We start from the raw sequence: 70,294 nt of genomic DNA on the forward strand, positions 1-70,294 counted from the left end.
ACTACAACGTGTTGAGGTAGGGGCAGGTTGTGGAAGGTACTACAACGTGTTGAGGTAGGGGAAGGTTGTGGAAGGTACTACAACGTGTTGAGGTAGGGAAGGTTGTGGAAGGTACTACAACGTGTTGAGGTAGGGGAAGGTTGTGGAAGGTACTGTACTACAACGTGTTGAGGTAGGGGCAGGTTGTGGAAGGTACTGTACTACAACGTGTTGAGGTAGGGGCAGGTTGTGGAAGACACTACAATGTACTATAATGTGTTGAGGTAGGGAAGGTTGTGGAAGACACTACAATGTACTATAATGTGTTGAGGTAGGGGAAGGTTGTGGAAGACACTACAATGTACTATAATGTGTTGAGGTAGGGAAGGTTGTGGGAAGGTACTATAACGTTTTGAGGTTGGGGCAGGTTGCGGAAGGTACTGTACTACAACGTGTTGAGGTCGGGGAAGGTTGTGGAAGGTACTACAACGTGTAAAGGTAGGGGCAGGTTGTGGAAGGTACTACAACGTGTTGAGGTAGGGGAGGTTGTGGAAGGTACTAACGTGTTGAGGTAGGGGAAGGTTGAGGAAGGTACTACAACGTGTTGAGGTAGGGGAAGGTTGTGGAAGTACTGTACTACAACGTGTTGAGGTAGGGGAAGGTTGTGGAAGGTACTACTACGTGTTGAGGTAGGGAAGGTTGTAAGGTACTACAACGTGTTGAGGTAGGGGCAGGTTGTGGAAGGTACTACAACGTGTTGAGGTAGGGGCAGGTTGTGGAAGGTACTACAACGTGTTGAGGTAGGGGCAGGTTGTGGAAGGTGGAAGGTACTGTACTACAACGTGTTGAGGTAGGGGAAGGTTGAGGAAGACACTACAATGTACTACAACGTGTTGAGGTAGGGGAAGGTTGAGGAAGACTACAATGTACTACAACGTGTTGAGGTAGGGGAAGGTTGTGGAAGACACTACAATGTACTATAATGTGTTGAGGTAGGGGCAGGTTGTGGAAGGTACTACAACATGTTGAGGTTGAGGGAAGGTTGAGGATGGTACTATAACGTGTTGAGGTAGGGGAAGGTTGTGGAAGGTACTATAACGTTTTGAGGTTTGGGCAGGTTGTGGAAGGTACTGTACTACAATGTGTTGAGTTCGGGGAAGGTTGTGGAAGGTACTACAATGTGTAAAGGTAGGGGCAGGTTGTGGAAGGTGCTACAACATCTTGAGGTAGGGGCAGGTTGTGGAAGGTACTACAACGTGTTGAGGTAGGGGAAGGTTGAGGAAGGTACTACAACGTGTTGAGGTAGGAGCAGGTTGTGGAAGGTACTACAACGTGTTGAGGTAGGGGAAGGTTGTGGAAGGTACCACAACGTGTTGAGGTAGGAGCAGGTTGTGGAAGGTACTGTACTACAACGTGTTGAGGTAGGGGCAGGTTGTGGAAGGTACTGTACTACAACTTGTTGAGGTAGGGGCAGGGTGTGAAAGGTATTGTCCAACAACTTGTTGAGGTAGGGGCAGGTTGTGGAAGGTACTGTACTACAACGTGTTGAGGTAGGGGCAGGGTGTGGAAGGTACTGTACTACAACGTGTTGAGGTAGGGGCAGGTTGTGGAAGGTACTGTACTACAACGTGTTGAGGTAGGGGCAGGTTGTGGAAGGTACTGTACTACAACGTGTTGAGGTAGGGGCAGGGTGTGGAAGGTACTGTACTACAACGTGTTGAGGTAGGGGCAGGTTGTGGAAGGTACTGTACTACAACGTGTTGAGGTAGGGGCAGGGTGTGGAAGGTACTGTACTACAACGTGTTGAGGTAGGGGCAGGTTGTGGAAGGTACTACAACGTGTTGAGGTAGGGGCAGGTTGTGGAAGGTACTGTACTACAACGTGTTGAGGTAGGGGCAGGGTGTGGAAGGTACTGTACTACAACGTGTTGAGGTAGGGGCAGGGTGGAAGGTACTGTACTACAACGTGTTGAGGTTAGGGGCAGGGTGTGGAAGGTACTACAACGTGTTGAGGTAGGGCAGGTTGTGGAAGGTACTGTACTACAACGTGTTGAGGTAGGGGCAGGTTGTGGAAGGTACTGTACTACAATGTGTTGAGGTAGGGGCAGGTTGTGGAAGGTACTGTACTACAACGTGTTGAGGTAGGGGCAGGTTGTGGAAGGTACAATGTACTACAATGTGTTGAGGTAGGGGCAGGTTGTGGAAGGTACTGTACTACAACGTGTTGAGGTAGGGGCAGGTTGTGGAAGGTACTACAATGTGTTGAGGTAGGGGCAGGTTGTGGAAGGTACTACAACGTGTTGAGGTAGGGGCAGGTTGTGGAAGGTACTGTACTACAACGTGTTGAGGTAGGGGCAGGTTGTGGAAGGTACTGTACTACAACGTGTTGAGGTAGGGGCAGGTTGTGGAAGGTACTGTACACAACGTGTTGAGGTAGGGGAAGGGTGTGGAAGGTACTACAACATGTTACTGTGGAAACTACAACGTGTTGAGGTAGGGGCAGGTTGTGGAAGGTACTGTACTACAACGTGTTGAGGTAGGGGCAGGTTGTGGAAGGTACTACAACGTGTTGAGGTAGGGGCAGGTTGTGGAAGGTACTGTACTACAACGTGTTGAGGTAGGGGCAGGGTGTGGAAGGTACTACAACGTGTTGAGGTAGGGGCAGGGTGTGGAAGGTACTACAACGTGTTGAGGTAGGGGCAGGTTGTGGAAGGTACTGTACTACAACGTGTTGAGGTAGGGGCAGGTTGTGGAAGGTACTGTACTACAACGTGTTGAGGTAGGGGCAGGTTGTGGAAGGTACTGTACTACAACGTGTTGAGGTAGGGGCAGGTTGTGGAAGGTACTACAATGTGTTGACTGTGGAAGGTACTACAACGTGTTGAGGTAGGGGCAGGTTGTGGAAGGGGCGTGTTGAGGTAGGGGCAGGCTGTGTACTACAACGTGAAGGTAGGGGCAGGTTGTGGAAGGTACTACAACGTGTTGAGGTAGGGGCAGGCTGTGGAAGGTACTGTAACGTGTTGAGGTAGGGGCAGGTTGTGGAAGGTACTGTACTACAACGTGTTGAGGTAGGGGCAGGCTGTGGAAGGTACTGTACTACAACGTGTTGAGGTAGGGGCAGGCTGTGGAAGGTACTACAACGTGTTGAGGTAGGGGCAGGCTGTGGAAGGTACTACAATGTGTTGAGGTAGGGGCAGGCTGTGGAAGGTACTGTACTACAACGTGTTGAGGTAGGAGCAGGTTGTGGAAGGTACCGTACTACAACGTGTTGAGGTAGGGGCAGGGTGTGGAAGGTACTGTACTACAACGTGTTGAGGAGGTAGGGGCAGGGTGTGGAAGGTACTACAAGTGTTGAGGTAGGGGCAGGTACTGGAAGGTACTACAACGTGTTGAGGTAGGGGCAGGTTGTGGAAGGTACTACAACGTGTTGAGGTAGGGGCAGGTTGTGGAAGGTACTACAACGTGTTGAGGTAGGGGCAGGGTGTGGAAGGTACTGTACTACAACGTGTTGAGGTAGGGGCAGGTTGTGGAAGGTACTGTACTACAACGTGTTGAGGTAGGGGCAGGGTGTGGAAGGTACTGTACTACAACGTGTTGAGGTAGGGGCAGGGTTGTGGAAGGTACAATGTACTACAACGTGTTGAGGTAGCGGAAGGTTGTGGAAGACAGTACAATGTACTACAACGTGTTGAGGTAGCGGAAGGTTGTGGAAGACACTACAATGTACTACAACGTGTTGAGGTAGGGGAAGGTTGTGGAAGACACTACAATGTACTATAATGTGTTGAGGTAGGGGCAGGTTGAGGAAGACACTACAATGTACTACAACGTGTTGAGGTAGGGGCAGGTTGAAGAAGACACTACAATGTACTACAACGTGTTGAGATAGGGGCAGGTTGTGGAAGGTACTACAACGTGTTGAGGTAGGGGAAGGTTGAGGAAGGTACTATAACGTGTTGAGATAGTGGCAGGTTGTGGAAGGTACTGTACTACAACGTGTTGAGGTAGGGGAAGGTTGTGGAAGGTACTACAACGTGTTGAGGTTGGGGAAGGTTGTGGAAGACACTACAATGTACTATAATGTGTTGAGGTAGGGGAAGGTTGAGGAAGACACTACAATGTACTATGTGTTGAGGTAGGGGAAGGTTGAGGAAGACACTACAATGTACTATAATGTGTTGAGGTAGGGGAAGGTTGTGGAAGACACTTCAATGTACTATAATGTGTTGAGGTAGCGGAAGGTTGTGGAAGACACTACAATGTACTACAACGTGTTGAGGTAGGGGAAGGTTGTGGAAGGTACAATGTACTATAATGTGTTGAGGTAGGGGCAGGTTGTGGAAGGTACTGTACTACAACGTGTTGAGGTAGGGGAAGGTTGTGGAAGGTACTACTACAACGTGTTGAGGTAGGGGCAGGTTGTGGAAGGTACTGTACTATAACGTGTTGAGGTAGGGGCAGGTTGTGAAGGACTGGTACTACAACGTGTTGAGGTAGGGGAAGGTTGTGGAAGGTACTGTACTACAACGTGTTGAGGTAGGGGCAGGTTGTGGAAGACACTACAATGTACTACAACGTGTTGAGGTAGGGGCAGGGAAGACACTACAATGTACTACAACGTGTTGAGATAGGGGCACACTACTACAACGTGTTGAGGTAGGGGAAGGTTGTGGAAGGTACTGTACTACAACGTGTTGAGGTAGGGGCAGGTTGTGGAAGGTACTACAACATGTTGAGGTAGGGAAGGTTGTGGAAGGTACTACAATGTGTTGAGGTTAGGGAAGGTTGTGGAAGGTACTACAACGTGTTGAGGTAGGGGAAGGTTGTGGAAGGTACTACAAGGTGTTACAACGTGTTGAGGTAGGGGAAGGTTGTGGAAGGTACTACAACGTGTTGAGGTAGGGGAAGGTTGTGGAAGGTACTAACGTGTTGAGGTAGTGGCAGGTTGTGGAAGGTACTGTACTACAACGTGTTGAGGTAGGGGGCAGGTTGTGGAAGGTACTGTACTACAACGTGTTGAGGTAGGGGAAGGTTGTGGAAGGTACTACAACAACGTGTTGAGGTAGGGGCAGGTTGTGGAAGGTACTGTACTACAATGTGTTGAGGTAGGGGCAGGTTGTGGAAGGTACTGTACTACAACGTGTTGAGGTAGGGGCAGGTTGTGGAAGGTACTGTACTACAACGTGTTGAGGTAGGGGCAGGTTGTGGAAGGTACTGTACTACAACGTGTTGAGGTAGGGGCAGGGTGTGGAAGGTACTACAACGTGTTGAGGTAGGGGCAGGTTGTGGAAGGTACTACAACGTGTTGAGGTAGGGGCAGGTTGTGGAAGGTACTACAACGTGTTGAGGTAGGGGAAGGTTGTGGAAGGTACTGTACTACAATGTGTTGAGGTAGGGGCAGGTTGAGGAAGGACACTACAATGTACTATGTGTTGAGGTAGGGAAGGTTGCTGGAAGACACTACAATGTACTATAATGTGTTGAGGTAGGGGAAGGTTGTGGAAGACACTTCAATGTACTATAATGTGTTGAGGTAGCGGAAGGTTGTGGAAGACACTACAATGTACTACAACGTGTTGAGGTAGGGGAAGGTTGTGGAAGACACTACAATGTACTATAATGTGTTGAGGTAGGGGCAGGGTGTGGAATGTACTGTACTACAACTTGTTGAGGTAGGGGAATGGTGTGGAAGGTACTGTACTACAACGTGTTGAGGTAGGGGCAGGTTGTGGAAGACAGTACAATGTACTATAATGTGTTGAGGTAGGGGAAGGTTGTAGAAGGTACTACAATGTACTACAACGTGTTGAGGTAGGGGAAGGTTGTGTAAGACACTACAATGTACTACAACGTGTTGAGGTAGGGGCAGGTTGAGGAAGACACTACAATGTACTACAACGTGTTGAGGTAGGGGCAGGTTGAAGAAGACACTGTACTACAACGTGTTGAGATAGGGGCAGGTTGTGGAAGCTACTACAACGTGTTGAGGTAGGGGAAGGTTGAGGAAGGTACTGTACTACAACGTGTTGAGGTAGGGGAAGGTTGTGGAAAGGTACTACAACATGTTGAGGTAGGGGAAGGTTGTGGAAGGTAATACAATGTGTTGAGGTAGGGGAAGGTTGAGGAAGGTACTACAACGTGTTGAGGTAGGGGAAGGTTGTGGAAGGTACTACAACGTGTTGAGGTAGGGGAAGGTTGAGGAAGGTACTACAACGTGTTGAGGTAGGGGAAGGTTGTGGAAGGTACTGTACTACAACGTGTTGAGGTAGGGGAAGGTTGTGGAAGGTACTATACAACGTGTTGAGATAGTGGCAGGTTGTGGAAGGTACTGTACTACAACGTGTTGAGGTGTGTGTAATACAATGTGTTGAGGTAGGGGGGTGTGGAAGGTACTACAACGTGTTGTAGGGGCAGGTTGTGGAAGGTACTGTACTACAACGTGTTGAGGTAGGGGCAGGTTTTGGAAGGTACTGTACTACAACGTGTTGAGGTAGGGGCAGGGTGTGGAAGGTACTACAACGTGTTGAGGTAGGGGAAGGTTGTGGAAGGTACTGTACAACAACGTGTTGAGGTAGGGGCAGGGTGTGGAAGGTACTTTAACGTGTTGAGGTAGGGGCAGGTTGTGGAAGGTACTACAATGTGTTGAGGTAGGGGCAGGTTGTGGAAGGTACTACAACGTGTTGAGGTAGGGGCAGGTTGTGGAAGGTACTACTACAACGTGTTGAGGTAGGGGCAGGTTGTGGAAGGTACTACAATGTGTTGAGGTAGGGGCAGGTTGTGGAAGGTACTACAATGTGTTGAGGTAGGGGCAGGTTGTGGAAGGTACTACAATGTGTTGAGGTAGGGGCAGGTTGTGGAAGGTACTACAATGTGTTGAGGTAGGGGCAGGTTGTGGAAGGTAATAAAACGTGTTGAGGTAGGGGCAGGTTGTGGAAGGTACTACAATGTGTTACAACGTGTTACAACGTGTTAGGTAGGGGCAGGTTGTGGAAGGTACTACAACGTGTTGAGGTAGGGGCAGGTTGTGGAAGGTACTGTACTACAACGTGTTGAGGTAGGGGCAGGGTGTGGAAGGTACTGTACTACAACGTGTTGAGGTAGGGGCAGGTTGTGGAAGGTACTGTACACGTGTTGAACGTGTTGAGGTAGGGGCAGGTTGTGGAAGGTACTGTACTACAACGTGTTGAGGTAGGGGCAGGCTGTGGAAGGTACTGTACTACAACGTGTTGAGGTAGGGGCAGGGTGTGGAAGGTACTACAACGTGTTTAGGTAGGGGCAGGGTGTGGAAGGTACTACAACGTGTTGAGGTAGGGGCAGGTTGTGGAAGGTACTGTACTACAACGTGTTGAGGTAGGGGCAGGTTGTGGAAGGTACTACAACGTGTTGAGGTAGGGGCAGGCTGTGGAAGGTACTGTACTACAACGTGTTGAGGTAGGGGCAGGCTGTGGAAGGTACTGTACTACAACGTGTTGAGGTAGGGGCAGGCTGTGGAAGGTACTGTACTACAATGTGCTGAGATAGGGGCAGGCTGTGGAAGGTACTGTACTACAACGTGTTGAGATAGGGGCAGGGTGTGGAAGGTACTGTACTACAACGTGTTGAGGTAGGTACAGGGTGTGGAAGGTACCGTACTACAACGTGTTGAGGTAGGAGCAGGTTGTGGAAGGTACCGTACTACAACGTGTTGAGGTAGGGGCAGGTTGTGGAAGGTACCGTACTACAACGTGTTGAGGTAGGGGCAGGGTGTGGAAGGTACTGTACTACAACGTGTTGAGGTAGGGGCAGGGTGTGGAAGGTACTACAACGTGTTGAGGTAGGGGAAGGGTGTGGAAGGTACTACAACGTGTTGAGGTAGGGGCAGGCTGTGGAAGGTACTACAACGTGTTGAGGTAGGGGCAGGCTGTGGAAGGTACTACAACGTGTTGAGGTAGGGGCAGGGTGTGGAAGGAACTGTACTACAACGTGTTGAGGTAGGAGCAGGTTGTGGAAGGTACCGTACTACAACGTGTTGAGGTAGGGGCAGGGTGTGGAAGGTACTGTAGTACAACGTGTTGAGATAGGGGCAGGGTGTGGAAGGTACTACAATGTACTACAACGTGTTGAGGTAGGGGCAGGGTGTGGAAGGTACTGTACAGGGTGTGGAAGGTGCATGTACTACAACGTGTTGAGGTTGGGGCAGGTTGTGGAAGGTACTGTACTACAACGTGTTGAGGTAGGGGCAGGTTGTGGAAGATACTGTACTACAACGTGTTGAGGTAGGGGCAGGGTGTGGAAGGTACTGTACTACAACGTGTTGAGGTATGGGAAGGTTGTGGAAGGTACTACAACGTGTTGAGGTAGGGGCAGGTTGTGGAAGGTACTGTACTACAACGTGTTGAGGTAGGGGCAGGGTGTGGAAGGTACTGTACTACAACGTGTTGAGGTAGGGGCAGGGTGTGGAAGGTACTACAACGTGTTGAGGTAGGGGCAGGTTGTGGAAGGTACTGTACTACAACGTGTTGAGGTAGGGGCAGGGTGTGGAAGGTACTGTACTACAACGTGTTGAGGTAGGGGCAGGGTGTGGAAGGTACTGTACTACAACGTGTTGAGGTAGGGGCAGGTTGTGGAAGGTACTGTACTACAACGTGTTGAGGTAGGGGCAGGGTGTGGAAGGTACTGTACTACAACGTGTTGAGGTAGGGGCAGGGTGTGGAAGGTACTGTACTACAACGTGTTGAGGTAGGGGCAGGGTGTGGAAGGTACTGTACTACAACGTGTTGAGGTAGGGGCAGGGTGTGGAAGGTACTGTACTACAACGTGTTGAGGTAGGGGCAGGGTGTGGAAGGTACTGTACTACAACGTGTTGAGGTAGGGGCAGGGTGTGGAAGGTACTGTACTACAATGTGCTGAGGTAGGGGCAGGGTGTGGAAGGTACTGTACTACAACGTGTTGAGGTTGGGGCAGGTTGTGGAAGGTACTGTACTACAACGTGTTGAGGTAGGGGCAGGGTGTGGAAGGTACTGTACTACAACGTGTTGAGGTAGGGGCAGGGTGTGGAAGGTACTGTACTACAACGTGTTGAGGTGTTGTACTACAACGTGTTGAGGTAGGGGCAGGTTGTGGAAGGTACTGTACTACAACGTGTTGAGGTAGGGGCAGGGTGTGGAAGGTACTGTACTACAACGTGTTGAGGTAGGGGCAGGTTGTGGAAGGTACTGTACTACAACGTGTTGAGGTAGGGGCAGGGTGTGGAAGGTACTGTACTACAACGTGTTGAGGTAGGGGCAGGGTGTGGAAGGTACTGTACTACAACGTGTTGAGGTAGGGGCAGGGTGTGGAAGGTACTGTACTACAACGTGCTGAGGTAGGGGCAGGTTGTGGAAGGTACTGTACTACAACGTGTTGAGGTAGGGGCAGGGTGTGGAAGGTACTGTACTACAACGTGTTGAGGTTGGGGCAGGGTGTGGAAGGTACTGTAGTACAACGTGCTGAGGTAGGGGCAGGGTGTGGAAGGTACTGTACTGCAACGTGCTGAGGTAGGAGCAGGTTGTGGAAGGTACCGTACTACAACGTGTTGAGGTAGGGGCAGGGTGTGGAAGGTACTGTACTGCAACGTGCTGAGGTAGGAGCAGGTTGTGGAAGGTACCGTACTACAACGTGTTGAGTTAGGGGCAGGGTGTCGAAGGTACCGTACTACAACGTGTTGAGGTAGGGGCAGGGTGTGGAAGGTACTACAACGTGTTGAGGTATGGGAAGGTTGTGGAAGGTACTGTACTACAACGTGTTGAGGTAGGGGCAGGGTGTGGAAGGTACTGTACTACAACGTGTTGAGGTTGGGGCAGGTTGTGAAAGGTACTGTACTACAACGTTTTGAGGTAGGGGCAGGGTGTGGAAGGTACTGTACTACAACGTGTTGAGGTTGGGGCAGGTTGTGGAAGGTACTGTACTACAACGTGTTGAGGTAGGGGCAGGTTGTGGAAGGTACTGTACTACAACGTGCTGAGGTAGGGGCAGGGTGTGGAAGGTACTGTACTACAACATGTTGAGGTAGGGGCAGGTTGTGGAAGGTACTACAACGTGTTGAGGTAGGGGCAGGTTGTGGAAGGTACTACAACGTGTTGAGGTAGGGGCAGGGTGTGGAAGGTACTACAACGTTTTGAGGTAGGGGAAGGTTGTGGAAGGTACTGTACTACAACGTGTTGAGGTTGGGGCAGGTTGTGGTAAGTCGTGCAGAGGTGGTCAATCTTTTGTTCTTAAAGGCCCAGTGTAGTCAAAATTCCGTTTTCCCAGGGTTTTGTTTCATTTTGCTGATTAATCTAATACTTTAAAAGTGTAAAAATGAGTTCAGTGTTATTTCCTGATAGTTGTTGGTTGAAAATACAATCTATACATGACCTTCTAATGAGCAGGTTTGCACGGGAGGGTGTTTCTGCTTTCCATGGTGGCGTCACCATGCAGTAAATTAGTTAATAGACCAATAACAAAGAGAGTTCCAAACCTCTGCCAATAACAGCTAGTTTTCAGGTTTCCCTGCCCACTCAGACCACTCCCAGACAGTCCTAGCTAAATTCTTACTGGAGAAATATTTTTGGGCATATTTTTATTTAAATCTATTACAGTAAGGTACTTAACTGTTAGCCAGAAATTATTTGATATCGATATACAAACGGCAGCTTTGGGCATGTAATATATAATAATTACATATGACATTTAGCAGACACCTTTATCCAAAGCGACTTACAGTAATGGGTGCATACATTTTTATAGTGCATAATATAGTATATAATAATAGTACATTTTTCAACTAAGCCTTGATTGGTTGAATCATCATGCTAGGAAAAGGAACCAGGGGTTGTTAAGAAAGGTCACTGGTTCCCCGAGCCGGCAAGGTGGAAAAATCTCCCGTTCTGTCCTTGAGCAAGGCAGTTAACCTCCAACCACAACTGGTAGAACAGGGTCCATCCCTGGTACTGTCTCTTTGTCACAGCGCCCCTGTGAGGTCAGTCAAGACACCTGCAGCCACAAGCTCTCTGAGGAAGAGCTTCTCAGCGCTCACATCATGTACTACCTGGACAAAGACAATCAATACAGGAAGATACTTAAGAGACTTTCATTTGAAAAATATGTATAATTCAAAGTGCTTCTCTGACCTGGACCTTACGAGTAGCACAAGCTAACAAATGTTTTGATGGGAGCAGCAAACAATCAGTGTTTGTCATTCTCTCTCCACTGCTCTTATATACTGTAATGTACCTGGGCCTTGATGGCGTCCATACTTAGACTCTCATAGTAGTGTAGTCTGGCACCGGGATGCTGCAGGTCATAACCAAACCCTGCCAGGCTCACCTCATCACACAGCTGTAGGGCCATCACCACCGCACTGGCACCTAACGTAGGAACTAACTGGAGAGAAGAGAGGATGGCAATTAAGTGTTTATTAAGGCTAACTCGTGTTCAGACTACATCAATCTAACAAGAAACACTTGCACCCAAATGTTAAAGCAAACCATGTGGAGAGAGCCATTCAATGATTGCAACATTCATCCATTGGGTATGCATTTATACTGTACATGTACATGAAACTGACTAAATAAAGGAAACACCAACATAGTGTCTTAGTGGGACATTGTACCACCACAAGACATAACAGCTTCAATGCACCTGGGCAGACATTCTACAAGTGTCTGGAACTCTTTTGGAGGGATAAGACACAGAAATTCCATCATTTGTTGATGGTGGTGGAAAACACTGTCTATGGTGCCGCTGCAGAATCTCCCATAAGTGTTCAGTTGGGTTGAGATCTGATGACTGAGATGGCCATGGTATTGGGTTGAGATCTGATGACTGAGACGGCCATGGTATTGGGTTGAGATCTGATGACTGAGACGGCCATGGTATTGGGTTGAGATCTGATGACTGAGATGGCCATGGTATTGGGTTGAGATCTGATGACTGAGACGGCCATGGTATTGGGTTGAGATCTGATGACTGAGACGGCCATGGTATTGGGTTGAGATCTGATGACTGAGACGGCCATGGTATTGGGTTGAGATCTGATGACTGAGACGGCCATGGTATTGGGTTGAGATCTGATGACTGAGATGGCCATGGTATTGGGTTGAGATCTGATGACTGAGACGGCCATGGTATTGGGTTGAGATCTGATGACTGAGACGGCCATGGTATTGGGTTGAGATCTGATGACTGAGATGGCCATGGTATTGGGTTGAGATCTGATGACTGAGACGGCCATGGTATTGGGTTGAGATCTGATGACTGAGATGGCCATGGTATTGGGTTGAGATCTGATGACTGAGACGGCCATGGTATTGGGTTGAGATCTGATGACTGAGACGGCCATGGTATTGGGTTGAGATCTGATGACTGAGATGGCCATGGTATTGGGTTGAGATCTGATGACTGAGACAGCCATGGTATTGGGTTGAGATCTGATGACTGAGATGGCCATGGTATTGGGTTGAGATCTGATGACTGAGATGGCCATGGTATTGGGTTGAGATCTGATGACTGAGATGGCCATGGTATTGGGTTGAGATCTGATGACTGAGACGGCCATGGTATTAGGTTGAGATCTGATGACTGAGACGGCCATGGTATTGGGTTGAGATCTGATGACTGAGATGGCCATGGTATTGGGTTGAGATCTGATGACTGAGACGGCCATGGTATTGGGTTGAGATCTGATGACTGAGATGGCCATGGTATTGGGTTGAGATCTGATGACTGAGACGGCCATGGTATTGGGTTGAGATCTGATGACTGAGACGGCCATGGTATTGGGTTGAGATCTGATGACTGAGATGGCCATGGTATTGGGTTGAGATCTGATGACTGAGATGGCCATGGTATTGGGTTGAGATCTGATGACTGAGATGGCCATGGTATTGGGTTGAGATCTGATGACTGAGATGGCCATGGTATTGGGTTGAGATCTGATGACTGAGATGGCCATGGTATATGGTTTACATCGTTTTCATGCTCATCAAACCATTCATTGTCATCTTATAGGGGCATAGCCATGGTAGCCAAAATAATGGAAAAAAACAATGGCCTGCACAGCGTTTTTATACATGACCATAAGCATGATGGGATGCTAATTTCTTATTTAACTCAGGAACCACACCTGTGTGGAAGCACCTGCTTTCAATATACTTTGTATCCCTCATTTACTCAGGTGTTTCCATTATTTTGGCAGTTAACTGTATGTCCTTTAAAAAGATTATGTTGCTGTGTGTATCAGTAGTACTAACCTTCCTCTGTTGCTGTGTGTATCAGTACTAACCTTCCTCTGTTGCTGTGTGTATCAGTAGTAACCTTCCTCTGTTGCTGTGTGTATCAGTAGTACTAACCTTCCTCTGTTGCTGTGTACATCAGTAGTAGTAACCTTCCTCTGTTGCTGTGTGTATCAGTACTAACCTTCCTCTGTTGCTGTGTGTATCAGTAGTAGTAACCTCCTCTGTTGCTGTGTGTATCAGTAGTAGTAACCTTCCTCTGTTGCTGTGTGTATCAGTAGTAGTAACCTTCCTCTGTTGCTGTGTGTATCAGTACTAACCTTCCTCTGTTGCTGTGTGTATCAGTAGTAGTAACCTTCCTCTGTTGCTGTGTGTATCAGTAGTAGTAACCTTCCTCTGTTGCTGTGTGTATCAGTACTAACCTTCCTCTGTTGCTGTGTGTATCAGTACTAACCTTCCTCTGTTGCTGTGTGTATCAGTACTAACCTTCCTCTGTTGCTGTGTGTATCAGTACTAACTTTCCTCTGTTGCTGTGTGTATCAGTAGTAGTAACCTTCCTCTGTTGCTGTGTGTATCAGTACTAACCTTCCTCTGTTGCTGTGTGTATCAGTAGTAGTAACCTTCCTCTGTTGCTGTGTGTATCAGTACTAACCTTCCTCTGTTGCTGTGTGTATCAGTACTAACCTTCCTCTGTTGCTGTGTGTATCAGTACTAACCTTCCTCTGTTGCTGTGTGTATCAGTAGTAGTAACCTTCCTCCTTTGCTGTGTGTATCAGTAGTAGTAACCTTCCTCTGTTGCTGTGTGTATCAGTAGTAGTAACCTTCCTCTGTTGCTGTGTGTATCAGTAGTAGTAACCTTCCTCTGTTGCTGTGTGTATCAGTACTAACCTTCCTCTGTTGCTGTGTGTATCAGTACTAACCTTCCTCTGTTGCTGTGTGTATCAGTAGTAGTAACCTTCCTCTGTTGCTGTGTGTATCAGTAGTAGTAACCTTCCTCTGTTGCTGTGTGTATCAGTAGTAGTAACCTTCCTCTGTTGCTGTGTGTATCAGTAGTAGTAACCTTCCTCTGTTGCTGTGTGTATCAGTACTAACCTTCCTCTGTTGCTGTGTGTATCAGTACTAACCTTCCTCTGTTGCTGTGTGTTTCAGTAGTAGTAACCTTCCTCTGTTGCTGTGTGTATCAGTAGTAGTAACCTTCCTCTGTTGCTGTGTGTATCAGTAGTACTAACCTTCCTCTGTTGCTGTGTGTATCAGTACTAACCTTCCTCTGTTGCTGTGTGTATCAGTAGTAGTAACCTTCCTCTGTTGCTGTGTGTATCAGTAGTAGTAACCTTCCTCTGTTGCTGTGTGTATCAGTAGTACTAACCTTCCTCTGTTGCTGTGTGTATCAGTAGTACTAACCTTCCTCTGTTGCTGTGTGTATCAGTAGTAGTAAACTTCCTCTGTTGCTGTGTGTATCATCAGTACTAACCTTCCTCTGTTGCTGTGTATATCAGTAGTAGTAACCTTCCTCTGTTGCTGTGTGTATCAGTACTAACCTTCCTCTGTTGCTGTGTGTATCAGTAGTAGTAACCTCCTCTGATGCTGTGTGTATCAGTAGTAGTAACCTTCCTCTGTTGCTGTGTGTATCAGTAGTAGTAACCTTCCTCTGTTGCTGTGTGTATCAGTACTAACCTTCCTCTGTTGCTGTGTGTATCAGTAGTAGTAACCTTCCTCTGTTGCTGTGTGTATCAGTAGTAGTAACCTTCCTCTGTTGCTGTGTGTATCAGTAGTAGTAACCTTCCTCTGTTGCTGTGTGTATCAGTAGTAGTAACCTTCCTCTGTTGCTGTGTGTATCAGTAGTAGTATCCTTCCTCTGTTGCTGTGTATATCAGTACTAACCTTCCTCTGTTGCTGTGTGTATCAGTACTAAACTTCCTCTGTTGCTGTGTGTATCAGTAGTAGTATCCTTCCTCTGTTGCTGTGTGTATCAGTAGTACTAACCTTCCTCTGTTGCTGTGTACATCAGTAGTAGTAACCTTCCTCTGTTGCTGTGTGTATCAGTACTAACCTTCCTCTGTTGCTGTGTGTATCAGTAGTAGTAACCTCCTCTGTTGCTGTGTGTATCAGTAGTAGTAACCTTCCTCTGTTGCTGTGTGTATCAGTAGTAGTAACCTTCCTCTGTTGCTGTGTGTATCAGTACTAACCTTCCTCTGTTGCTGTGTGTATCAGTAGTAGTAACCTTCCTCTGTTGCTGTGTGTATCAGTAGTAGTAACCTTCCTCTGTTGTTGTGTGTATCAGTACTAACCTTCCTCTGTTGCTGTGTTTATCAGTACTAACCTTCCTCTGTTGCTGTGTGTATCAGTACTAACCTTCCTCTGTTGCTGTGTGTATCAGTACTAACTTTCCTCTGTTGCTGTGTGTATCAGTAGTAGTAACCTTCCTCTGTTGCTGTGTGTATCAGTACTAACCTTCCTCTGTTGCTGTGTGTATCAGTAGTAGTAACCTTCCTCTGTTGCTGTGTGTATCAGTACTAACCTTCCTCTGTTGCTGTGTGTATCAGTAGTAGTAACCTTCCTCTGTTGCTGTGTGTATCAGTACTAACCTTCCTCTGTTGCTGTGTGTATCAGTAGTAGTAACCTTCCTCTGTTGCTGTGTGTATCAGTAGTAGTAACCTTCCTCTGTTGCTGTGTGTATCAGTAGTAGTAACCTTCCTCTGTTGCTGTGTGTATCAGTAGTAGTAACCATCCTCTGTTGCTGTGTGTATCAGTACTAACCTTCCTCTGTTGCTGTGTGTATCAGTACTAACCTTCCCCTGTTGCTGTGTGTATCAGTAGTCGTAACCTTCCTCTGTTGCTGTGTGTATCAGTAGTAGTAACCTTCCTCTGTTGCTGTGTGTATCAGTAGTAGTAACCTTCCTCTGTTGCTGTGTGTATCAGTACTAACCTTCCTCTGTTGCTGTGTGTATCAGTACTAACCTTCCTCTGTTGCTGTGTGTATCAGTAGTAGTAACCTTCCTCTGTTGCTGTGTGTATCAGTAGTAGTAACCTTCCTCTGTTGCTGTGTGTATCAGTAGTACTAACCTTCCTCTGTTGCTGTGTGTATCAGTAGTACTAACCTTCCTCTGTTGCTGTGTGTATAGTACTAAGTATCAGTAGTAACCTTCCTCTGTTGCTGTGTGTATCAGTAGTACTAACCTTCCTCTGTTGCTGTGTATATCAGTAGTAGTAACCTTCCTCTGTTGCTGTGTGTATCAGTACTAACCTTCCTCTGTTGCTGTGTGTATCAGTAGTAGTAACCTCCTCTGATGCTGTGTGTATCAGTAGTAGTAACCTTCCTCTGTTGCTGTGTGTATCAGTAGTAGTAACCTTCCTCTGTTGCTGTGTGTATCAGTACTAACCTTCCTCTGTTGCTGTGTGTATCAGTAGTAGTAACCTTCCTCTGTTGCTGTGTGTATCAGTAGTAGTAACCTTCCTCTGTTGCTGTGTGTATCAGTAGTAGTAACCTTCCTCTGTTGCTGTGTGTATCAGTAGTAGTAACCTTCCTCTGTTGCTGTGTAGTATCAGTAGTAGTAACCTTCCTCTGTTGCTGTGTATACCTTCCTCTGTTCTGTGTGTATCAGTACTAACCTTCCTCTGTTGCTGTGTGTATCAGTACTAACCTTCCTCTGTTGCTGTGTGTATCAGTAGTAGTAACCTTCCTCTGTTGCTGTGTGTATCAGTAGTACTAACCTTCCTCTGTTGCTGTGTGTATCAGTAGTAGTAACCTTCCTCTGTTGCTGTGTGTATCAGTACTAACCTTCCTCTGTTGCTGTGTGTATCAGTAGTAGTAACCTTCCTCTGTTGCTGTGTGTATCAGTAGTAGTAACCTTCCTCTGTTGCTGTGTGTATCAGTAGTAGTAACCTTCCTCTGTTGCTGTGTGTATCAGTACTAACCTTCCTCTGTTGCTGTGTGTATCAGTAGTAGTAACCTTCCTCTGTTGCTGTGTGTATCACCTTCCTCTGTTGCTGTAGTAGACCTTCCTCTGTTGCTGTGTGTATCAGTACTAACCTTCCTCTGTTGCTGTGTGTATCAGTACTAACCTTCCTCTGTTGCTGTGTGTATCAGTACTAACCTTCCTCTGTTGCTGTGTGTATCAGTACTAACCTTCCTCTGTTGCTGTGTGTATCAGTAGTAGTAACCTTCCTCTGTTGCTGTGTGTATCAGTACTAACCTTCCTCTGTTGCTGTGTGTATCAGTAGTAGTAACCTTCCTCTGTTGCTGTGTGTATCAGTACTAACCTTCCTCTGTTGCTGTGTGTATCAGTAGTAGTAACCTTCCTCTGTTGCTGTGTGTATCAGTACTAACCTTCCTCTGTTGCTGTGTGTATCAGTACTAACCTTCCTCTGTTGCTGTGTGTATCAGTAGTAGTAACCTTCCTCTGTTGCTGTGTGTATCAGTAGTAGTAACCTTCCTCTGTTGCTGTGTGTATCAGTAGTAGTAACCTTCCTCTGTTGCTGTGTGTATCAGTAGTAGTAACCTTCCTCTGTTGCTGTGTGTATCAGTACTAACCTTCCTCTGTTGCTGTGTGTATCAGTAGTACTAACCTTCCTCTGTTGCTGTGTGTATCAGTAGTAGTAACCTTCCTCTGTTGCTGTGTGTATCAGTAGTAGTAACCTTCCTCTGTTGCTGTGTGTATCAGTAGTACTAACCTTCCTCTGTTGCTGTGTGTATCAGTAGTAGTAACCTTCCTCTGTTGCTGTGTGTATCAGTACTAACCTTCCTCTGTTGCTGTGTGTATCAGTAGTAGTAACCTTCCTCTGTTGCTGTGTGTATCAGTGGTAGTAACCTTCCTCTGTTGCTGTGTGTATCAGTAGTAGTAACCTTCCTCTGTTGCTGTGTGTAGTCAGTAGTACTAACCTTCCTCTGTTGCTGTGTGTATCAGTACTAACCTTCCTCTGTTGCTGTGTGTATCAGTAGTACTAACCTTCCTCTGTTGCTGTGTGTATCAGTAGTAGTAACCTTCCTCTGTTGCTGTGTGTATCAGTAGTACTAACCTTCCTCTGTTGCTGTGTATATCAGTAGTAGTAACCTTCCTCTGTTGCTGTGTGTATCAGTAGTAGTAACCTTCCTCTGTTGCTGTGTGTATCAGTAGTACTAACCTTCCTCTGTTGCTGTGTATCAGTATAACCTTCCTCTGTTGCTGTGTGTATAGTAACCTTCCTCTGTTGTAACCTTCCTCTGTTGCTGTGTGTATCAGTACTAACCTTCCTCTGTTGCTGTGTGTATCAGTACTAACCTTCCTCTGTTGCTGTGTGTATCAGTACTAACCTTCTCTCTGTATCAGTACTAACCTTCCTCTGTTGTGTGTATCAGTAGTAGTAACCTTCCTCTGTTGCTGTGTGTATCAGTAGTAGTAACCTTCCTGTTCTAACCTTCCTCTGTTGCTGTGTGTATCAGTAGTACTAACCTTCCTCTGTTGCTGTGTGTATCAGTACTAACCTTCCTCTGTTGCTGTGTGTATCAGTAGTAGTAACCTTCCTCTGTTGCTGTGTGTATCAGTAGTAGTAACCTTCCTCTGTTGCTGTGTGTATCAGTAGTACTAACCTTCCTCTGTTGCTGTGTGTATCAGTAGTAGTAACCTTCCTCTGTTGCTGTGTGTATCAGTAGTACTAACCTTCCTCTGTTGCTGTGTATATCAGTAGTAGTAACCTTCCTCTGTTGCTGTGTGTATCAGTACTAACCTTCCTCTGTTGCTGTGTGTATCAGTAGTAGTAACCTTCCTCTGTTGCTGTGTGTATCAGTAGTAGTAACCTTCCTCTGTTGCTGTGTGTATCAGTAGTAGTAACCTTCCTCTGTTGCTGTGTGTATCAGTACTAACCTTCCTCTGTTGCTGTGTGTATCAGTAGTAGTAACCTTCCTCTGTTGCTGTGTGTATCAGTAGTAGTAACCTTCCTCTGTTGCTGTGTGTATCAGTACTAACCTTCCTCTGTTGCTGTGTGTATCAGTACTAACCTTCCTCTGTTGCTGTGTGTATCAGTACTAACCTTCCTCTGTTGCTGTGTGTATCAGTAGTAGTAACCTTCCTCTGTTGCTGTGTGTATCAGTACTAACCTTCCTCTGTTGCTGTGTGTATCAGTACCTTCCTCTGTTGCTGTGTAGTAACCTTCCTCTGTTGCTGTGTGTATCAGTACTAACCTTCCTCTGTTGCTGTGTGTATCAGTAGTAGTAACCTTCCTCTGTTGCTGTGTGTATCAGTACTAACCTTCCTCTGTTGCTGTGTGTATCAGTACTAACCTTCCTCTGTTGCTGTGTGTATCAGTACTAACCTTCCTCTGTTGCTGTGTGTATCAGTAGTAGTAACCTTCCTCTGTTGCTGTGTGTATCAGTAGTAGTAACCTTCCTCTGTTGCTGTGTGTATCAGTAGTAACCTTCCTCTGTTGCTGTGTGTATAGTACTAACCTTCCTCTGTTGCTGTGTGTATCAGTACCTTCCTCTGTTGCTGTGTGTATAGTAACCTTCCTCTGTTGCTGTGTGTATCAGTAGTAGTAACCTTCCTCTGTTGCTGTGTGTATCAGTACTAACCTTCCTCTGTTGCTGTGTGTATCAGTACTAACCTTCCTCTGTTGCAGTAGTACTAACCTTCCTCTGTTGCTGTGTGTATCAGTAGTAGTAACCTTCCTCTGTTGCTGTGTGTATCAGTAGTAGTAACCTTCCTCTGTTGCTGTGTGTATCAGTACTAACCTTCCTCTGTTGCTGTGTGTATCTAACCTTCCTCTGTTGCTGTGTGTATCTTCCTCTGTTGCTGTGTGTATCAGTAGTAGTAACCTTCCTCTGTTGCTGTGTGTATCAGTAGTAGTAACCTTCCTCTGTTGCTGTGTGTATCAGTACTAACCTTCCTCTGTTGCTGTGTGTATCAGTACTAGTAACCTTCCTCTGTTGCTGTGTGTATCAGTACTAAGTAGTACTAACCTTCCTCTGTTGCTGTGTGTATCAGTAGTAGTAACCTTCCTCTGTTGCTGTGTGTATCAGTAGTAACCTTCCTCTGTTGCTGTGTGTATCAGTACTAACCTTCCTCTGTTGCTGTGTGTATCAGTAGTAACCTTCCTCTGTTGCTGTGTGTATCAGTAGTAGTAACCTTCCTCTGTTGCTGTGTGTATCAGTAGTAGTAACCTTCCTCTGTTGCTGTGTGTATCAGTAGTAACCTTCCTCTGTTGCTGTGTGTATCAGTACTAACCTTCCTCTGTTGCTGTGTGTATCAGTAGTAGTAACCTTCCTCTGTTGCTGTGTGTATCAGTAGTAGTAACCTTCCTCTGTTGCTGTGTGTATCAGTACTAACCTTCCTCTGTTGCTGTGTGTATCAGTACTAACCTTCCTCTGTTGCTGTGTGTATCAGTAGTAGTACCTTCCTCTGTTGCTGTGTGTATCAGTACTAACCTTCCTCTGTTGCTGTGTGTATCAGTAGTAGTAACCTTCCTCTGTTGCTGTGTGTATCAGTAGTAGTAACCTTCCTCTGTTGCTGTGTGTATCAGTACTAACCTTCCTCTGTTGCTGTGTGTATCAGTAGTAGTAACCTTCCTCTGTTGCTGTGTGTATCAGTAGTAGTAACCTTCCTCTGTTGCTGTGTGTATCAGTAGTAGTAACCTTCCTCTGTTGCTGTGTGTATCAGTACTAACCTTCCTCTGTTGCTGTGTGTATCAGTACTAACCTTCCTCTGTTGCTGTGTGTATCAGTAGTAGTAACCTTCCTCTGTTGCTGTGTGTATCAGTAGTAGTAACCTTCCTCTGTTGCTGTGTGTATCAGTAGTAGTAACCTTCCTCTGTTGCTGTGTGTATCAGTAATCAGTAGTAGTAACCTTCCTCTGTTGCTGTGTGTATCAGTAGTAGTAACCTTCCTCTGTTGCTGTGTGTATCAGTACTAACCTTCCTCTGTTGCTGTGTGTATCAGTACTAACCTTCCTCTGTTGCTGTGTGTATCAGTAGTAGTAACCTTCCTCTGTTGCTGTGTGTATCAGTAGTAGTAACCTTCCTCTGTTGCTGTGTGTATCAGTAGTAGTAACCTTCCTCTGTTGCTGTGTGTATCAGTACTAACCTTCCTCTGTTGCTGTGTGTATCAGTACTAACCTTCCTCTGTTGCTGTGTGTATCAGTAGTAGTAACCTTCCTCTGTTGCTGTGTGTATCAGTAGTAGTAACCTTCCTCTGTTGCTGTGTGTATCAGTAGTAGTAACCTTCCTCTGTTGCTGTGTGTATCAGTAGTAGTAACCTTCCTCTGTTGCTGTGTGTATCAGTAGTAGTAACCTTCCTCTGTTGCTGTGTGTATCAGTACTAACCTTCCTCTGTTGCTGTGTGTATCAGTACTAACCTTCCTCTGTTGCTGTGTGTATCAGTAGTAGTATCCTTCCTCTGTTGCTGTGTGTATCAGTAGTACTAACCTTCCTCTGTTGCTGTGTATATCAGTAGTAGTAACCTTCCTCTGTTGCTGTGTGTATAGTACTAACCTTCCTCTGTTGCTGTAGTGTAACCTTCCTCTGTTGCAGTATAGTAGTAACCTTCCTCTGTTGCTGTGTGTATCAGTAGTAGTAACCTTCCTCTGTTGCTGTGTGTATCAGTAGTAGTAACCTTCCTCTGTTGCTGTGTGTATCAGTACTAACCTTCCTCTGTTGCTGTGTGTATCAGTACCTTCCTGTGTATCTGTCTGCTGTGTAGTAACCTTCCTCTGTTGCTGTGTGTATCAGTAGTAGTAACCTTCCTCTGTTGCTGTGTGTATCAGTACTAACCTTCCTCTGTTGCTGTGTGTATCAGTACTAACCTTCCTCTGTTGCTGTGTGTATCAGTAGTACTAACCTTCCTCTGTTGCTGTGTGTATCAGTACTAACCTTCCTCTGTTGCTGTGTGTATCAGTAGTAGTAACCTTCCTCTGTTGCTGTGTGTATCAGTACTAACCTTCTCTCTGTTGCTGTGTGTATCAGTAGTAGTAACCTTCCTCTGTTGCTGTGTGTATCAGTAGTAAGTATCAGTAGTAGTAACCTTCCTCTGTTGCTGTGTGTATCAGTACTAACCTTCCTCTGTTGCTGTGTGTATCAGTACTAACCTTCCTCTGTTGCTGTGTGTATCAGTATTAGTAAGTCTTAACCTCTGTTGCTGTGTGTATCAGTAGTAGTAACCTTCCTCTGTTGCTGTGTGTATCAGTACTAACCTTCCTCTGTTGCTGTGTGTAGTACTAACCTTCCTCTGTTGCTGTGTGTATCAGTACTAACCTTCCTCTGTTGCTGTGTGTATCAGTAGTACTAACCTTCCTCTGTTGCTGTGTGTATCAGTAGTAGTAACCTTCCTCTGTTGCTGTGTGTATCAGTAGTACTAACCTTCCTCTGTTGCTGTGTATGTGTATAAGTATCAGTACTAACCTTCCTCTGTTGCTGTGTGTATCAGTAGTAGTAACCTTCCTCTGTTGCTGTGTGTGTCAGTATCAGTAGTACTAACCTTCCTCTGTTGCTGTGTGTATCAGTAGTAGTAACCTTCCTCTGTTGCTGTGTGTATCAGTACTAACCTTCCTCTGTTGCTGTGTGTATCAGTACTAACCTTCCTCTGTTGCTGTGTGTATCAGTACTAACCTTCCTCTGTTGCTGTGTGTATCAGTAGTAGTAACCTTCCTCTGTTGCTGTGTGTATCAGTAACCTTCCTCTGTTGTTGTGTGTATCAACCTTCCTCTGTTGCTGTGTGTATCAGTAGTAGTAACCTTCCTCTGTTGCTGTGTGTATGTATCACCTTCCTCTGTTGCTGTGTGTGTATCTAACCTTCCTCTGTTGCTGTGTGTATCAGTACTAACCTTCCTCTGTTGCTGTGTGTATCAGTAGTAGTAACCTTCCTCTGTTGCTGTGTGTATCAGTAGTAGTAACCTTCCTCTGTTGCTGTGTGTATCAGTCAGTACTAACCTTCCTCTGTTGCTGTGTGTATCAGTAGTAGTAACCTTCCTCTGTTGCTGTGTGTATCAGTAGTAGTAACCTTCCTCTGTTGCTGTGTGTATCAGTACTAACCTTCCTCTGTTGCTGTGTGTATCAGTACTAACCTTCCTCTGTTGCTGTGTGTATCAGTACTAACCTTCCTCTGTTGCTGTGTGTATAACTAACCTTCCTCTGTTGCTGTGTGTATCAGTAGTAGTAACCTTCCTCTGTTGCTGTGTGTATCAGTACTAACCTTCCTCTGTTGCTGTGTGTATCAGTAGTAGTAACCTTCCTCTGTTGCTGTGTGTATCAGTAGTAGTAACCTTCCTCTGTTGCTGTGTGTATCAGTCAGTACTAACCTTCCTCTGTTGCTGTGTGTATCAGTAGTAGTAACCTTCCTCTGTTGCTGTGTGTATCAGTAGTAGTAACCTTCCTCTGTTGCTGTGTGTATCAGTAGTAACCTTCCTCTGTTGCTGTGTGTATCAGTAGTAGTAACCTTCCTCTGTTGCTGTGTGTATCAGTACTAACTGTTGCTTCCTCTGTTGCTGTGTGTATCAGTAGTAGTAACCTTCCTCTGTTGCTGTGTGTATCAGTAGTAGTAACCTTCCTCTCTTGCTGTGTGTATCAGTACTAACCTTCCTCTGTTGCTGTGTGTATCAGTACTAACCTTCCTCTGTTGCTGTGTGTATCAGTACTAACCTTCCTCTGTTGCTGTGTGTATCAGTACTAACCTTCCTCTGTTGCTGTGTGTATCAGTAGTAGTAACCTTCCTCTGTTGCTGTGTGTATCAGTACTAACCTCCTCTGTTGCTGTGTGTATCAGTACTAACCTTCCTCTGTTGCTGTGTGTATCAGTAGTAGTAACCTTCCTCTGTTGCTGTGTGTATCAGTACTAACCTTCCTCTGTTGCTGTGTGTATCAGTCTAACCTTCCTCTGTTGCTGTAGTAGTAACCTTCCTCTGTTGCTGTGTGTATCAGTACTAACCTTCCTCTGTTGCTGTGTGTATCAGTACCTTCCTCTGTTGCTAACCTTCCTCTGTTGCTGTGTGTATCAGTAGTAGTAAGTATCAGTAGTAGTAACCTTCCTCTGTTGCTGTGTGTATCAGTAGTAGTAACCTTCCTCTGTTGCTGTGTGTATCAGTAGTAGTAACCTTCCTCTGTTGCTGTGTGTATCAGTAGTAGTAACCTTCCTCTGTTGCTGTGTGTATCAGTAGTAGTAACCTTCCTCTGTTGCTGTGTGTATCAGTACTAACCTTCCTCTGTTGCTGTGTGTATCAGTACTAACCTTCCTCTGTTGCTGTGTGTATCAGTACTAACCTTCCTCTGTTGCTGTGTGTATCAGTAGTAGTAACCTTCCTCTGTTGCTGTGTGTATCAGTAGTAGTAACCTTCCTCTGTTGCTGTGTGTATCTTCCTCTGTTGCTGTGTGTATCAGTAACCTCCTCTGTTGCTGTGTGTATCAGTGTAGTAACCTTCCTGTTGCTGTGTGTATCAGTAGTAGTAACCTTCCTCTGTTGCTGTGTGTATCAGTACTAACCTTCCTCTGTTGCTGTGTGTATCAGTACTAACCTTCCTCTGTTGCTGTGTGTATCAGTAGTAACCTTCCTCTGTTGCTGTGTGTATCAGTACTAACCTTCCTCTGTTGCTGTGTGTATCAGTAGTAGTAAGTAGTAACCTTCCTCTGTTGCTGTGTGTATCAGTAGTAGTAACCTTCCTCTGTTGCTGTGTGTATCAGTACTAACCTTCCTCTGTTGCTGTGTGTATCAGTAGTAGTAACCTTCCTCTGTTGCTGTGTGTGTATCAGTACTAACCTTCCTCTGTTGCTGTGTGTATCAGTAGTAACCTTCCTCTGTTGCTGTGTGTATCAGTACTAACCTTCCTCTGTTCTGTTGCTGTAACCTTCCTCTGTTGCTGTGTATCAGTAGTAGTAACCTTCCTCTGTTGCTGTGTGTATCAGTAGTAGTAACCTTCCTCTGTTGCTGTGTGTATCAGTAGTAGTAACCTTCCTCTGTTGCTGTGTGTATAGTACTAACTTCCTCTGTTGCTGTGTGTATCAGTAGTAGTAACCTTCCTCTGTTGCTGTGTGTATCAGTAGTAGTAACCTTCCTCTGTTGCTGTGTAGTACCTTCCTCTGTTGCTGTGTGTATCAGTACTAACCTTCCTCTGTTGCTGTGTGTATCAGTACTAACCTTCCTCTGTTGCTGTGTGTATCAGTACTAACCTTCCTCTGTTGCTGTGTGTATCAGTAGTAGTAACCTCTCTGTTGCTGTGTGTATCAGTACTAACCTTCCTCTGTTGCTGTGTGTATCAGTAGTAAGTATCTAACCTTCCTCTGTTGCTGTGTGTATCAGTACTAACCTTCCTCTGTTGCTGTGTGTATCAGTAGTAGTAACCTTCCTCTGTTGCTGTGTGTATCAGTACTAACCTTCCTCTGTTGCTGTGTGTATCAGTAGTAGTAACCTTCCTCTGTTGCTGTGTGTATCAGTAGTAACCTTCCTCTGTTGCTGTGTGTATCAGTAGTAGTAACCTTCCTCTGTTGCTGTGTGTATCAGTAGTAGTAACCTTCCTCTGTTGCTGTGTGTATCAGTAGTACTAACCTTCCTCTGTTGCTGTGTATCAGTAGTCAGTAACCTTCCTCTGTTGCTGTGTGTAGTAACCTTCCTCTGTTGCTGTGTGTATCAGTACTAACCTTCCTCTGTTGCTGTGTGTATCAGTAACCTTCCTCTGTTGCTGTGTATCAGTAGTAACCTTCCTCTGTTGCTGTGTGTATCAGTAGTAGTAACCTTCCTCTGTTGCTGTGTGTATCAGTAGTAGTAACCTTCCTCTGTTGCTGTGTGTATCAGTACTAACCTTCCTCTGTTGCTGTGTGTATCAGTAGTAGTAACCTTCCTCTGTTGCTGTGTGTATCAGTACTAACCTTCCTCTGTTGCTGTGTGTATCAGTAGTACTAACCTTCCTCTGTTGCTGTGTGTATCAGTAGTAGTAACCTTCCTCTGTTGCTGTGTGTATCAGTAGTAGTAACCTTCCTCTGTTGCTGTGTGTATCTTAACCTTCCTCTGTTGCTGTGTGTATCAGTACTAACCTTCCTCTGTTGCTGTGTGTATCAGTACTAACCTTCCTCTGTTGCTGTGTGTAACCTTCCTCTGTTCTGTGTGTATCAGTACTAACCTTCCTCTGTTGCTGTGTGTATCAGTAGTAGTAACCTTCCTCTGTTGCTGTGTGTATCAGTACTAACCTTTCCTCTGTTGCTGTTGTGTGTATCAGTACTAACCTTCCTCTGTTGTGTGTATCAGTAGTAGTAACCTTCCTCTGTTGCTGTGTGTATCAGTAGTACTAACCTTCTCTGTTGCTGTGTGTATCAGTAGTAGTAACCTTCCTCTGTTGCTGTGTATCAGTACTAACCTTCCTCTGTTGCTGTGTGTATCAGTAGTAGTAACCTTCCTCTGTTGCTGTGTGTATCAGTACTAACCTTCCTCTGTTGCTGTGTGTATCAGTAGTAACCTTCCTCTGTTGCTGTGTGTAACCTTCCTCTGTTGCTGTGTGTATCAGTGTATAACCTTCCTCTGTTGCTGTGTGTATAGTACCTTCCTCTGTTGCTGTGTGTATCAGTAGTAGTAACCTTCCTCTGTTGCTGTGTGTATCAGTACTAACCTTCCTCTGTTGCTGTGTGTATCAGTACTAGTAACCTTCCTCTGTTGCTGTGTGTATCAGTAGTAGTAACCTTCCTCTGTTGCTGTGTGTAGTACTAACCTTCCTCTGTTGCTGTGTGTATCAGTACTAACCTTCCTCTGTTGCTGTGTGTATCAGTAGTAGTAACCTTCCTCTGTTGCTGTGTGTATCAGTACTAACCTTCCTCTGTTGCTGTGTGTATCAGTAGTAGTAACCTTCCTCTGTTGCTGTGTGTATCAGTACTAACCTTCCTCTGTTGCTGTGTGTATCAGTAGTAGTAACCTTCCTCTGTTGCTGTGTGTATCAGTAGTAGTAACCTTCCTCTGTTGCTGTGTGTATCAGTAGTAGTAACCTTCCTCTGTTGCTGTGTGTATCAGTACTAACCTTCCTCTGTTGCTGTGTGTATCAGTAGTAGTAACCTTCCTCTGTTGCTGTGTGTATCAGTAGTAGTAACCTTCCTCTGTTGCTGTGTGTATCAGTACTAACCTTCCTCTGTTGCTGTGTGTATCAGTACTAACCTTCCTCTGTTGCTGTGTGTATCAGTACTAACCTTCCTCTGTTGCTGTGTGTATCAGTAGTAGTAACCTTCCTCTGTTGCTGTGTGTATCAGTAGTAGTAACCTCCTCTGTTGCTGTGTGTATCAGTACTAACCTTCCTCTGTTGCTGTGTGTATCAGTACTAACCTTCCTCTGTTGCTGTGTGTATCAGTAGTAGTAACCTTCCTCTGTTGCTGTGTGTATCAGTACTAACCTTCCTCTGTTGCTGTGTGTATCAGTAGTAGTAACCTTCCTCTGTTGCTGTGTGTATCAGTAGTAGTAACCTTCCTCTGTTGCTGTGTGTATCAGTAGTACTAACCTTCCTCTGTTGCTGTGTGTATCAGTACTAACCTTCCTCTGTTGCTGTGTGTATCAGTAGTAGTAACCTTCCTCTGTTGCTGTGTGTATCAGTAGTACTAACCTTCCTCTGTTGCTGTGTGTATCAGTAGTAGTAACCTTCCTTCTGTTGCTGTGTGTATCAGTACTAACCTTCCTCTGTTGCTGTGTGTATCAGTGTGTAACCTTCCTCTGTTGCTGTGTGTATCAGTAGTAGTAACCTTCCTCTGTTGCTGTGTGTATCAGTAGTAGTAACCTTCCTCTGTTGCTGTGTGTATCAGTACTAACCTTCCTCTGTTGCTGTGTGTATCAGTAGTAACCTTCCTCTGTTGCTGTGTGTATCAGTACTAACCTTCCTCTGTTGCTGTGTGTATCAGTAGTAGTAACCTTCCTCTGTTGCTGTGTGTATCAGTAACCTTCCTCTGTTGCTGTGTGTATCAGTAGTAGTAACCTTCCTCTGTTGCTGTGTGTATCAGTAGTACTAACCTTCCTCTGTTGCTGTGTGTATCAGTAGTACTAACCTTCCTCTGTTGCTGTGTGTATCAGTACTAACCTTCCTCTGTTGCTGTGTGTATCAGTACTAACCTTCCTCTGTTGCTGTGTGTATCAGTAGTAGTAACCTTCCTCTGTTGCTGTGTGTATCAGTACTAAGTATCAGTAGTAGTAACCTTCCTCTGTTGCTGTGTGTATCAGTAGTAGTAACCTTCCTCTGTTGCTGTGTGTATCTTAACCCTCTGTTGCTGTGTGTATCAGTACTAACCTTCCTCTGTTGCTGTGTGTATCAGTACTAACCTTCCTCTGTTGCTGTGTGTATCAGTAGTAGTAACCTTCCTCTGTTGCTGTGTGTATCAGTAGTAACCTTCCTCTGTTGCTGTGTGTATCAGTAGTACTAACCTTCCTCTGTTGCTGTGTGTATCAGTACTAACCTTCCTCTGTTGCTGTGTGTATCAGTAGTAACCTTCCTCTGTTGCTGTGTGTATCAGTACAGTAACCTTCCTCTGTTGCTGTGTGTATCAGTAGTAGTAACCTTCCTCTGTTGCTGTGTGTATCAGTACTAACCTTCCTCTGTTGCTGTGTGTATCAGTAGTAGTAACCTTCCTCTGTTGCTGTGTATCAGTAGTAGTAACCTTCCTCTGTTGCTGTGTGTATCAGTACTAACCTTCCTCTGTTGCTGTGTGTATCAGTAGTAGTAACCTTCCTCTGTTGCTGTGTGTATCAGTTACTAACCTTCCTCTGTTGCTGTGTGTATCAGTAGTACTAACCTTCCTCTGTTGCTGTGTGTATCAGTAGTAGTAACCTTCCTCTGTTACTAACCTTCCTCTGTTGCTGTGTGTATCAGTACTAACCTTCCTCTGTTGCTGTGTGTATCAGTAGTAGTAACCTTCCTCTGTTGCTGTGTGTATCAGTAGTAGTAACCTCCTCTGTTGCTGTGTGTATGTACTAACCTTCCTCTGTTGTGTGTATCAGTAGTAGTAACCTTCCTCTGTTGCTGTGTGTATCAGTACTAACCTTCCTCTGTTGCTGTGTGTATCAGTACTAACCTTCCTCTGTTGCTGTGTATCAGTAGTAGTAACCTTCCTCTGTTGCTGTGTGTATCAGTAGTAGTAACCTTCCTCTGTTGCTGTCAGTAGTGTATCAGTACTAACCTTCCTCTGTTGCTGTGTGTATCAGTAGTAGTAACCTTCTCTGTTGCTGTGTGTATCAGTTAGTAACCTTCCTCTGTTGCTGTGTGTATCAGTACTAACCTTCCTCTGTTGCTGTGTGTATCAGTACTAACCTTCCTCTGTTGCTGTGTGTATCAGTAGTAGTAACCTTCCTCTGTTGCTGTGTGTATCAGTACTAACCTTCCTGTTCTGTTGCTGTAACCTTCCTCTGTGTATCAGTAGTAGTAACCTTCCTCTGTTGCTGTGTGTATCAGTACTAACCTTCCTCTGTTGCTGTGTGTATCAGTAGTAGTAACCTTCCTCTGTTGCTGTGTGTATCAGTACTAACCTTCCTCTGTTGCTGTGTGTATCAGTACTAACCTTCCTCTGTTGCTGTTGCTGTGTGTATCAGTACTAACCTTCCTCTGTTGCTGTGTGTATCAGTAGTAGTAACCTTCCTCTGTTGCTGTGTGTATCAGTAGTAGTAACCTTCCTCTGTTGCTGTGTGTATCAGTAGTAGTACTGTGTGTAACCTTCCTCTGTTGCTGTGTGTATCAGTAGTACTAACCTTCCTCTGTTGCTGTGTGTATCAGTACTAACCTTCCTCTGTTGCTGTGTGTATCAGTAGTAGTAACCTTCCTCTGTTGCTGTGTGTATCAGTACTAACCTTCCTCTGTTGCTGTGTGTATCAGTAGTAGTAACCTTCCTCTGTTGCTGTGTGTATCAGTAGTAACCTTCCTCTGTTGCTGTGTATCAGTAGTAACCTTCCTCTGTTGCAGTATCAGTAGTAGTAACCTTCCTCTGTTGCTGTGTGTATCAGTACTAACCTTCCTCTGTTGCTGTGTGTATCAGTACTAACCTTCCTCTGTTGCTGTGTGTAAGTAGTAGTAACCTTCCTCTGTTGCTGTGTGTATCAGTAGTAACCTTCCTCTGTTGCTGTGTATCATCAGTAGTAACCTTCCTCTGTTGCTGTGTGTATCAGTACTAACCTTCCTCTGTTGCTGTGTGTATCAGTAGTAGTAACCTTCCTCTGTTGCTGTGTGTATCAGTAGTAACCTTCCTCTGTTGCTGTGTGTATCAGTACTAACCTTCCTCTGTTGCTGTGTGTATCAGTACTAACCTTCTCTGTTCTGTTGCTGTTGTGTGTATCAGTAGTACTAACCTTCCTCTGTTGCTGTGTGTATCAGTAGTACTAACCTTCCTCTGTTGCTGTGTGTATCAGTAGTACTAACCTTCCTCTGTTGCTCAGTAGTGTAACCTTCCTCTGTTGCTGTGTGTATCAGTACTAACCTTCCTCTGTTGCTGTGTGTATCAGTAGTACTAACCTTCCTCTGTTGCTGTGTGTATCAGTAGTACTAACCTTCCTCTGTTGCTGTGTGTATCAGTAGTAGTAACCTTCCTCTGTTGCTGTGTGTATCAGTAGTAGTAACCTTCCTCTGTTGCTGTGTGTATCAGTACTAACCTTCCTCTGTTGCTGTGTGTATCAGTAGTAACCTTCCTCTGTTGCTGTGTGTATCAGTAGTAGTAACCTTCCTCTGTTGCTGTGTGTATCAGTCTAACCTTCCTCTGTTGCTGTGTGTATCAGTAGTAGTAACCTTCCTCTGTTGCTGTGTAATCAGTAGTAGTAACCTTCCTCTGTTGCTGTGTGTATCAGTACTAACCTTCCTCTCTGTTGCTGTTGCTGTGTGTATCAGTAGTAGTAACCTTCCTCTGTTGCTGTGTGTATCAGTAGTACTAACCTTCCTCTGTTGCTGTGTATCAGTCAGTAGTAACCTTCCTCTGTTGCTGTGTGTATCAGTAGTAGTAACCTTCCTCTGTTGCTGTAACCTTCCTCTGTTGCTGTGTCAGTAGTAGTAACCTTCCTCTGTTGCTGTGTGTATCAGTACTAACCTTCCTCTGTTGCTGTGTGTATCAGTAGTAGTAACCTTCCTCTGTTGCTGTGTGTATCAGTAGTAGTAACCTTCCTCTGTTGCTGTGTGTATCAGTACTAACCTTCCTCTGTTGCTGTGTGTATCAGTAGTAGTAACCTTCCTCTGTTGCTGTGTGTATCAGTACTAACCTTCCTCTGTTGCTGTGTGTATCAGTAGTAGTAACCTTCCTCTGTTGCTGTGTGTATCAGTACTAACCTTCCTCTGTTGCTGTGTGTATCAGTACTAACCTTCCTCTGTTGCTGTGTGTATCAGTAGTAGTAACCTTCCTCTGTTGCTGTGTGTATCAGTACTAACCTTCCTCTGTTGCTGTGTGTATCAGTAGTAGTAACCTTCCTCTGTTGCTGTGTGTATCAGTAGTAGTAACCTTCCTCTGTTGCTGTGTGTATCAGTAGTAGTAACCTTCCTCTGTTGCTGTGTGTATCAGTAGTAGTAACCTTCCTCTGTTGCTGTGTGTATCAGTAGTAGTAACCTTCCTCTGTTGCTGTGTGTATCAGTAGTAGTAACCTTCCTCTGTTGCTGTGTGTATCAGTACTAACCTTCCTCTGTTGCTGTGTGTATCAGTACTAACCTTCCTCTGTTGCTGTGTGTATCAGTACTAACCTTCCTCTGTTGCTGTGTGTATCAGTACTAACCTTCCTCTGTTGCTGTGTGTATCAGTAGTAGTAACCTTCCTCTGTTGCTGTGTGTATCAGTTGTAACCTTCCTCTGTTGCTGTGTGTATCAGTAGTAGTAACCTTCCTCTGTTGCTGTGTGTATCAGTACTAAGTAGTAGTAACCTTCCTCTGTTGCTGTGTGTATCAGTACTAACCTTCCTCTGTTGCTGTGTGTATCAGTAGTAGTAACCTTCCTCTGTTGCTGTGTGTATCAGTACTAACCTTCCTCTGTTGCTGTGTGTATCTGTTGCTGTGTGTATCAGTACTAACCTTCCTCTGTTGCTGTGTGTATCAGTACTAACCTTCCTCTGTTGCTGTGTGTATCAGTAGTAGTAACCTTCCTCTGTTGCTGTGTGTATCAGTAGTAGTAACCTTCCTCTGTTGCTGTGTGTATCAGTAGTACTAACCTTCCTCTGTTGCTGTGTGTATCAGTAGTACTAACCTTCCTCTGTTGCTGTGTGTATCAGTACTCAGTACTAACCTTCCTCTGTTGCTGTGTGTATCAGTAACCTTCCTCTGTTATCAGTAGTAGTAACCTTCCTCTGTTGCTGTGTGTATCAGTAGTAGTAACCTTCCTCTGTTGCTGTGTGTATCAGTAGTAGTAACCTTCCTCTGTTGCTGTGTGTATAGTCTAACCTTCCTCTGTTGCTGTGTCAGTAGTACCTTCCTCTGTTGCTGTGTAATCCTAACCTTCCTCTGTTGCTGTGTGTATCAGTAGTAGTAACCTCCTCTGTTGCTGTGTGTATCAGTACTAACCTTCCTCTGTTGCTGTGTGTATCAGTAGTAGTAACCTTCCTCTGTTGCTGTGTGTATCAGTAGTAGTAACCTTCCTCTGTTGCTCTGTCTGTTGCTGTGTGTATCAGTACTAACCTTCCTCTGTTGCTGTGTGTATCAGTGTATCAGTAGTAGTAACCTTCCTCTGTTGCTGTGTGTATCAGTAGTAACCTTCCTCTGTTGCTGTGTATCAGTAGTACTAACCTTCCTCTGTTGCTGTGTGTATCAGTAGTAGTAACCTTCCTCTGTTGCTGTGTGTATCAGTACTAACCTTCCTCTGTTGCTGTGTGTATCAGTACTAACCTTCCTCTGTTGCTGTGTGTATCAGTAGTAACCTTCCTCTGTTGCTGTGTGTATCAGTAGTACTAACCTTCCTCTGTTGCTGTGTGTATCAGTAGTAGTAACCTTCCTCTGTTGCTGTGTGTATCAGTACTAACCTTCCTCTGTTGCTGTGTGTATCAGTAGTAGTAACCTTCCTCTGTTGCTGTGTGTATCAGTACTAACCTTCCTCTGTTGCTGTGTGTATCAGTAGTAGTAACCTTCCTCTGTTGCTGTGTGTATCAGTACTAACCTTCCTCTGTTGCTGTGTGTATCAGTAGTAGTAACCTTCCTCTGTTGCTGTGTGTATCAGTGTATCAGTAGTAGTAACCTTCCTCTCTTGCTGTGTGTATCAGTACTAACCTTCCTCTGTTGCTGTGTGTATCAGTACTAACCTTCCTCTGTTGCTGTGTGTATCAGTACTAACCTTCCTCTGTTGCTGTGTGTATCAGTACTAACTTTCCTCTGTTGCTGTGTGTATCAGTAGTAGTAACCTTTCCTCTGTTGCTGTGTGTATCAGTACTAACCTTCCTCTGTTGCTGTGTGTATCAGTAGTAGTAACCTTCCTCTGTTGCTGTGTGTATCAGTACTAACCTTCCTCTGTTGCTGTGTGTATCAGTAGTAGTAACCTTCCTCTGTTGCTGTGTGTATCAGTACTAACCTTCCTCTGTTGCTGTGTGTATCAGTAGTACTAACCTTCCTCTGTTGCTGTGTGTATCAGTACTAACCTTCCTCTGTTGCTGTGTGTATCAGTAGTACTAACCTTCTCTCTGTATCAGTACTAACCTTCCTCTGTTGTGTATCAGTACTAACCTTCCTCTGTTGCTGTGTGTATCAGTAGTAGTAACCTTCCTCTGTTGCCTCTACTAACTAACCTTCCTCTGTTGCTGTGTATCAGTAGTAGTAACCTTCTCTGTTGCTGTGTGTATCAGTAGTAGTAACCTTCCTCTGTTGCTGTGTGTATCAGTAGTACTAACCTTCCTCTGTTGCTGTGTGTATCAGTAGTAGTAACCTTCCTCTGTTGCTGTGTGTATCAGTACTAACCTTCCTCTGTTGCTGTGTGTATCAGTCAGTAAGTATCAGTACTAACCTTCCTCTGTTGCTGTGTGTATCAGTAGTAGTAACCTTCCTCTGTTGCTGTGTGTCAGTAGTAGTAACCTTCCTCTGTTGCTGTGTGTATCAGTAGTACTAACCTTCCTCTGTTGCTGTGTGTATCAGTATAAGTATCAGTAGTAACCTTCCTCTGTTGCTGTGTGTATCAGTACTAACCTTCCTCTGTTGCTGTACTAACCTTCCTCTGTTGCTGTGTGTATCAGTAGTAGTAACCTTCCTCTGTTGCTGTGTGTATCAGTAGTACTAACCTTCCTCTGTTGCTGTGTGTATCAGTACTAACCTTCCTCTGTTGCTGTGTGTATCAGTAACCTTCCTCTGTTGCTGTGTGTATCAGTAACCTTCCTCTGTTGCTGTGTGTATCAGTAGTAGTAACCTTCCTCTGTTGCTGTGTGTACCTTCCTCTGTTGCAGTACTAACCTTCCTCTGTTGCTGTGTGTATCAGTACTAACCTTCCTCTGTTGCTGTGTGTATCAGTACTAACCTTCCTCTGTTGCTGTGTGTATCAGTACTAACCTTCCTCTGTTGCTGTGTGTATCAGTAGTAGTAACCTTCCTCTGTTGCTGTGTGTATCAGTACTAACCTTCCTCTGTTGCTGTGTGTATCAGTAGTAGTAACCTTCCTCTGTTGCTGTGTGTATCAGTACTAACCTTCCTCTGTTGCTGTGTTATCAGTAGTAGTAACCTTCCTCTGTTGCTGTGTGTATCAGTAGTAGTAACCTTCCTCTGTTGCTGTGTGTATCAGTACTAACCTTCCTCTGTTGCTGCTGTGTATCAGTACTAACCTTCCTCTGTTGCTGTGTGTATCAGTACTAACCTTCCTCTGTTGCTGTGTGTATCAGTAGTACTAACCTTCCTCTGTTGCTGTGTGTATCAGTAAGTAGTAACCTTCCTCTGTTGCTGTGTGTATCAGTAGTAGTAACCTTCCTCTGTTGCTGTGTGTATCAGTAGTAGTAACCTTCCTCTGTTGCTGTGTGTATCAGTACTAACCTTCCTCTGTTGCTGTGTGTATCAGTACTAACCTTCCTCTGTTGCTGTGTGTATCAGTAGTAGTAACCTTCCTCTGTTGCTGTGTATCAGTAGTAGTAAGTAGTAGTAACCTTCCTCTGTTGCTGTGTGTATCAGTAGTACTAACCTTCCTCTGTTGCTGTGTGTATCAGTACTAACCTTCCTCTGTTGCTGTGTGTATCAGTAGTAGTAACCTTCCTCTGTTGCTGTGTGTATCAGTAGTAGTAGTAACCTTCCTCTGTTGCTGTGTGTATCATCAGTACTAACCTTCCTCTCTTGCTGTGTGTATCAGTACTAACCTTCCTCTGTTGCTGTGTGTATCAGTACTAACCTTCCTCTGTTGCTGTGTGTATAGTACTAACCTTCCTCTGTTGCTGTGTGTATCAGTACTAACCTTCCTCTGTTGCTGTGTGTATCAGTAGTAGTAACCTTCCTCTGTTGCTGTGTGTATCAGTACTAACCTTCCTCTGTTGCTGTGTGTATCAGTAGTAGTAACCTTCCTCTGTTGCTGTGTGTATCAGTAGTATCAGTAGTAGTAACCTTCCTCTGTTGCTGTGTGTATCAGTACTAAGTAGTAACCTTCCTCTGTTGCTGTGTGTATCAGTACTAACCTTCCTCTGTTGCTGTGTGTATATAACCTTCCTCTGTTGCAGTCAGTAGTAGTAACCTTCCTCTGTTGCTGTGTGTATCAGTACTAACCTTCCTCTGTTGCTGTGTGTATCAGTAACCTTCCTCTGTTGCTGTGTGTCAGTAACCTTCCTCTGTTGCTGTGTGTATCAGTAGTAGTAACCTTCCTCTGTTGCTGTGTGTATCAGTAGTACTAACCTTCCTCTGTTGCTGTGTGTATCAGTAGTACTAACCTTCCTCTGTTGCTGTGTGTATCAGTACTAACCTTCCTCTGTTGCTGTGTGTATCAGTAGTACTAACCTTCCTCTGTTGCTGTGTATCAGTAGTAGTAACCTTCCTCTGTTGCTGTGTGTATCAGTACTAACCTTCCTCTGTTGCTGTGTGTATCAGTATCAGTAGTAGTAACCTTCCTCTGTTGCTGTGTGTATCAGTAGTAACCTTCCTCTGTTGCTGTGTGTAACCTTCCTCTGTTGCTGTGTGTATCAGTACTAACCTTCCTCTGTTGCTGTGTGTATCAGTAGTAGTAACCTTCCTCTGTTGCTGTGTGTATCAGTACTAACCTTCCTCTGTTGCTGTGTGTATCAGTAGTAGTACTAACCTTCCTCTGTTGCTGTGTGTAGTACTAACCTTCCTCTGTTGCTGTGTGTATCAGTAGTAGTAACCTTCCTTCTCTGTTGCTGTGTGTATCAGTACTAACCTTCCTCTGTTGCTGTGTGTATCAGTACTAACCTTCCTCTGTTGCTGTGTGTATCAGTACTAACCTTCCTCTGTTGCTGTGTGTATCAGTAGTAGTAACCTCCTCTGTTGCTGTGTGTATCAGTACTAACCTTCCTCTGTTGCTGTGTGTATCAGTAGTAGTAACCTTCCTCTGTTGCTGTGTGTATCAGTACTAACCTTCCTCTGTTGCTGTGTGTATATCTAAGTAGTAGTACTAACCTTCCTCTGTTGCTGTGTGTATCAGTACTAACCTTCCTCTGTTGCTGTGTGTATCAGTAGTAGTAACCTTCCTCTGTTGCTGTGTGTATCAGTAGTAGTAACCTTCCTCTGTTGCTGTGTGTATCAGTACTAACCTTCCTCTGTTGCTGTGTGTATCAGTACTAACCTTCCTCTGTTGCTGTGTGTATCAGTAGTAGTAACCTTCCTCTGTTGCTGTGTGTATCAGTACTAACCTTCCTCTGTTGCTGTGTGTATCAGTAGTAGTAACCTTCCTCTGTTGCTGTGTGTATCAGTACTAACCTTCCTCTGTTGCTGTGTGTATCAGTAGTAGTAACCTTCCTCTGTTGCTGTGTGTATCAGTACTAACCTTCCTCTGTTGCTGTGTGTATCAGTAGTAGTAACCTTCCTCTGTTGCTGTGTGTATCAGTACTAACCTTCCTCTGTTGCTGTGTGTATCAGTAGTAGTAACCTTCCTCTGTTGCTGTGTGTATCAGTACTAACCTTCCTCTGTTGCTGTGTGTATCAGTACTAACCTTCCTCTGTTGCTGTGTGTATCAGTACTAACCTTCCTCTGTTGCTGTGTGTATCAGTAGTAGTAATTTCCTCTGTTGCTGTGTGTATCAGTACTAACCTTCCTCTGTTGCTGTGTGTATCAGTACTAACTTCCTCTGTTGCTGTGTGTATCTTTCCTCTGTTGCTGTGTGTATCAGTACTAACCTTCCTCTGTTGCTGTGTGTATCAGTACTAACCTTCCTCTGTTGCTGTGTGTATCAGTAGTAGTAACCTTCCTCTGTTGCTGTGTGTATCAGTACTAACCTTCCTCTGTTGCTGTGTGTATCAGTACTAACCTTCCTCTGTTGCTGTGTGTATCAGTACTAACCTTCCTCTGTTGCTGTGTGTATCAGTAGTAGTAACCTTCCTCTGTTGCTGTGTGTATCAGTAGTACCTTCCTCTGTTGCTGTGTGTAACTTTCCTCTGTTGCTGTGTGTATCAGTACTAACCTTCCTCTGTTGCTGTGTGTATCAGTACTAACCTTCCTCTGTTGCTGTGTGTATCAGTAACTTTCCTCTGTTGCTGTGTGTATAGTAACCTTCCTCTGTTGCTGTGTGTAACCTTCCTCTGTTGCTGTGTGTATCAGTAGTAGTAGTACTAACCTTCCTCTGTTGCTGTGTGTATCAGTAGTAGTAACCTTCCTCTGTTGCTGTGTGTATCAGTACTAACCTTCCTCTGTTGCTGTGTGTATCAGTACTAACCTTCCTCTGTTGCTGTGTGTATCAGTAGTAGTAACCTTCCTCTGTTGCTGTGTGTATCAGTAGTAAGTAACTTTCCTCTGTTGCTGTGTGTATCAGTACTAACCTTCCTCTGTTGCTGTGTGTATCAGTACTAACCTTCCTCTGTTGCTGTGTGTATCAGTAGTAGTAACCTTCCTCTGTTGCTGTGTGTATCAGTAGTAGTAACCTTCCTCTGTTGCTGTGTGTATCAGTACTAACCTTCCTCTGTTGCTGTGTGTATCAGTACTAACCTTCCTCTGTTGCTGTGTGTATCAGTAGTAGTAACCTTCCTCTGTTGCTGTGTGTATCAGTAGTAGTAACTTTCCTCTGTTGCTGTGTGTATCAGTACTAACCTTCCTCTGTTGCTGTGTGTATCAGTACTAACCTTCCTCTGTTGCTGTGTGTATCAGTAGTAGTAACCTTCCTCTGTTGCTGTGTGTAACAGTACTAACCTTCCTCTGTTGCTGTGTGTATCAGTAGTAGTCTTCCTCTGTTGCTGTGTGTATCAGTACTAACCTTCCTCTGTTGCTGTGTGTATCAGTAGTAGTAACCTTCCTCTGTTGCTGTGTGTATCAGTACTAACCTTCCTCTGTTGCTGTGTGTATCAGTAGTAGTAACCTTCCTCTGTTGCTGTGTGTATCAGTAGTAGTAACCTTCCTCTGTTGCTGTGTGTATCAGTAGTAGTAACCTTCCTCTGTTGCTGTGTGTATCAGTAGTAGTAACCTTCCTCTGTTGCTGTGTGTATCAGTACTAACCTTCCTCTGTTGCTGTGTGTATCAGTAGTAACCTTCCTCTGTTGCTGTGTGTATCAGTAGTAGTAACTTTCCTCTGTTGCTGTGTGTATCAGTAGTAGTAACCTTCCTCTGTTGCTGTGTGTATCAGTACTAACCTTCCTCTGTTGCTGTGTGTATCAGTAGTAGTACTAACCTTCCTCTGTTGCTGTGTGTATCAGTACTAACCTTCCTCTGTTGCTGTGTGTATCAGTAGTAGTAACCTCCTCTGTTGCTGTGTGTATCAGTACTAACCTTCCTCTGTTGCTGTGTGTATCAGTACTAACCTTCCTCTGTTGCTGTGTGTATCAGTATTAACCTTCCTCTGTTGCTGTGTGTATCAGTAGTAGTAACCTCCTCTGTTGCTGTGTGTATCAGTACTAACCTTCCTCTGTTGCTGTGTGTATCAGTACTAACCTTCCTCTGTTGCTGTGTGTATCAGTAGTAGTACTAACCTTCCTCTGTTGCTGTGTGTATCAGTACTAACCTTCCTCTGTTGCTGTGTGTATCAGTAACCTTCCTCTGTTGCTGTGTGTATCTAACCTTCCTCTGTTGCTGTGTATCAGTAGTAGTAACCTTCCTCTGTTGCTGTGTGTATCAGTACTAACCTTCCTCTGTTGCTGTGTGTATCAGTAGTAGTAACCTTCCTCTGTTGCTGTGTGTATCAGTAGTACTAACCTTCCTCTGTTGCTGTGTGTATCAGTAGTAGTAACCTTCCTCTGTTGCTGTGTGTATCAGTACTAACCTTCCTCTGTTGCTGTGTGTATCAGTATTAACCTTCCTCTGTTGCTGTGTGTATCAGTAGTAGTAACCTCCTCTGTTGCTGTGTGTATCAGTACTAACCTTCCTCTGTTGCTGTGTGTATCAGTAGTAGTACTAACCTTCCTCTGTTGCTGTGTGTATCAGTACTAACCTTCCTCTGTTGCTGTGTGTATCAGTAGTACTAACCTTCCTCTGTTGCTGTGTATCAGTAGTAGTAACCTTCCTCTGTTGCTGTGTGTATCAGTACTAACCTTCCTCTGTTGCTGTGTGTATCAGTAGTAGTAACCTTCCTCTGTTGCTGTGTGTATCAGTAGTAGTAACCTTCCTCTGTTGCTGTGTGTATCAGTACTAACCTTCCTCTGTTGCTGTGTGTATCAGTACTAACCTTCCTCTGTTGCTGTGTGTATCAGTAGTAGTAACCTTCCTCTGTTGCTGTGTGTATCAGTACTAACCTTCCTCTGTTGCTGTGTGTATCAGTAGTAGTAACCTTCCTCTGTTGCTGTGTGTATCAGTAGTAGTAACCTTCCTCTCTTGCTGTGTGTATCAGTACTAACCTTCCTCTGTTGCTGTGTGTATCAGTACTAACCTTCCTCTGTTGCTGTGTGTATCAGTACTAACCTTCCTCTGTTGCTGTGTGTATCAGTACTAACTTTCCTCTGTTGCTGTGTGTATCAGTAGTAGTAACCTTCCTCTGTTGCTGTGTGTATCAGTACTAACCTTCCTCTGTTGCTGTGTGTATCAGTAGTAGTAACCTTCCTCTGTTGCTGTGTGTATCAGTACTAACCTTCCTCTGTTGCTGTGTGTATCAGTAGTAGTAACCTTCCTCTGTTGCTGTGTGTATCAGTACTAACCTTCCTCTGTTGCTGTGTGTATCAGTACTAACCTTCCTCGGTTGCCTTGTGTATCAGTACTAACCTTCCTCTGTTGCTGTGTGTATCAGTAGTAGTAACCTTCCTCTGTTGCTGTGTGTATCAGTAGTAGTAACCTTCCTCTGTTGCTGTGTGTATCAGTAGTAGTAACCTTCCTCTGTTGCTGTGTGTATCAGTACTAACCTTCCTCTGTTGCTGTGTGTATCAGTACTAACCTTCCTCTGTTGCTGTGTGTATCAGTAGTAGTAACCTTCCTCTGTTGCTGTGTGTATCAGTAGTAGTAACCTTCCTCTGTTGCTGTGTGTATCAGTAGTACTAACCTTCCTCTGTTGCTGTGTGTATCAGTACTAACCTTCCTCTGTTGCTGTGTGTATCAGTAGTAGTAACCTTCCTCTGTTGCTGTGTGTATCAGTAGTAGTAACCTTCCTCTGTTGCTGTGTGTATCAGTAGTACTAACCTTCCTCTGTTGCTGTGTGTATCAGTAGTACTAACCTTCCTCTGTTGCTGTGTGTATCAGTAGTAGTAACCTTCCTCTGTTGCTGTGTATATCCGTACTAACCTTCCTCTGTTGCTGTGTGTATCAGTAGTAGTAACCTCCTCTGTTGCTGTGTGTATCAGTACTAACCTTCCTCTGTTGCTGTGTGTATCAGTAGTAGTAACCTCCTCTGTTGCTGTGTGTATCAGTACTAACCTTCCTCTGTTGCTGTGTGTATCAGTAGTAGTACTAACCTTCCTCTGTTGCTGTGTGTATCAGTACTAACCTTCCTCTGTTGCTGTGTGTATCAGTAGTACTAACCTTCCTCTGTTGATGTGTATCAGTAGTAGTAACCTTCCTCTGTTGCTGTGTGTATCAGTACTAACCTTCCTCTGTTGCTGTGTGTATCAGTAGTACTAACCTTCCTCTGTTGCTGTGTATCAGTAGTAGTAACCTTCCTCTGTTGCTGTGTGTATCAGTACTAACCTTCCTCTGTTGCTGTGTGTATCAGTACTAACCTTCCTCTGTTGCTGTGTGTATCAGTAGTAGTAACCTTCCTCTGTTGCTGTGTGTATCAGTACTAACCTTCCTCTGTTGCTGTGTGTATCAGTAGTAGTAACCTTCCTCTGTTGCTGTGTGTATCAGTACTAACCTTCCTCTGTTGCTGTGTGTATCAGTAGTAGTAACCTTCCTCTGTTGCTGTGTGTATCAGTACTAACCTTCCTCTGTTGCTGTGTGTATCAGTAGTAGTAACCTTCCTCTGTTGCTGTGTGTATCAGTAGTAGTAACCTTCCTCTCTTGCTGTGTGTATCAGTACTAACCTTCCTCTGTTGCTGTGTGTATCAGTACTAACCTTCCTCTGTTGCTGTGTGTATCAGTAGTAGTAACCTCCTCTGTTGCTGTGTGTATCAGTACTAACCTTCCTCTGTTGCTGTGTGTATCAGTACTAACCTTCCTCTGTTGCTGTGTGTATCAGTATTAACCTTCCTCTGTTGCTGTGTGTATCAGTAGTAGTAACCTCCTCTGTTGCTGTGTGTATCAGTACTAACCTTCCTCTGTTGCTGTGTGTATCAGTAGTAGTAACCTTCCTCTGTTGCTGTGTGTATCAGTACTAACCTTCCTCTGTTGCTGTGTGTATCAGTAGTAGTAACCTTCCTCTGTTGCTGTGTGTATCAGTAGTAGTAACCTTCCTCTGTTGCTGTGTGTATCAGTAGTAGTAACCTTCCTCTGTTGCTGTGTGTATCAGTACTAACCTTCCTCTGTTGCTGTGTGTATCAGTACTAACCTTCCTCTGTTGCTGTGTGTATCAGTAGTAGTAACCTTCCTCTGTTGCTGTGTGTATCAGTAGTAGTAACTTTCCTCTGTTGCTGTGTGTATCAGTACTAACCTTCCTCTGTTGCTGTGTGTATCAGTACTAACCTTCCTCTGTTGCTGTGTGTATCAGTAGTAGTAACCTTCCTCTGTTGCTGTGTGTAACAGTACTAACCTTCCTCTGTTGCTGTGTGTATCAGTAGTAGTAACCTTCCTCTGTTGCTGTGTGTATCAGTACTAACCTTCCTCTGTTGCTGTGTGTATCAGTAGTAGTAACCGTCCTCTGTTGCTGTGTGTATCAGTACTAACCTTCCTCTGTTGCTGTGTGTATCAGTAGTAGTAACCTTCCTCTGTTGCTGTGTGTATCAGTAGTAGTAACCTTCCTCTGTTGCTGTGTGTATCAGTAGTAGTAACCTTCCTCTGTTGCTGTGTGTATCAGTAGTAGTAACCTTCCTCTGTTGCTGTGTGTATCAGTACTAACCTTCCTCTGTTGCTGTGTGTATCAGTAGTAACCTTCCTCTGTTGCTGTGTGTATCAGTAGTAGTAACTTTCCTCTGTTGCTGTGTGTATCAGTAGTAGTAACCTTCCTCTGTTGCTGTGTGTATCAGTACTAACCTTCCTCTGTTGCTGTGTGTATCAGTAGTAGTACTAACCTTCCTCTGTTGCTGTGTGTATCAGTAGTACTAACCTTCCTCTGTTGCTGTGTGTATCTCGTCAGTGCTATGCCTGTCTTGTGCATGATCTCTGGGTTGAGTATCTGGATGTTCTCCGGCTTCAGAGGAATGTTCTCCACTATGTCTCTCCAGAACCACAGCTTGGACCACCAGCTCTAGACAACACAACCACAGGAAGCAGAACCAGTTCAGAAACAGCTCTAGAACACAAACATAGACAGGTTTGGGGAGTAATCAGTTGCATGTAATCTGATTAGAAAAAAACTAACTGTAATTAGTTACGTTATATGCAAAAAAATATTGTCACGATCGTTATAACAAGGTTGACGAAATCCGAGCAAGGGTAGCATTCCAGAGGGACATCAGAGACTGCAACGTTCTCTGCTTCACGGAAACATGGCTTACTGGGAAGACGCTATCCGATGCGGTGCAGCCAACGGGTTTCTCCACGCATCGCGCCGACAGAAACAAACATCTTTCTGGTAAGAAGAGTGGCGGGGGCGTATGCCTCATGACTAACGAGACATGGTGTGATGAAGGAAACATACAGGAACTCAAATCCTTCTGTTCACCTGATTTAGAATTCCTCACAATCAAATGTAGACCGCATTATCTTCCAAGAGAATTCTCTTCGATTATAATCACAGCCGTATATATCCCCCCCCAAGCAGACACATCGATGGCTCTGAACGAACTTTATTTAACTCTTTGCAAACTGGAAACCATTTATCCGGAGGCTGCATTCATTGTAGCTGGGGATTTTAACAAAGCTAATCTGAAAACAAGACTCCCTAAATTTTATCAGCATATCGATTGCGCAACCAGGGTGGTAAAACCTTGGATCATTGTTACTCTAACTTCCGCGACGCATATAAGGCCCTGCCCCGCCCCCTTTCGGAAAAGCTGACCACGACTCCATTTTGCTGATCCCTGCCTACAGGCAGAAACTAAAACAAGAGGCTCCCACGCTGAGGTCTGTCCAACGCTGGTCAGACCAAGCTGACTCCACACTCCAAGACTGCTTCCATCACGTGGACTGGGACATGTTTCGTATTGCGTCAGATGGAAATATTGACGAATACGCTGATTCGGTGTGCGAGTTCATTAGAACGTGCGTCGAAGATGTCGTTCCCATAGCAACGATAAAAACATTCCCAAAACAGAAACCGTGGATTGATGGCAGCATTCGCGTGAAACTGAAAGCGCGAACCACTGCTTTTAATCAGGGCAAGGTGTCTGGTAACATGTCCGAATATAAACAATGCAGCTATTCCCTCCGCAAGGCTATTAAACAAGCTAAGCGTCAGTACAGAGACAAAGTGGAATCTCAATTCAATGGCTCAGACACAAGAGGCATGTGGCAGGGTCTACAGTCAATCATGGACTACAAGAAGAAACCCAGCCCAGTCACGGACCAGGATGTCTTGCTCCCAGGCAGACTAAATAACTTTTGCCCGCTTTGAGGACAATACAGTGCCACTGACACGGCCTGCAACGAAAACATGCGGTCTCTCCTTCACTGCAGCCGAGGTGAGTAAGACATTTAAACGTGTTAACCCTCGCAAGGCTGCAGGCCCAGACGGCATCCCCAGCCGCGCCCTCAGAGCATGCGCAGACCAGCTGGCCGGTGTGTTTACGGACATATTCAATCAATCCCTATACCAGTCTGCTGTTCCCGCATGCTTCAAGAGGGCCACCATTGTTCCTGTTCCCAAGAAAGCTAAGGTAACTGAGCTAAACGACTACCGCCCGTAGCACTCACTTCCGTCATCATGAAGTGCTTTGAGAGACTAGTCAAGGACCATATCACCTCCACCCTACCTGACACCCTAGACCCACTCCAATTTGCTTACCGCCCAAATAGGTCCACAGACGATGCAATCTCAACCACACTGCACACTGCCCTAACCCACCTGGATAAGAGGAATACCTATGTGAGAATGCTGTTCATCGACTACAGCTCGGCATTCAACACCATAGTACCCTCCAAGCTCGTCATCAAGCTCGAGACCCTGGGTCTCGACCCCGCCCTGTGCAACTGGGTACTGGACTTCCTGACGGGCCGCCCCCAGGTGGTGAGGGTAGGCAACAACATCTCCTCCCCGCTGATCCTCAACACGGGGACCCCACAAGGGTGCGTTCTGAGCCCTCTCCTGTACTCCCTGTTCACCCACGACTGCGTGGCCACGCACGCCTCCAACTCAATCATCAAGTTTGCGGACGACACAACAGTGGTAGGCTTGATTACCAACAACGACGAGACGGCCTACAGGGAGGAGGTGAGGGCCCTCGGAGTGTGGTGTCAGGAAAATAACCTCACACTCAACGTCAACAAAACTAAGGAGATGATTGTGGACTTCAGGAAACATCAGAGGGAACACCCCCCTATCCACATCGATGGATCAGTAGTGGAGAGGGTAGCAAGTTTTAAGTTCCTCGGCATACACATCACAGACAAACTGAATTGGTCCACTCACACTGACAGCGTCGTGAAGAAGGCGCAGCGGCGCCTCTTCAACCTCAGGAGGCTGAAGAAATTCGGCTTGTCACCAAAAGCACTCACAAACCTCTACAGATGCACAATCGAGAGCATCCTGGCGGGCTGTATCACCGCCTGGTACGGCAACTGCTCCGCCCTCAACCGTAAGGCTCTCCAGAGGGTAGTGAGGTCTGCACAACGCATCACCGGGGGCAAACTACCTGCCCTCCAGGACACCTACACCACCCGATGTTACAGGAAGGCCATAAAGATCATCAAGGACATCAACCACCCGAACCACTGCCTGTTCACCCCGCTATCATCCAGAAGGCGAGGTCAGTACAGGTGCATCAAAGCTGGGACCGAGAGACTGAAAAACAGCTTCTATCTCAAGGCCATCAGACTGTTAAACAGCCACCACTAACATTGAGTGGCTGCTGCCAACACACTGTCATTGACACTGACCCAACTCCAGCCACTTTAATAATGGGAATTGATGGGAAATGATGTAAATATATCACTAGCCACTTTAAACAATGCTACCTTATATAATGTTACTTACCCTACATTATTCATCTCATATGCATACGTATATACTGTACTCTAGATCATCGACTGCATTCTTATGTCACTAGCCACTTTAACTATGCCACTTTGTTTACTTTGTCTACATACTCATCTCATATGTATATACTGTACTCGATACCATCTACTGTATGCTGCTCTGTACCATCACTCATTCATATATCCTTATGTACATATTCCTTATCCCCTTACACTGTGTATAAGACAGTAGTTTTGGAATTGTTAGTTAGATTACTTGTTGGTTATCACTGCATTGTCGGAACTAGAAGCACAAGCAGTGGATCCACCGTGTTTTCTGGGAAACGTTAGCTAACGTAAGCTAGCTAGCTCATAATCAAGCAAACCTGACATGTTTGATGCATGTCACCAGCTTTCTTTCAATAATGTTTAAACTGGCTAGCTACTGTTCTTGTAGGTTTTGATTGAATGGCAAAGACAGACCCATGAAACACCCACATCAAACCACACCCCCAACACAACTCTCGTTTGCCTTCGCTCATGGCCGCTAGCATTTCTTAATGAACATTGATGAAAAACAAGGCCAAATCAGGAAGTGCAATTGACCTTTAAGTTTATTCCACCTGAGTGAGTCTGACAACAAGTCAGAGACCACTATGACAGCATACCAAATGCAGTAACTGAAGGTGCAGATTATGTTAGGGTAATCCAAAAGTTACGTAACTGATAGAAATCTTGGACAGGTAAGTAGTAACTGTAACGGAAAGTAAGCTACCCAAGCCTATCCATGGACAGCAGAACGTATAGAAGCTACTTTAGAAGTCATTTTCTGTCTGCAAATCTGCACTAAAATTCCTCAAGCCACTGTGTCTCTGACAGGGAAACAAACAGGTAAACAGGGAAACAAACAGGTAGTAAACACTTTCCCACCAGAGGCTGTTTGGTGATGACAGAGGTGAGCCAGTCCAGGTCCAGGCACTTGTAGACCACCAGGGTAACCAGGGAGGTGTGTCTGTACTCGCTGGGGGAAAGGGGAGCTCCCTCTGGGTACATCAAACGGACAGTGGTCCTGGAGCCTGCGTCCCTCTCAAACCCTGACACTGGGGCATTGTTCATCCTGAGAGGACAAAGAAGAGTGTGAAGGGGAAGGAGAAAGAGGAGGGGAAGGAGGCGAGAGAGGAGAAGAAGGAAACCACAGCTTCAGAAAATACTAATCTAATCCAGTATATCCCCTTAGTGACCAGGAGTGGTAGAGGTTAGTTTGGTTCCTTAGATGTATTTATTTTAGCAGTCTGGAAAACTAAAGACGGGATTGGTTATAATATCAGAAACAGATTGTCACTTAGGAGGTACAGTAGGAGGTCATGGAAAATATTATCTGATTTAAAAAGATTGTGCTTCTTTTACAATTACATTGATTGTATGTTTGATTGGTCATTCACCTGATGATGACATCATACTGGTCAATATGGGATCCCAGGTGGCTGCCATGTAGCACCCCTCCACTGCCCACCACCACACACCTCCTACAGCCCCCACCCCTACCTCTCCCCTCCAGGGATGGGGGCAGGCCTGGATGAGTTAGAGAGGCCAGGGCCCTAGCCACCCTCTCGTCACAGCCCTGGAGGCCCAGGGGAGGAGCCAAGTCCCAGGGAATAGACCTGTCTGCTGCAATCTCCGACTGGAGGAACACAGGGATGTTCTGGAGGTCTGAGGAGGAGTCCAGGGAGAGGAGACGAGACACACACCAGCCCGGATGGCAGGGCTGCATAAGCAGGGAGGCAGAGCGGTTTAGTAATACCTGGAGGAGAGGGGAGAGGGGAGAGGGACGGGGAGTTTAGTATGACCTGGAGGAGAGACGAGAGGGAGTGGGACGGTGGAGTTTAGTATGACCTGGAGGAGAGAGGAGAGGGAGTGGGACAGGAGTTTAGTATGACCTGGAGGAGAGAGGAGAGGGGAGAGGGTAGGGGAGTTTAGTATGACCCGGAGGAGAGACGAGAGGGGTGAGGGATGGGGAGTTTAGTATGACCTGGAGGAGAGGGAGAGGGGAGAGGGGAGAGGGAGAGGGGAGAGGGACGGGGGAGTTTAGTATGACCTGGAGGAGAGAGGAGAGGGGAGAGGGACAGTGAGTTTAGTATGACCTGGAGGAGAGAGGAGATGGGAGAGGTGAGAGGGATGGGGAGTTGAGTATGACCTGGAGGAGAGAGGAGAGGGGAGAAGGGAGAGAGATGGTGAGTTTAGTAAGACCTGGATGAGAGAGGAGAGGGGAGAGGGATGGGGAGTTTAGTATGACCTGGAAGAGAGAGGAGAGGGGAGAGGGATGGGGAGTTTAGTATGACCTGGAAGAGAGAGGAGAGGGGAGAGAGACGGGGAGTTTAGTATGACCTGGAGGAAAGAGGAGAGGGGAGAGGGACGGTGAGTTTAGTATGACCTGGAAGAGAGAGGAGAGGGAGGGGGGGACTTTAGTAAGACCTGGAGGAGAGAGGAGAGGAGAGAGAGACGGGGAGTTTAGTAAGACCTGGAGGAGAGGGAGAGGGGAGAGGGGAGAGGGGAGAGGGATGGGGAGTTTAGTAAGACCTGGAAGAGAGAGGAGAGGGAGAGGGACAGTGAGTTTAGTATGACCTGGAGGAGAGAGGAGAGGGGAGAGGGGAGAGGGGAGAGGGGAGAGGGGAGAGGGACAGGGAGTTTAGTATGACCTGGAGGAGAGGGGAGGGAAGTGGGAGGGGGAGTTTAGTATGACCTGGAAGAGAGAGGAGAGAGGAGAGGGGGAGAGGGGAGAGGGATGGGGAGTTTAGTATGACCTGGAGGAGAGAGGAGAAGGGAGAGGGGAGAGGGACAGGGAGTTTAGTATGACCTGGAGGAGAGGGGAGAAGGGAGAGGGACAGTGAGTTTAGTATGACCTGAAAGAAAGGGTAGAGGGGAGAAGGGGAGAGAGTCGGGGAGTTTCGTAAGACGTGTAGGAGAGAGCAGAGGGGAGAGGGAGTGGGAGTTTAGTATGACCTGGAGGAGAGGGGAGAGGGGAGAGGGGAGAAGGGACATGGAGTTTAGTATGACCTGAAAGAGAGGGGAGAAGAGAGAGAGTCTGGGAGTTTAGTAAGACGTGTAGGAGAGAGGAGAGGGGAGAGGGAGTGGGAGTTCAATAAGTCCTACAGCACAGACTAGAGTAAGAGAAATCAGTTCAGTTTAATACACACAACACGCACCCAAATATATAGTTGAAGTCGTAAGTTTACATACACTTAGGTTGGAGTCATTAAAACTCGTTTTTCAACCACTCCACAAATTTCTTGTTAACAAACTATAGTTTTGGCAAGTAGGTTAGGACATCTACTTTGTGCATGACACAAGTAATTTTTCCAACAATTGTTTAGAGAAAGATTATTTCACTTATAATTCACTGTATCACAATTCCAGTGGGTCAGAAGTTTACATACATTAAGTTGACTGTGCCTTTAAACAGCTTGGAAAATTCCAGAAAATTATGTCATGGCATTAGAAGCTTTGATAGGCTAATTGACATTATTTGAGTTGGAGGTGTACCTGTAGATGCATTTCAAGGCCTACCTTCAAACTCAGTGCCTCTTTGACATCATGGGAAAATCAAAAGAAATCAGCCAAAAACAACTGTAGATCTCCACAAGTCTGGTTCATCCTTGGGAGCAATTTCCAAATGCCTGAAGGTACCACGTTCATCTGTACAACCAATAGTACACAAGTATAAACAGCATGGAAACACACAGCCGTCATACAGCTCAGGAATGAGACGCGTTTTGTCTCTTAGAGATGAACGTACTTTGGTGCAAAAAGTGAAAATCAATCCCAGAACAACAGCAAAGGACCTTGAGAAGATGCTGGAGGGAACAGGTACAAAAGTATCTATATCCACAGTAAAACATGTCCTATATCGACATAACCTGAAAGGCCGCTCAGCAAGGAAGAAGCCACTTCTCCAAAGCCATCATAAAAAAGTCAGACTACGGTTTGCAACTGCACAGGGGGACGAAGATCGTACTTTTTAGAGAAATGTCCTCTGGTCTGATGAAACAAAAATAGAACTGTGTGACCATAATAGCCATTGTTATGTTTGGAGGAAAAAGGGGGAGGGATGCAAGTCGAAGAACACCATCCCAACCGTGAAGCACAGCATCATGTTGTGTGGGTGCTTCGCTGCAGGGGGGGGCTGGTGCACTTCACAAAATAGATGGCTTCATGAGGAAGGAAAATTATGTGGATATATTGAAGCAACATCTCAAGACATCAGTCAGGAAGTTAAAGCTTGGTCGCAAATGTGTCTTCCAAATAGACAATGACCCCAAGCATACTTCCAAAGTTGTGGCAATATTTTTTTTAAGGACAACAAAGTCAAGGTATTGGAGTGACCATTACAAAGTCCTGACCTCAATACTATAGAACATAGGCAGAACTGAAAAAGAGTGTGCGAGCAAGGAGGCCTACAAACCTGACTCAGTTACAGTAGCTCTGTGAGGAGAAATGGACCAAAATTCCCCAACTTATTGTGGGAAGCTTGTGGAAGGCTAGCCAAACATTTGTCCCACATTAAGCAATTTAATGGCAATGCTACCAAATACTAATTTGAGTGTATGTAAACTTCTGACCCACTGGGAATGCAATGAAATAAATAAAAGCTGAAATAAATCATTCTCTCTACTATAATTCTGACATTTCATATTCTTAAAATAAAGTGGTGATCCTAACTGACCTAAAACAGGGAATTTTTATTAGGAATAAATGTCAGGAATGGTGACAAACTGAGTTAAAATGAATTTGGCTAAGGTGTATGTAAACGTCCGACTTCAACTGTATTCATGTGGTTTTGTGTGTGTTCAGTACCATGTCAGTGTGTTGGTTGTCGTTAGCCCCTGACAGAGGGTCTGAAGGTATAAGAGCAGGGACCAGGATAGCAGAGTAGCATCCCACCAGCAGCACTAGACTCAAGGCTAGGTTGTTAGTCCTGGAATAGAAAGGATATACGTGAATGAGGGACAGACACACACACACAGGATATACGTGAATGAGGGACACACACACACACACACACACACACACACACACACACACACACACACACACACACACACACACAGAGCCATACCTGCTGAGTAGCATCTCCCTGGTGTCAGGTGTAGGTCTCCTGTGTGTAACTGTAACAGCTGTTTTCTCAGTGAAGTCAGCATCAGGCACCGGAGGAGAGCTGTAGTCATCTGGGTCCTCCACACTAAGGTGTTTCAGAGTCACCATGCTGACCTGGGGTCAGACCAGGGGTCAGACCAGGGAAAGGTAGGATCACGATTGTGGTTGTGGCTAGGGTTAGGGTTCAGCCAGATTGTGGCCATTCAGCAGGGGAGGCAGGTAGCCTTGAGGTTCAAGCGTTGGGCCAGTAACCGCAAGTTTTTGGTTCGAGTCCTGGAGCTGACATTGTGAAAAACGCTGTTGCTGTGCCCTTGTCACCAACTGCTCCAGGGGTGCTGGACGATGATGTTTCTGTCTGTGTCCCCATTCCCTGCAGGTGTCTCAGTGAGAGTTGGGCTATTCAATACATGCATTTCCATTACAGTGCAAAAATAAACACCCTTCAAATTATTATAGGGTTAGTGTCACACCAGGGGAAAGGTTAGGGATGAGATCCTATTTTTCTGTGCTTGTCCTGAAATCCATTAAAACTGTCCACACCAAGACATTGACAATATTTACTGAAGGTGCTGTTGCTAGCTAACTCCACACAGCCACTAGTAAACTTAACAAAGACATATCTCAGTGACAAACTTGTCCAAATGAAGGTTGAATAGAACAATTCAAAATATTTCATATCAGAAAAACTAAGCAAAAATACCTACCTAAAGACTAGGGGCTCAGAGATGTTAGAGAAAGTCTGTAGACAGCAGTCGTCTGTGGTGTTCTTCTTCTGTCCTCCATGCTCTGGTGACGAACAAGAAGGCAAATTACTATAATCAGCCAAAATGGCTGCCACACTAAACTGAAGATGTCCCTAACCGCTGATCTAAGGTCAGTTTTGCGTTTGTACTACTTGTGGTAAACGTTAAGATTAAGGTGAGGGTGAGCTGATTCTACATCTGTGTCAGAGAGCGTGTAATGCTGTTTATGCACCAGTGAACTCTGCCTCCTCCTTCCTAACTGAAAATTAATAATTGACCTACTGTTACACAGTAAGTTGGTCAGGCTCACAGGAACAACAGCCAGTGTGTGTGTGTGTGTGTGTGTGTGTGTGTGTGTGTGTGTGTGTGTGTGTGTGTGTGTGTGTGTGTGTGTGTGTGTGTGTGTGTGTGTGTGTGTGTGTGTGTGTGTGTGTGTGTGTGTGTGTGTGTGTGTGTGTGTGTGTGTGTGTCATTGGATAATTGAGGATGTGCACCTGTGTGTGTGTGTGTGTGTGTGTGTGTGTGTGTGTGTGTGTGTGTGTGTGTGTGTGTGTGTGTGTGTGTGTGTGTGTGTGTGTGTGTGTGTGTGTGTGTGTGTGTGTGTGTGTGTGTGTGTGTGTGTGTGTGTGTGTGTGTGTGTGTGTGTGTGTGTATGCTAACGTACACGACCGTTCAAAAGTTTGGGGTCACTTAGAAATATCCTTGTTTTTTAAAGAAAAGCTCATTTTTTTGTCTGTTAAAATAACATAAAATTGCTCAGAAATAAAGTGTAGACATTATTCATGTTGTAAATTACTATTGTAGCTAGAAACAGCAGATTTTTTAATGGAATATCTACATAGGCCCATTATCAGCAACCATCACTCCTGTGTTCCAATAGCACATTGTGTTAGCTTATCATTTTAAAAGACAAATTAATCATTAGAAAAACCTTTTGCAATAATGTTAGCACAGCTGAAAACTGTTGTTCTAAATAAAGAAGCAATAAAACTGGCCTTCTTTAGACTAGTTGAGTATCTAGCTTCATTAAATAGTACCCACAAAACACCAGTCTCAACGTCAACAGTGAAGAGGCGACTCCGGGATGCTGGCCTTCTAGGCAGAGCTCCTCTGTCCAGTGTCTGTGGTCTTTTGCCCATCTTAATCATGTATTTTTATTGGCCAGTCTGAGATATGGCTTTTTCTTTGCAACTCTGCCTAGAAGACCTCATCCCGGAGTCACCTCTTCACTGTTGAAGTTGAGACGGGTGTTTTGCAGGTACTATTTAATGAAGCTGCCAGTTGAGGACTTGTGAGGCATCTGTTTCTCAAACTAGACAGTGTAATGGCCTCCCACTCCTCTTTCTATTCTGGTTAGAGCCCGTTTCTGTGCTTTTCTTTCAAAAACAAGGACATTTGTAAGTGACCCCAAACTTTTGAATGGTAGTGTATGTAGAGAAATACGGGACCATCTGTACAAATGTAATTTTGTGTATGCCTTTTTACATGGATCCGTCTGAGCACTCATATTGAGGCTTGTTCTGTGCACTGCTCTCGGCCCAAGTGTTCTGGTGATGTCTCACACACACACAGCCTAAGTAATAACTATATTTATTTACTGCTCTCTAATGTCCTCTTAACCTGAGATGTATATCAATCACCATGACTCATCCTGCTGGATCACACATTTATTACAGCTCAGATAAGTAGCATGCTCTGGTGGTGGGCTGCTCAGTATGTTAGCCTGACCTTTGCTATCAACTGCTTTTCAAAGGTGTGCATGTGAAAGGGTGGTGTGCTGTGTGTGTGTTTGTGCTGTGTGTGTGTGTGTGTGTGTGTGTGTGTGTGTGTGTGTGTGTGTGTGTGTGTGTGTGTGTGTGTGTGTGTGTGTGTGTGTGTGTGTGTGTGTGTGTGTGTGTGTGTGCGTGCGTGCGTGTGTGTGTGCATGTGTGCGTGTGTGCGCGTGCGTAAGGGCGTGCGGGAGGGGGGGACTGTGAACAACATTTGTAACATACAAAGGCTTTTGGTACAGACTGATAAACCGACTGATAATTGTGTCAAACTGTATCCTTAAAGGACGGTCCTCGACTCCGGTCTCTGATTGGTTGCTTCACGGTATGAGCCTTGCCGATATTTACAAGGTATCACTTGACGCACTTATAAATAACGTAATCGTCCAAAACTGTGAGTTTACAGGCCTGGAGTCTGGAGGCCTTGTAAAACAACAGCTAACAGGGCTGGCACAGGGGCAGGGTAAAACTAAGAGCTCGTGGAACGAATGCACCCTGTGCTCATGACTCTAGAGTGTGTGTGTGTGTGTGTGTGTGTGTGTGTGTGTGTGTGTGTGTGTGTGTGTGTGTGTGTGTGTGTGTGTGTGTGTGTGTGTGTGTGTGTGTGTAAGGGGGGGGGAGGTCACACACATGCACACACACAGGTCTACAGTAGTAGACCTGTCTACAGGGTTTCACAATGCCCCTGGTGAGCCTGGCATTCCAATCAGGAAGTATAAGATCATCCGGACTGCCACATCCCAGCTGGTAACCAACCGGTCCCCTGAGCAGGTTATACTGACGTTTAGACAGACAATCTGTTTGCTATTCAGCTGTTAGAACTGTTAGATGTAAATTGGAAGTGAGAATTGTGAAGTTGTTTCCACCACAGGTTGTGTTTCTGTCATTTTGTTTCCATTTCAACCCTGAACGGACATCCCAGTATGGAGGAGGATATGCAGTGGGCTACCAATGTGACAGCAGAACAGGACCTCCAGAAGTCTGAGGTAGGGGGAAATTAGCACTTATTTAGCACCTTTTAAACTCAAGATGCATTCTAGTAGTAAATAGGTAACACGTCATTGCGTTATCATAAACAACAATGGTGTATTAAAAACCCCATTCCTTACCCCAGAACACTTCAACGGGTGACTATCCAGGAAGACAAATGAAAGGGAACTCTATTGAGATGGCTAGTGGGACACTAACCTGCGAGGCTGTATACTTTCTGTGCCTCACACCTTTTCCTAACCAAGGCTCTAATGAAGATGGATGGGAGCATCAGGGCTGAATCGGATTCATGACATAATAGACAAATGTTTTACATTGAGAAAGTTGCCTGAGAGCTCATTAATGGCATCATATTTAGCCACAGATGAGTATTTAACGGTCCAATGCAGCCTTTTTAAAATCTCAATATCAAATCATTTCTGGGTAACAGTTTGTTTTCATTTAAAATGGTTAAAAATAAACAAAAATAGCTTCGAAGCAAATTTCTCAAGCAAGAATTATGTTAGAACTGAGTAAGGAGGGGAAAACTGGAAATGATCTGTTATTGGCAGAGAGGTTTGGAACTCTCTTTCTAATTGGTCTATTAACTAATATACAGCTTGGTGCTGTTACCATGGAAGGTCAAAACTCCATCCCACCAAAACAGGCTGAAATTTCAGGAGATCTTTTCGAACAGCTCTTACACTAAAAGGGCATTGTCATCATTTTCACAATTTCACAGTATTTTTTCAACCTCATAGTGTGGAAATGATATAAAACACAGGAAAATATCTGGGCCTTTAAAACAATGACGTATCCTACTGTACATTTTAACATAGACACAAACATGTGTACAAACACCCACACATACAGTACATGCACTTGCATTAGCTGGTGTGAACTGTGTGTGAGGCTGAGTGACCTGAGCTAGCCTTTGCTGTGACTGTGTGACTATGTGTGACCCATTGACTGTATAAGAATGAACAAAGCCATCAATGACATCACACCATTTAAAGCTCAGGAAGTCGGTTTTAGCTTGCTAAGATGGCGTTTCTTGGAAGTGGGGAGAATGGCGACCGCTTCAGGAAGTGGGGAGGACGACTGCCCACTCTCATTGAGTATTTCTTGGAAGTGGCGAGAATGGCGACCACTTCAGGAAGTGGGGAGGATGACTGCCCACTCTCATTGAGTATTTCTTGGAAGTGGGGAGAATGGCGACCACTTCAGGAAGTGGGGAGGACGACTGCCCACTCTCATTGAGTATTTCTTGGAAGTGGCGAGAATGGCGACCACTTCAGGAAGTGGGGAGGACGACTGCCCACTCTCATTGAGTATTTCTTGGAAGTGGGGAGAATGGCGACCACTTCAAGAAGTGGGGAGGACGACTGCCCACTCTCGTTGAGTATTTCTTGGAAGTGGGGAGAATGGCGACCACTTCAGGAAGTGGGGAGGACGACTGCCCACTCTCATTGAGTATTTCTTGGAAGTGGGGAGAATGGCGACCACTTCAGGAAGTGGGGAGGACGACTGCCCACTCTCGTTGAGTATTTCTTGGAAGTGGGGAGAATGGCGACCACTTCAGGAAATGGGGAGGACGACTGCCCACTCTCATTGAGTATTTCTTGGAAGTGGGGAGAATGGCGACCACTTCAAATCAAATCAAATTTGATTTGTCACATACACATGGTTAGCAGATGTTAATGCGAGTGTAGCGAAATGCTTGTGCTTCTAGTTCCGACAATGCAGTAATAACCAACAAGTAATCTAACTTCAGGAAGTGGGGAGGACGACTGCCCACTCTCATTGAGTATTTCTTGGAAGTGGGGAGAATGGTGACCACTTCAGGAAGTGGGGAGGACGACTGCCCACTCTCATTGAGTATTTCTTGGAAGTAGGGAGAATGGCGACCACTTCAGGAAGTGGGGAGGACGACTGCCCACTCTCATTGAGTATTTCAAGTTTAAGTCCGACCGGGGACTGCAGGCTGCCGGTAGCAACAAATGTATCCTTTTAACTTGTTCTTTGTGAGATTTGTTCATAATTCGTTCAAGGACGTACTGTACATCTGATGTAATAGAAGCAATTATTGATACTGTGACTGTCTTCTGATTTTAATTTCATTCACACAAATATTGACCACGAAGATTGCCATTTTCCCATTCAGTACATAGGGGGATACTGCTTTCTGAAAACAACTGCCTGCAGTTCTCTGGTCGGCCATGAACTTCATGGCTTCAATGAGAGGGGGCAGTTCTCCCCCTGGCGTGACCTATAGTTATCTGAGGTATCTATAACCACATGACCCGTTGCTGCTTCTGAAATAGTTTACAGCTTATTAACTTAACAGCCTGACCTCTGACATACAGTAGGCTATCTATAGAACATTGCTACATCTTTACAACTAATACATGAAATCAAGTAATTACTGAAATATAAATAAAGTAATGTCCTTGATTAGACATGTATTTTGTTTCATAGACACTTTCATAGACATTTGAATGTCATGGTGTCTGCAAGGATTTTACTTCAGGATTTTAGTTCATATTTGTTCATGTTTTTACCCTTCTAATATCATCATTTCAGTTTGCAATGATTCATTTGACTAGTCCGTGCAAAAATGCATGATATTGCATGGACAAGTGTTCTTGTAGATTCCTCTATGATCCATGCCCCTCAACAGATTGTTTGATACTGCCTCCAGGGAGAGAGCAGAGTTACATATCACCTTCCTCTACAAGCAGACATATTTGGGATTCACAGATTTGAATGAATGACTTAATTTATACTTCCTTACACCAGCAGTTCAGCACTAGAGGGAAATGAGCTTGTTAGTTATACATTATATTTACCACTAATCTCATGTTACACTTTTGTTCATCGCTTTAGTGTAATATTTAGTGCAAGTATGTGGTACATTTTCACAACTCTTAGTACAAAATGCAAAACAGATCATCAAACAGGCAGTTGTTCCAAAACTTTAAGCACATTTTCAATTGACAATTCAACACATAAAATCATAAGTCACTTTTTCACAAAACGTAATCAGTGTTTTATCTGGAAATAAATGTTTCACATTACAATACATGTTCATATAAAGCAAGTGCCTTTTGTAATGCAAGGCTCACATCACTTTTGATATGATTATTTTCTCATTTTCTAAAATACATTTTACCATTACTTAATTCAACTGCTCTTAATCGATAATCACTTAACTGTCTGGTAAACCTAGAATTTACACTGGCTTGTCTACTACAGATTTAGAGAACTACATCATTCAAAGGTATGTCTGAAAAATAGAAACAAAAAAGGTATTATATATATTTTAATTATTATAATTGTATTTATTTAACCAGGCAAGTCAGTTAAGAACAAGTTATTATTTACAATGACAGCCTACATCAGCCAAACCCGGACGACGCTGGGCAAATTGTGCGCTGCCCTACCGTATGGGACTCCCAATCATGGCCAGTTGTGATACAGCGTGGATTCGAACCAGGCTGTCTGTAGTGACACTGAAATGATGCCTCAAGCACTGAGATGCAGTGCCTTAGACCGCTGCACCACTATTGACTGTACTACTATGACGATGACTATTATGATTTTACTTCACAGTAAATAAAATAAAAATATGTTATTGACAAGATCAGATATATACTGTATGTAACAAATCAAAGTTTACTGGTCACTGTCACGACTTCCACCGAAGGTGGCTCCTCTCCCTGTTCGGGCGGTGCTCGGCAGTCGTCAGCGCCGGCCTACTAGAAGGTGGCTCCTCTCCCTGTTCGGGCGGTGCTCGGCAGTCGTCAGCGCCGGCCTACTAGAAGGTGGCTCCTCTCCCTGTTCGGGTGGCGCTCGGCAGTCGTCAGCGCCGGCCTACTAGCCATCACCGATCCACTTTTCCTTTTCGTTTGTGTCTGTCTGTTTTGTTTACACCTGTGTCCTATTAGTTCATTTCGGTGGGTTTATTAACCTCCGCTGCCTGCTAGTCTTTGTGAGGGATTATTAGTTTTTTGTTTCTCACAGTCGTTGTACCGTTGGTACTGTATTAGGAGTAGAGGTTTCTCCTTCGTGTGTTTCGTGATTTTCTCTAGGTGTGGCGCCTTCGTTGGGGTGTGTTTCGTGATTTTCTCTAGGTGTGGCGCCTTCGTTGGGGTGTGTTTCGTGATTTTCTCTAGGTGTGGCGCCTTCGTTGGGGTGTGTTTCGTGAATTTCTCTAGGTGTGGCAACTTCGTTGGGGTGCGTTTCGTGATTTTCTCTAGGTGTGGCGACTTCGTTGGGGTGCGTTTCGTGATTTTCTCTAGATGTGGCGACTTCGTTGGGGTGCGTTTCGTGATTTTCTCTAGGTGTGGCGACTTCGTTGGGGTGCGTTTCGTGATTTTCTCTAGATGTGGCGACTTCGTTGGGGTGCGTTTCGTGATTTTCTCTAGGTGTGGCGACTTCGTTGGGGTGCGTTTCGTGATTTTCTCTAGGTGTGGCGACTTCGTTGGGGTGCGTTTCGTGATTTTCTCTAGATGTGGCGACTTCGTTGGGGTGCGTTTCGTGATTTTCTCTAGATGTGGCGACTTCGTTGGGGTGCGTTTCGTGATTTTCTCTAGGTGTGGCGACTTCGTTGGGGTGCGTTTCGTGATTTTCTCTAGGTGTGGCGACTTCGTTGGGGTGCGTTTCGTGATTTTCTCTAGGTGTGGCGACTTCGTTGGGGTGCGTTTTGTGATTTTCTCTAGATGTGGCGACTTCGTTGGGGTGCGTTTCGTGATTTTCTCTAGGTGTGGCGACTTCGTTGGGGTGTGTTTCCCCACCTGTTGTTGTTGGGTTGGGACTTTATAATAAACGACTGTGCCACTGGCAATTCCTTGCTCTCCTGCACCTACCTCTTCTTAGGAGGCACCTAACAGTCGCGAACACCGATTAATAGATGTTACAGCAGGCGCAGTGAAATGCTTGTATTTTTTAGCTCCTACAGTGCAGAAATAAATACAATACCAATATGAAAATGATATATAAATTCCAAAACAAGAAAGAAATGCATCCTCTATACAGTAAACATGTATGCAAAATGACATTTCTGGGGTCTTTTTGATCAGGAGATTTCATTCTGCTTTACTAAAATATCATTGGCCAATACAGTACTTTAATACAGGCTAATACAGCACTGTAATAAAGTAATATATGCCATTTACGTAGCAAACACTTTCATCCAAAGTGACAACATTCCACATATTTTGGCATGTGAACCCAGTGGGAATCAAACCCACAACTCTGGTCTTGCTGGTGCCATGCTCTTACTAACTGAGTCACGTACAGGACCTCTACAATAGATAAGTGCAATGCTGTACAATACAATACACAATTACAATGCAGGTGGAAGATGTATGATTTCCACTACCCTCCTTTGGGCCATGGATGAGGCATGCAATGGCATCAGGCCAGACCTATGTCAGGCTTGGATTCACCATGCCAAAAGGTTTTTCCCCAGGTGCATGAACAATTAACATATTTACTGTTCATTCTTTCTATGGGCGAAATGCTCAAAACAGGCTTGATGCATACTAGTGCTGCTAAACATTGTTTCCTTCATTTATTTCATTTGAATACATTGTGAAAGATGTTTCCAATGATCACACCTTTGATCACACATGGGATAGAAATGATGGAAATTTGATGTTTAGTTAAATTTAATGGGTAGTGCAAGTGTTGCCTAATGTAAAACACAGTGTAATGTATTGCACTTTACAGTACTGTTGGATTAGCTGGTTGTTCAAATACCTAAATTGAGAAGATATCATTATGTTGTGTTTTGATGATTAAACCAATGTACTCATTATATTTCACAGTAAACTTAGATTTTGGATCAATGGTTGTGTGGTGAAAGATGTCTGCAAACAAAATGAATGCGTAATGAACGGTTTTGATTGTAAAATGGCTGCTTTACGAGTGTTGTCAGTTTGGAGTTTTGTACTAACAGTTTTTCAAATTCATCACGTACCAAAGCTTTTATTTTATTTTTAAACTGTAAACATAAGTACTCTTACTGTAGGCACAGAAGGGTTACGCTGGTTTTCTACAAATGGAAAATAATGTTTTGCTTGTCTTTCTATTTTTGCATGTCTGTTAATTGTAAAGTACATTAAGGTGTGTTTATCACTTAGTTATGATTTGAATATTATTTCTCTGTTATTAACCAGTGTCGCAGAGTGCGAGCGGTGAAGCTGGGACGTATGAAGTGGGACACACCTGAACAGGAAGAACCAGGCTGTGAACCAACCAATCACAACGTTGAAAGCATCCAGGTAAAGGAAGTAAACTTCTGATACATTTTGTTATGTATTCACCCTCAGTTACATTAATCTGTGAATCCCACATTGTAAATCCAGCAATAGTTTACTGTCAATACATTCTACTTAGCTCTCTTTTACCAGGCTTGTTAATGAGACATTATTTGATTCTATTCACCTGTATTTTATGAAGAACACACAACCTATTCCCCTATATCTATATTCCCCTATATCTATATTCACCTATATCTATATTCCCCTATATCTATATTCCCCTATATCTATTCCCCTATATCTATATTCCCCTATATCTATATTCCCCTATATCTATATTCACCTATATCTATATTCACCTATATCTATATTCCCCTATATCTATATTCACATATATCTATATTCCCCTATATCTATATTCACCTATATCTACCTCAAGAGGCTGTTTATATTTCCCCAAGGTTGGTTACTGCCAACAACATTGTTCTATTACCAGATATTTTGTTGAGAACATGTTCTCATTTACAAGCTATGAGGTTACCATGCTATGAATGTATCTGGCCATTAGCCACTTCAACATGTGCCCCTGGTATCTCTGCTTTTACAGGCACTGACCTGACCCTCTCACACCAACTCCCCTTCTATCCCCGGTAGTAAATCAGGTGGAGGCTAGCTACTGTTCAGACAGCTGTTGGTTTACACTAGACACAGAACAAAGGAAGGGAGGCCAGTCACTCATACCAGACTCTAGGGCTGGTGTATGAAGAATGAGCCAATAGTAATACTTTTAATAGTTAAGACAATATTAGATATAATTACACCATGAATGTGATCTATCTCGTGTCGTGTTTTGGCAGTCGTATTCTTTATTGTTGTTATTATGTCAAGGTAGAGAGAGAGAGAGAGAAAGGGGGGGAGGGGGTACCAATTCTGAGTCAGTCTGTATGAGAGGAGAATCTAATCTTCTGACCACCATCTTGTCTCCCCTAGCCAGAGGAGAGAGAGAGGAATTCATTTTCAGAGGGGAAGATCTGCCGGAGGAGGAAGTTGAAGAAGTCAGGGTCCTCATCCAAGGTGGCCATGGACATACCTGTGGTGAGGCAACATTTATATCACATTTATCAATATTTATTTTTGATGACCGGAACAATGCAGAATATATTCTTGTTTGTCATTTTGAAGAGTGGGACCAAGGTTTGCTGATTCTGGATCAGTTGCAAGTCCCAGAGAGTAACACAAACACGTTTTCATGGGTCCCTGTGTTTGTCAGTTAGGACCTGTAGACACTTTTGACTTCATGAAGGCAGCGACTCAGGGTAAACTCAAAGTGGTGGAGAAATACCTGGAAGATGGAGGAGACCCCAATTTCAGTGATGAGGAAAGTACTCGTCTGTATGGTATATGGTCAGCTTATCATGTCACATGATCTGGATTTTAACCTTTATTAAGCTTCTTTCATCGAACGATCACTTTTTATTTTAATGTCAGAAGTTCTAGCACCATCCTCAGACAATTGCTTTAATTTGTGGTCTAATTCCCATTTCTGGAAAGGCTTAAAACAAAGGTTAAAATCCAGTCATGTGACTTCACTTCACAAAATATATGTATTTACTTGTTGAAAGATCTGGCCTCAATAGTTCAAAGTTCAACTGTATTGTCCAAGAGGTCAATTGAAATGATTGTGGCCTAGCAATCTGCAATGGCCTTGCCCTACTGTAGCAGTAGCACAAAATATTTTTTTTAAACTCAATTGTACCTCCTACCTGAAACAGATATAATTTTAATAGTTCAACATCTTACATAACTAAATATTTTTCCAGTTAAGGAGGACAGCACTGCACTTTGCCTCCATCGAGGGACACTCTACCATCATCCAGAAGCTTCTAGAGAAAGGAGCTAACATCAATTCTAAAGACCGGGTGAGAGACTCTTGCCATTAACACAGTATGTTCTATAGTCAATGTAAGTTGCCGTGATAAAAGCTATGCAATTACATAGTTGACATAATTGTGTTTTTAACTCCAATACTAGGGAACAAACGGACAACTTTTAATATATATACAGTATGTAACCTCTATATAACCTCAAGTATTGTGCTGATAACTGGATAATTGATAAGGTTAGGGCTGTGGAATGGAAAGCTGGTGATAAGTCAGTTGTTAAGCCTCAGACATTGTACAGTGAAGGTGGCCATGTGTGTGTGTTCAGCTGGAGTCCAGAGCTGTTCACTGGGCCTGTAGAGGAGGAAGCCTAGCTGTGATCGGGGTCCTCCAGACACATGGAGCAGACCTCAACATCAGGGACAAGGTGAGACGTGGGTGTGTGTGTCATGATGCTTTTGGGCGACTATAGCTACAGACATTTCATTCATTATGGAGTTAGCCAGCTAACAGAATGGCCATCTACCCACGGCCTTATCATTTCACCAGTCCAGGGCTGTCCTCAGTGGGGATAAGATACACTGCTCAAAAACATTAAGGGAACACTAAAATAACACATCCTAGATCTAAATGAATGAAATATTCTTATTAAATACTTTTTTCTTTACAGAGTTGAATGTGCTGACAACAAAATCACACAAAAACTATCAAAGGAAATCAAATTTATCAACCCATGGAGGTCTGGATTTGGAGTCACACTCAAAATTAAAGTGGAAAACCACACTACAGGCTGATCCAACGTTGATGTAATGTCCTTAAAACAAGTCAAAATGAGGCTCAGTAGTGTGTGTGGCCTCCACGTGCCTGTATGACCTCCCTACAACGCCTGGGCATGGTCCTGATGAGGTAGCGGATGGTCTCCTGAGGGATCTCCTCCCAGACCTGGACTAAAGCATCCGCCAACTCCTGGACAGTCTGTGGTGCAACGTGGCGTTGGTGGATGGGGCGAGACATGATGTCCCAGATGTGCTCAATTGGATTCAGGTCTGGGGAACGGGCAGGCCAGTCCATAGCATGAATGCTTTCCTCTTGCAGGAACTGCTGACACACTCCAGCCACATGAGGTCTAGCATTGTCTTGCATTAGGAGGGACCCAGGGCCAACCGCACCAGCATATGGTCTCACAAGGGGTCTGAGGATCTCATCTCGGTACCTAATAGCAGTCAGGCTACCTCTAGCGAGCACATGGAGGGCTGTGCAGCCCCCCAAATAAATGCCACCCCACACCATGACTGACCCACCGCCAAACCGGTCATGCTGGAGGATGTTGCAGGCAGCAGAACGTTCTCCGCGGCGTCTCCAGACTGTCATGTCTGTCACATGTGCTCAGTGTGAACCTGCTTTCATCTGTGAAGAGCACAGGGCGCCAGTGGCGAATTTGCCAATCTTGGTGTTCTCTGGCAAATTAAAAACGTCCTGTACGGTGTTGGGCTGTAAGCACAACCCCCACCTGTGGACGTCGGGCCCTCATACCACCCTCATGGAGTCTGTTTCTGACCGGTTGAGCAGACACATGCACATTTGTGGCCTGCTGGAGGTCATTTTGTAGGGCTTTGGCAGTGCTCCTACTGCTCCTCCTTGTACAAAGGCGGAGGTAGCGGTCCTGCTGCTGGGTTGTTGCCCTCCTACGGCCTCCTCCACGTCTCCTGATGTACTGGCCTGTCTCCTGGTAGCGCCTCCATGCTCTGGACACTACGCTGACAGACACAGCAAACCTTAGGTCCTGCCGTACATACCTACACGTACGCTACGGTCACAAGACGCAGGCCTCCTAATTGTCCCTAGAATTTCTAAGCAAACAGCTGGAGGCAGGGCTTTCTCCTATAGAGCTCCATTTTTATGGAACGGTCTGTCTACCCATGTCAGAGACGCAAACTCGGTCTCAACCTTTAAGTCTTTACTGAAGACTCATCTCTTCAGTGGGTCATATGATTGAGTGTAGTCTGGCCCAGGAGTGGGAAGGTGAACGGAAAGGCTCTGGAGCAACGAACCGCCCTTGCTGTCTCTGACTGGCCGATTCCCCTCTTTCCACTGGGATTCTCTGCCTCTACCCTGTTACGGGGGCTGAGTCACTGGCTTACTGGGGCTCTCTCATGCCGTCCCTGGGGGGGGTGCGTCACCTGGGTGGGTTGATTCACTGTTGTGGTCGGCCTGTCTGGGTTGGCGCCCCCCCCTTGGGTTGTGCCGTGGCGGAGATCTTTGTGGGCTATACTCGGCCTTGTCTCAGGATGGTAAGTTGGTGGTTGAAGATATCCCTCTAGTGGTGTGGGGGCTGTGCTTTGGCAAAGTGGGTGGGGTTATATCCTTCCTGTTTGGCCCTGTCCGGGGGGTGTCCTCGGATGGGGCCACAGTGTCTCCTGACCCCTCCTGTCTCAGCCTCCAGTATTTATGCTGCATTAGTTTATGTGTCGGGGGCTAGGGTCAGTTTGTTATATCTGGAGTACTTCTCCTGTCCTATTCGGTGTCCTGTGTGAATCTAAGTGTGCGTTCTCTAATTCTCTCCTTCTCTCTTTCTTTCTCTCTCTCGGAGGACCTGAGCCCTAGGACCATGCCCCAGGACTACCTGACATGATGACTCCTTGCTGTCCCCAGTCCACCTGGCCATGCTGCTGCTCCAGTTTCAACTGGCCTGGGCCCTAGGACCATGTCCCAGGACTACCTGACATGATGACTCCTTGCTGTCCCCAGTCCACCTGGCCATGCTGCTGCTCCAGTTTCAACTGTTCTGCCTTACTATTATTCAACCATGCTGGTCATTTATGAACATTTGAACATCTTGGCCACGTTCTGTTATAATCTCCACCCGGCACAGCCAGAAGAGGACTGGCCACCCCACATATGCTCTCTCTAATTCTCTCTTTCTTTCTCTCTCTCGGAGGACCTGAGCCCTAGGACCGTGCCCCAGGACTACCTGACATGATGACTCCTTGCTGTCCCCAGTCCACCTGACTGTGCTGCTGCTCCAGTTTCAACTGTTCTGCCTTATTATTATTCGACCATGCTGGTCATTTATGAACATTTGAACATCTTGGTCATGTTCTGTTATAATCTCTACCCGGCACAGCCAGAAGAGGACTGGCCACCCCACATAGCCTGGTTCCTCTCTAGGTTTCTTCCTAGGTTTTGGCCTTTCTAGGGAGTTTTTCCTAGCCACCGTGCTTTTACACCTGCATTGTTTGCTGTTTGGGGTTTTAGGCTGGGTTTCTGTACAGCACTTTGAGATATCAGCTGATGTACGAAGGGCTATATAAATACATTTGATTTGATTTGATTGCCACAGCTCGCATTGATGTGCCATCCTGGATGAGCTGCACTACCTGAGCCACTTGTGTAGGTTGTAGACTCCGTCTCATGCTACCACTAGAGTGAAAGCACCGCCAGCATTCAAAAGTGACCAAAACATCAACCAGGAAGCATAGGAACTGAGAAGTGGACTGTGGTCCCCACCTGCAGAACCACTCCTTTATTGGGGGTGTCTTGCTAATTGCTAATTTCCACCTGTTGTCTATTCCATTTGCACAACAGCATGGGAAATTTATTGTCAATCAGTGTTGCTTCCTAAGTGGACAGTTTGATTTCACAGAAGTGTGATTGACTTGGAATTACATTGTGTTGTTTAAGTGTTCCCTTTATTTTTTGGAGCAGTGTATATTAAGAATATACATGTTTCTTTGTCCTTTGACATGTAGAATTGGGAAGATTTCAGCTACAAGAAATTGTTATCTGCAGCATCTTTCACAATGTATTTCACATCAATCCCGGTGAAGAGGAGGAAATGAGTAGAAATGCGCCCATGTTGGCTGTAACTCTCTCTCTCTCTCTCGCTCTCTCTCTCTCATCCCTAGCTGATGGCCAGCCCTCTCCATGTGGCCACCAGGACAGGCCATTCTGATGTAGTGGGACACCTGCTGAACAGTGGAGCCAAAATCAACGCCAGAGACAGGGTAGGACGTCATGCTTTCTCACTGCATCATACCTGGTCTAATATGATTTTGTAAGCCAGTTTTGTGTGGTATTGGTGCTTAAAAATCATTTTATCATTCCTTTCCTCTTGAAATACAATAAACAAACATCATCATTGTAGCAATGTGGCTCATCATCTTGGTTGTCCTCATTGTCATCATTATCTTGGTTGTCATCATTATCTTGGTTGTCTTAGTTGTCGTCATTATCTTGGTTGTCTTTGTTGTCATCATTATCTTGGTTGTCCTCATTGTCATCATTATCTTGGTTGTCCAGAAGAAGTATTTTGTTGACACAGCTTCTAAAATGGAGTATTTACATCAAGCATTTCATTACCTGCAAAACCACTCATGTCATCTATAGATTGGAATGTCCACAGTGCAAGGTGTTCTACATTGGAAGGACAAAGAGACCGCTTAGCGGAACACAAGTACGTCATGCGGGTAGGCAATGAAGACTACCCCACGGCAAGGCACCATAAGTCCTTACACCATGGTAACCCTGCCTCCCTACAAGCTATGGGTATTGATCATGTTCCATCCTCTATTAAACAGTTAAACCAAAGGGAAAGTTTTGGGATTTACAAACTACAGGCCACTAAATACCCTGGTTTAAATGAAGATATGGATTTACAAACTACAGGCCACTAAATACCCTGGTTTAAATGAAGATATGGATTTACAAACTACAGGCCACTAAATACCCTGGTTTAAATGAAGATATGGATCTCCAAACTACAGGCCACTAAGTACCCTGGTTTAAATGAAGATATGGATTTACAAACTACAGGCCACTAAATACCCTGGTCTAAATGAGGATATGGATTTACAAACTACAGGCCACTAAATACCCTGGTTTAAATGAAGATATGGATTTACAAACTACAGGCCACTAAATACCCTGGTTTAAATGAAGATATGGATTTACAAACTACAGGCCACTAAATACCCTGGTTTAAATGAAGATATGGATTTACAAACTACAGGCCACTAAATACCCTGGTTTAAATGAAGATATGGATCTCCAAACTACAGGCCACTAAGTACCCTGGTTTAAATGAAGATATGGATTTACAAACTACAGGCCACTAAATACCCTGGTCTAAATGAGGATATGGATTTACAAACTACAGGCCACTAAATACCCTGGTTTAAATGAAGATATGGATTTACAAACTACAGGCCACTAAATACTCTGGTTTAAATGAAGATATGGATTTACAAACTACAGGCCACTAAATACCCTGGTTTAAATGAAGATATGGATTTACAAACTACAGGCCACTAAATACCCTGGTTTAAATGAAGATATGGATTTACAAACTACAGGCCACTAAGTACCCTGGTTTAAATGAAGATATGGATTTACAAACTACAGGCCACTAAGTACCCTGGTCTAAATGAAGATATGGATTTACAACTACAGGCCACTAAATACCCTGGTTTAAATGAAGATATGGATTTACAAACTACAGGCCACTAAATACCCTGGTTTAAATGAAGATATGGATTTACAAACTACAGGCCACCAAATACCCTGGTTTAAATGAAGATATGGATTTACAAACTACAGGCCACTAAGTACCCTGGTTTAAATGAAGATATGGATTTACAAACTACAGGCCACTAAATACCCTGGTTTAAATGAAGATATGGATTTACAAACTACAGGCCACTAAGTACCCTGGTTTAAATGAAGATATGGATTTACAAACTACAGGCCACTAAATACCCTGGTTTAAATTCAATTAAGATATGGATTTCTCACCCTTCCTGTAGGGTCGTGATAGGTCCATTTGCTGTCATCTAGTGGACATTTTGCTCTATTGCCCTCAGCTATGTTTAGACTGTTGTTGTTCATGTTTTGCCGTGTTCTAGTGTACTATGGAATATATTTCTTTCTTATTCTTGACACTTCTCCCAGTCATATTTAAGGTTAGAACTACCTATCTAGGCGTTCTGATATTTCTTGCTTGAAGTTGAATTTTTTGATAAAATAGTTACAGTATTTCACTTTTTAATGTGTATGGTATTGCTTACTGGGTGTGTATAACTATGCCCTCTTCAAATTAGGGCTCATTGAAAAAGCTGTTGAAAAGAGGACATTGTATTATTTCTTTGTCCTCCCTGACGAAGGCCATGCAGCCGAAACGCTTCTGATTTGAAAAAACTTTGTTTCTATTGAACATGCCATAAATGCCACAAATACAGGCATTTTAATTAATTACATGAAGAGTGCCTTGGTCCTCCTTTCTTTTTGATGACCAATTTACCCCTTTTACCAAAGAGCACCTTCTGTCTACCAAAATGTACTATTGTGTACCTTAGTAGCGCTTCCCTTCCTCCTCTTTCTACCAGTTTTGTGTGGTATTGGTGCTTAAAAAGCCTTTTATCATTCCTTTCCTCTTGTAATACAATAAACAAACATCATCATTGTAACACTGTGGCTCATCATCTTGGTTGTCCTCGTTGTCATCATTATCTTTGGTTGTCTTTGTTGTCATTATCTTGGTTGTCCTCGTTGTCATCATTATCTTGGTTGTCCTCGTTGTCATCATTATCTTGGTTGTCCTCGTTGTCATCATTATCTTGGTTGTCCTCGTCATCATTATCTTGGTTGTCTTTGTTGTCGTCATTATCTTGGTTGTCTTTGTTGTCATTATCTTGGTTGTCTTTGTTGTCATTATCTTGGTTGTCTTTGTTGTCATCATTATCTTGGTTGTCCTCGTTGTCATCATTATCTTGGTTGTCTTCATAGTGTAGTATTGTAATTGTGTATTCCAGGAGGGGGACACTCCTCTGCATGATGCTGTGCGTCTGGGCAGATATAAGATACTCAAGCTGCTCATTGTTGGAGGGGCTGATACAAGGCTCAAAAACCATGTGAGTATCACATCTTCTCAAATAAAACTTGAGGTTGGCATAGACATTTTCTATTCAAATGTTTCTTTTTGCTTCCGTGTGTAACTGTTTGTACAATCACATGTCTGTGTGTTTCAGGAGGGATTTACAGCAGTGGAGCAGGTGAAAGAGTGGCAGTTTGACACCAAGGAGACTCTGGAGAAACTGGACCAGCTGAGGGAGGTGGGTCTGGTACCCCCACTGTTACCTAACTTACCAGACCACCAAATCAGCCCTAAACCTCCACATCCCACTGTTACCTAACTTACCAGACCACCAAATCAGCCCTAAACCTCCACATCCCACTGTTACCTAACTTACCAGACCACCAAATCAGCCTTCAGCCCTAAACCTCCACATCCCACTGGTACCTAACTTACCAGACCACCAAATCAGCCTTCAGCCCTAAACCTCCACATCCCACTGGTACCTAACTTGAGGTTGGCATAGACATTTTCTATTCAAACCAGACCACCAAATCAGCCCTAAACCTCCACATCCCACTGTTACCTAACTTACCAGACCACCAAATCAGCCTTCAGCCCCAAACCTCCACATCCCACTGTTACCTAACTTACCAGACCACCAAATCAGCCCTAAACCTCCACATCCCACTGGTACCTAACTTACCAGACCACCAAATCAGCCTTCAGCCCTAAACCTCCACATCCCACTGGTACCTAACTTACCAGACCACCAAATCAGCCTTCAGCCCTAAACCTCCACATCCCACTGGTACCTAACTTACCAGACCACCAAATCAGCCCTAAACCTCCACATCCCACTGTTAC

At 44.8% G+C, this 70,294-nt stretch overlaps 2 protein-coding genes across 5 annotated transcripts; one reads left to right on the plus strand and one right to left on the minus strand.

The window, feature by feature from the left end:
• Positions 1 to 10,528: 10,528 nt before the first annotated feature.
• Positions 10,529 to 51,864, minus strand: st3gal7 (ST3 beta-galactoside alpha-2,3-sialyltransferase 7). 4 transcript variants are annotated; one of them, XM_065002613.1, is made up of 8 exons: positions 51,658 to 51,864; positions 50,916 to 51,323; positions 50,654 to 50,774; positions 47,245 to 47,603; positions 46,733 to 46,919; positions 42,795 to 42,935; positions 11,211 to 11,360; positions 10,529 to 11,025 (listed from the first exon to the last, which is right to left on the minus strand). In XM_065002613.1, exons 2-8 carry the CDS (start codon positions 51,059 to 51,061, stop codon positions 10,939 to 10,941), a joined length of 1,191 nt encoding a protein of 396 aa, XP_064858685.1. In that variant the 5' UTR covers positions 51,062 to 51,323; positions 51,658 to 51,864; the 3' UTR covers positions 10,529 to 10,938. The 4 variants fall into 4 exon arrangements, with proteins under 4 accessions (XP_064858685.1, XP_064858686.1, XP_064858684.1 ...); XM_065002614.1 differs by having other exon boundaries at positions 50,916 to 51,333; XM_065002612.1 differs by having other exon boundaries at positions 50,916 to 51,349.
• Positions 51,865 to 54,165: 2,301 nt separating this feature from the next.
• On the plus strand, positions 54,166 to 69,894 carry ankrd2 (ankyrin repeat domain 2 (stretch responsive muscle)). Its single transcript, XM_029647019.2, has 9 exons — positions 54,166 to 54,451; positions 60,617 to 60,721; positions 61,691 to 61,795; positions 61,971 to 62,074; positions 62,517 to 62,619; positions 62,909 to 63,007; positions 66,486 to 66,584; positions 69,387 to 69,485; positions 69,603 to 69,894. The coding sequence occupies exons 1-9, from the start codon at positions 54,389 to 54,391 to the stop codon at positions 69,765 to 69,767; spliced, it is 942 nt and encodes a 313-aa protein (XP_029502879.1). The 5' UTR covers positions 54,166 to 54,388; the 3' UTR covers positions 69,768 to 69,894.
• The last annotated feature ends 400 nt before the right edge of the window (positions 69,895 to 70,294 follow it).

Source organism: Oncorhynchus nerka, linkage group LG16, assembly GCF_034236695.1.
Source record: "Oncorhynchus nerka isolate Pitt River linkage group LG16, Oner_Uvic_2.0, whole genome shotgun sequence".
In the NCBI taxonomy this organism is placed as follows: Eukaryota; Metazoa; Chordata; class Actinopteri; order Salmoniformes; family Salmonidae; genus Oncorhynchus; species Oncorhynchus nerka.

Excerpts from the sequence above, each read along its gene's own strand:
- st3gal7 (XM_065002613.1), bottom strand. The coding sequence starts at position 51,061 with ATGGTGACTCTGAAACACCTTAGTGTGGAGGACCCAGATGACTACAGC. Across the intron at positions 46,920-47,244 it reads CAGTATGATGTCATCATCAG|GATGAACAATGCCCCAGTGT; the intron begins GTGAATGACCAA and ends TTGTCCTCTCAG. Across the intron at positions 42,936-46,732 it reads TCATCACCAAACAGCCTCTG|AGCTGGTGGTCCAAGCTGTG; the intron begins GTGGGAAAGTGT and ends TGTGTTGTCTAG.
- ankrd2 (XM_029647019.2), top strand. The coding sequence starts at position 54,389 with ATGGAGGAGGATATGCAGTGGGCTACCAATGTGACAGCAGAACAGGAC. Across the intron at positions 54,452-60,616 it reads AGGACCTCCAGAAGTCTGAG|TGTCGCAGAGTGCGAGCGGT; the intron begins GTAGGGGGAAAT and ends GTTATTAACCAG. Across the intron at positions 61,796-61,970 it reads TGGCCATGGACATACCTGTG|TTAGGACCTGTAGACACTTT; the intron begins GTGAGGCAACAT and ends TGTGTTTGTCAG.